Here is a 72,089-nt window from a genome sequence, read left to right on the forward strand (position 1 = left end):
CACGAGATCAAGGAGGCTAAACCCTAGAAGCTAGCCTACGGTATGATTGTTGTATATGGAGTTGATTGCCTACGAACTACAACCCTCCGGTTTATATAGACACCGGATAGGGTTAGGGTTACATAGAGTCGGTTACAATGATAGGAGATCTTGAATATCCGCATCGCCAAGCTTGCCTTCCACGCCAAGGAAAGTCCCATCCGGACACGGGACGAAGTCTTCAATCTTGTATCTTGATAGTCCTGGAGTCCGGCTGAAGGTATAGTCTAGCTACCCGAACACCCCCTAATCCAGTACTCCCTCAGTAGCCCCTGAACCAGGCTTCAATGACGACGAGTCCGGCGCGCAAATTGTCTTCGGCATTGCAAGGCGGGTTCCTCCTCCAGGTCCTTCATAGAAGATTGTAAACACCAAGAGTAGTGTCCGGCTCTGCAAAATAAGCTTCCACATATTGCCATAGAGAGAATAATATTAACACAAATCAAATCTGCTGACGTATTCCGCAGTGCGTCATCACACTATAGCCAAGTCCTTCACTCGAATCGTTTTCACTTTTCCACCTCAACGTGTTTTGTGAGGCGGTTTCCTTGGCACGTCTTGTCAAAGCAGAGATCGTGTGCCCCCCTTTTGCGGGATTCTCATCAATACGGACATGGGTAACCCAATTGTGCCCGTTAGCATGTTTTCTCGATTAAAGGCGAGTCCCAAACGGTTACGGGGAGGGCTCCTGGTATTCAACCTCTTATAAAGAGACCAGAGCCTTACTCCTTTTCTCCAATCCCAAAACAAGTTCGCCCGTCGCCTCGAGTTCCAACACCCTAGGCTCCAGATTCCGGGCGCCTCAGACCTTCGACAATGTCTGGTTCTGACCTTCAAGGCCGATGGATGCCCTCCTCCGTCACGGAGGAGGACGTGCTAAAGTTGAGAGAGGCTAAGTTCTTGACCGCCAAAATTTCGCACAGGTTGCCTGCTCAAAGGCAGGCTATCCCCAGTCCCCAGCCCGGTGAGAGCGTAGTGTTCATGTCTCACTTCCTTCGGGGGTTAGGCTTCCCGATGGACCCCTTTGTGAGGGGACTGCTGTTTTATTACGGGCTGGAATTCCATGACTTAGCTCCGGAGTCCATCCTCCATATCTCCTCGTTTATCGTTGTATGCGAAGCGTTCCTCCGTGTTACCCCTCACTTCGGATTATGGCTCAAGACTTTCAAAGTGAAGCCAAAGATGATCAAGGGACGGCACGCAGAGTGCGGAGGCGTTGTTATAAGCAAAAATGCTGATGCTCCATGGCCCGAGGGCTCTTTTCAAGAGGAGCTAGGCTTGTGGCTACGAGAGTGGTTTTATATCACCCCTTCCCGGAGCACAAGTGGGTGGCGCTTCCTGCCTTTTGCTCGGGTCCCCCACCACGGCTAGCGTCATGGGTTAACAGAGAGTTAGATTGGGGTTTGCCCAAAGACGTGCCCCTGTTACAGGGCCGAATTAAGGATCTCTTGGAAGGAGACCTCAGCTTGGTCAAGGTGACGCAGGTCATGCTGATTCACGGAATATTGCCCGGCAAACGTCGCCCCCTTCGCCTGTGGGAGTTTAATCCAGAGGGATCGCGAGCTCTCCAGAACTTTATGGGCGCAACGCCCGCGGAGATGTATAGACTGTTCTTCAGATCATAAGAGATGTGTCCGGATTTAACTGAGGACGCAGGCCTAAGCTGCAATCGCCCGGATACTCAAGTAAGCAACCTTGTGCCTGGACCTTCTATCCGTATGATTGTCATAAACTTGCCCCTAAAAGAGCTGTCCTTTTAAACAGGAGTGGATAGCGAAGGCAAAGCTGATCAAGTGTCCGGCTCCCCTTCCTGAAACCAGGCCGGATCCCGTGCTGGTCAGGATGCTGGAGATAATGCCTTTGGAGGGAGAGGACAAGGAAGCTATGGCCTCCTCGAAGGAGGCTTCTCCGAAGGGAGGAACCGACAATTCCTCTCCTAAGGGGAAGAAGAGAGCCGCCTCTAGCGACCCGGAAACCATGGCCTCGAAACGGGGGAGAAAATCCTCGTCAGAGGGTCCGACGCCGGGGAGTTCCTCGGCCAGACTACGCCCTCAAGGGGATCAGCCCTCCAGCGAGCCGTAAGTGGAGAAAAGATTTTCCTTTTGAGGGATGAGGGAAGTCCTTGATTTATATCTGAGAAGATTAACCAAACCTTTATCTTGTAGCTCGGACCTCAGCCCTTCTCAGCAGAGCTCGTCTTCGGGGGATATCCTTCCGTAGATGATGGAGAGCGGGATGCCTCCCCCTACTGTGCCGCCTAGCGAGGCGGGCGACCCTGAGGTGTCGTCGCGGAGGGTTTCTCCAAATCCGGCAGGGGCGGAAGGTGGCTATGCGGCCCCCCGAGGTTCTCCGCGTCCGGCCTTCGAAAGAGGTCATGGGACGAGCCCGGCGCCGTTTGGTGCTCGGCCGGAGGAGCTAAAGATTCTGCTGGGGCGAGCTTCTATCTCAGAGGAGCACCGCGCATTGATGGGCATGGTGATTGAAAGGATTTCATCCGTAGAGAGCGGATTGTATGAGGCCGTCAAAAGTTTACTGACAGGTTTCGAGGTACATTAGATAATGTATACTTTTGTCAGTTGCGGATGAATAAGATGCGCCCTGTGTAGATAGTAGCCCCTGAGACTCTGCATGTCGTCAAGAAATGACGGCACGCGGAGGATCATAATCCCAGGTCTAAGATGTCGCCTTTGAATGTAGGCGGCAGGGTGTCCGGAATCGAGCCGAACTGACGATTTTGTCGAACAAAAGCGGCAGCTGGACGTGGCAGATGCCGACATCACGCTTGTCGATAAGCGGCTTGATGAGGATCAAGGTATGTAATTCCTCGGGCGGCATCAAGTAAGAACAGTTTTATGCTTGTGTCTTACGATGTATGTGCTTGACGCAGATGGTGCGGCCGCCGTGGAGAGTCTTAGGGCAGAACTTGCCCGAGCTAAAGAACAAGCCAGCAAAAGTTATGCGGCCACCAGAAAAGCCCTTGAAGAGCTAAGAGCCGAACAGGCTGCTCATTGCCGAAGCAAAGAAGAGATGGCCGAGATGGCCGAAAAGTTAAAAAGCGCTACAGACCGTTGCAGACGTCTTGAAAAAGAAGATCAGGCGAAACAGACGGACTTAGAGAAGGCCGTTGCCAATGCCAAGGACGCGCGCTCTGCGATTAGAGCTATGAAGGAGGAGCTGCGTCAGGCCGAACAGATTGCGGCTGGAAATCCCTTTATGCTGTGAAGGAAATTTTGTGATCCGAAGTTTGCTACGTTGGACTGGATGTGGAGTGTGGAGGATACCTATCTGGACTTGGCAGCGAGTGCTGCTGATGCGACCGAACACTTTCGAGATCAGAAAGATCACGAAGTGGAAAAGCTTTTCTAGTCGCAGTTTCACAATCCAGAGCGTCCACTGGAAGTGGATGATCGTTTGGCTCAATGGGCCGAACTGAATAGGTTGTTTGGACTCGCCATGAAGTACGTCATGGGTCACCTATGGCCGGGGAGATCGGAGTCGAAGAGTTATTTCAGCTTGGTGCAGCAATTCCTTGATGCGGTGCCGCGTATAAATGCAATGAAGAGGTCAGCATGCATAGAGGGCGCTAGGATGGCTCTTTCCCGTGTTAAGACATACTGGGCAGAGATGGAGACCACCGTTGTTGCGTCCCGAGATTCAGACAAAAGCCGAGTACCCTCCGAGCACTATTTTTAGGAAGTTCTTGAAGGCGCTCGTGTAATAGAGACGCAGTGCCCGAAAGATGCTATGTTATGATAGCATATGTAATTATAAAGTAATATTTTGATAAACTGTAGTGGCCTTTTTTATACTTGTGCCTCCAAGTATTGGGAACACCTCCTGTGCGGCCATTTTAAGATATATATATGTATATATATATATAGAATCTGAAAGATGGCAGTCGTTAGCTTCAGCCCCCACGCACATAGTGCGGGGGTGCTCGCAGAAGACGCATTTTCACACTTAACCCAACATCTTGGTCCTACAAAGGAGGTGATAGCGCAGCGGGCCAGGCAACCGGACTATAATGCTTTAACACTTTCACTTAGCCATAGGAGTTTGACAGTGAGACTATTTAGGTAGCCCCTTGGTGGCAACTGCGCTCGTCCGAGTTCGGGGCGCATATGTGCCTGACCGGGAAGCGGCCCTTCGTTAAAGCGGAAGAATCCGATATATTTCGATAGGTCATCGAGTGGCTGACCAGTCTCACGCTACATCATGATAGTTAGTTTTCGGCTTTCTCTACTAAGGTGCTCGCCTGGCCGAACCGGGGCACAATCGCAGTAGTTCTCCTGGTGCTACCTTAGCCGATAGAGCGGAACGTAAGGTAGCCGAACTCAGGAGCCGGGCAACCCAACATTTGACCAAAGACATGATTCGGAGCTGATGCATATAATGCCAAAACTCGCGACGCCGAACACTCCCTAAGGTGTTCGGTCTTTATGAGTGCGGGCGAAACAACACTCTTTATTAAAAAAGCCCCTAGTGTCCAGGTATGTGCAAAAATTCTAACGTGGCCACATGCCAAGACGCCAGCCTCCTCCTTGGTTATATCAGAAAGAAAAAAACCAGGGGATGTGTAGCAACAAGAGACAGTAAAAAAGGTTTACACAGGGTCTTAATCTGAAAAGAATCCTTCAGGACGGGTCCCTACTGCACGTCTGCGCTTGTGTCTCCGTTGTGCCGTATCCTGGACGGGCGCCGCACGATGTTCATCTATAAAAGAGAGGAACTGAGTTGAAAACGGGTCGTGCCGAAAAAGTTTAAAATAAGCAAAGTATAAAGTAAGATATATAAGATTGAGCTTTATTGTCTCTTATTGTATATGCGTGGAGCCCCTAGTGCGGGGGTATATGGCTTCTAGGCCTGCATCAATGATGATTTTGCACCGAACTCGTCTATCCGCGTTCGTGGTCTTGAATGACCTATTTCGGAGTTTTTTTTGGCCGGTGAGGCCATTTTGCTGTGGGGCTGTCAAAGCGGCCGCACAGTCCTCCGCTTGGGGAGGTGCACTTTAGTGCTTCCCCTTCAAAGAGATGATGCCTTGTGGACCGGGCATCTTAAGCGTAAGAGATGCATAATGCGGTATTGCGTTAAAGCGAGCGAAAGCTTCGCTTCCCAGTAGTGCTTGATAGCGACTTGAGAACGGGACGATATGGAAGGTCAACTTTTTGCGGCGGAGGTTATCGGCAGAGCCGAATATGACTTCGAGCTGGAGAAAACCCATACAATGGGTGTCCGGACCAGGTATTACCCCTTGAAAGGAGGTTTTGCTGCGGCGGATTCTTGCTGGGTTTATCCCCATGTGCTGGATTGTATCCTGATATATCAGGTTTAGTCCACTGCCGCCGTCCATAAGGACATTTGAAAACTGGAGTCCGCCAATTATTGGATCGAGTATCAAGGCAGTCCAGCTTACGTTCTTGATATTCCTAGAATAATCTAGCTGATCGAAGATGATCGGTTTTGACAACCAGTGGCAGGACCCTTTGGGGATGGGCCGTGTGGTGCGTACCTTTACGGGCGCCACGCGTTTTGTTATGTGAAGTGAGTTCACTGTTTTTACTTCTTGTGGGAAGTTCTTTTGTTTCCTGGTGCTCTTCTTTTGGGGTTCGTCCTCGTCTTCGCTTGGTGTGTCGAGCCCCTTGTGTTCGGCATTGAGTCTGCCGGATTGTTTGAAAACCCAACAGTCTCTGTGGGTATGGTTAGCAGGCTTCCCGGGAGTACTGTGTATCTGACATATCCTGTCTAGGACTTTATTTAGGTTGGATGGATCGTCCCTGTTATCCTAGGGGGGGGGCGATTTTTCCTGATTTTGTCGTGAGCCTTTGAATCCGGCATTGACTGCCGTGCTCTTCGGACTTTTGTCCTTAGTCCAGTGACGGTCCTTGTTGCGTCGCGGTTTTCCATTTCCATCCCTAGTTTCGGATGTACTTGGGTTGCTGGGGCTACACCTTGCCAACCAGCTGTCCTCCCCTGCACAAAAGCGGGTCATGAGGCTTGTTAGTGCGGCCATTGTTCTTGGCTTTTCTTGGCCGAGGTGTCTGGTGAGCCATTCGTCTCGGACGTTATGCCTAAAAGCTGCTAAGGCTTCAGCGTCCGGACAGTCGACTATCTAATTCTTTTTAGTGAGGAATCTATTCCAGAACTGCCGAGCTGATTCTCCGGGTTGTTGAGTTATGTGACTAAGATCGTCTGCATCCGGAGGGCGTACATAGGTCCCTTGAAATTTTGCTCGGAAAGCATCCTCGAGCTCTTCCCAGCTTCCAATTGTGTTTTCGAGAAGGCTTTTAAGCCAATGCTGGGCTGGCCCTTTAAGCTTAAGGGGTAGATATTTTATGGCGTGGAGATCATCTCCTCTAGCCATGTGTATGTGGAGGATATAATCCTCGATCCAAACTCCAGGGTCTGTTGTTCCATCATATGCCTCTATGTTTACGGGTTTGAATCCCTCTGGGAATTCATAGTCCAGGACCTCATCGGTGAAACATAGGGGGTGTGCGGCGCCCCTGTATTTGGGTGTGCCGGATTCTAATGATGGCTTCATAGCGTTGCTTACGAGAGCTTGCTTTCTTGGCCCATAAATGGACCTGACTGGGCCATGATGCGAGTCCTTAAGTGGGTTGCATGCCGATTTAGGTGTGGCGCCACTTGCCGCTTTATGGGGTCGTCTATCCGACCGTGTGGCTTTTTCATTTTTTGAATGCGAGGGCTCTAGGGCCTCTTCGTCGAATTCAGGCAGTAGCTTTCTTTTTGGATAGCTTTTAGTGTGGCGACTGTCGCCGTACTTATCTGTGGTATTGATTACTTTGCTCCATCTAATCCGGAGTGCATCTTCCGCTGTTTTTAGTTTCCACTTCCGCTTTTTTAGGCTGCGTGCAGTTGCAACGAGCCTCTCGTGGAGATTCTTCTGCTCCATAGGTTTATTCGGCGTGAGGTCGTCCGGAATGCCGTTTTCACCAGAGGAGGGATGTTCAGTTTCTCTATTCGTGTTGCCCTGTTTGGATGGTTGCTCTAAGGCCTGCTCGTCATCTAGCGGCTCGTCCTGCTCTATGGCTGGGTTTTTGTCGAGGCGGGGCTTGGGTCGGCGTTTACGCCGATGCTTTGATTGCTTTTCGGGGGGTCGATCTCCCTTCCCATCCCCTTTTTCCTCGTTGACGCTTCCTTTAGGGGTATCCACCATGTACACATCGTGAGATGAGGTGGCTCTCCAATGCCCTATGGGCGTTGGTTCATCGGTATCTCCTGCATCGTCATCCATGCTGTCGATGTCTCCGGAGTCGAAGTTGAGCACGTCGTTTAAATTGTCGACAGTGGCTACCAAGTGGGTGGTGGGTGGGCTTTGAATTTCTTCATCGCCCGTATCCCATCCTCGCTGACCGTGGTTCGGCCAGGGCTCTCCTGATAAGGAGAGAGACTTGAGAGAGTTCAGGATATCGCCACAGGGCGAGTGCTGAAAGATGTCTACGACGGTGAACTCTATTATCGGCGCCCAATCGGATTCGATCGGCAGGGGCGCGGGGGATTCGGAGTTCGGAAAGGAGTCCGGATCCTCGGAGTCACGGATCATGCAGAGTGCGGGGCTAGCGTTCGGCTCGATCGCCTTTGAGATTGAAGCCCCCGAGGTGACGTCCAACCGCTCATCCTCGATTGGCGCAATAGGCTCCGAGTTAGGGGTCGGAACCGAAGCGTGTGCGGCCTCCAGGACACTGTCCGGAGGCAGAGCTAGATCATGCCCCTCGAGATAGTGCGGCGCGCTTGGCCGTGGCTCAAACCCGTCGAAGTTCAAGTCTCCATGGATGTCAGCCATGTAGTTTAAGCTTCCAAACCTTACTTGATGGCCAGGGGCGTAGCTTTCGATCTGCTCCAGGTGGCCGAGCGAATTGGCCCGCAGAGCGAAGCCGCTGAAGACGAAGATCTATCTGGGGAGAAAAGTCTCACCCTGGACCGTATCGTTGTTGATGATCAAAGGAGCCATCGGGCCTAAAGGCGACGACACAGAGGAACTCTCAATGAAAGCACCAATGTCGGTGTCAAAACCGGCGGATCTCGGGTAGTGGGTCCCGAACTGTGCGTCTAGGCCGGATGGTAACAGGAGGCAGGGAACACGATGTTTTACGCAGGTTCGGGCCCTCTTGATGGAGGTAAAACCCTATGTCCTGCTTGATTAATATTGATGATATGGGTAGTACAAGAGTAGATCTACCACGAGATCAAGGAGGCTAAACCCTAGAAGCTAGCCTACGGTATGATTGTTGTATATGGAGTTGATTGCCTATGGACTACAACCCTCCGGTTTATATAGACACCGGATAGGGTTAGGGTTACATAGAGTCGGTTACAATGATAGGAGATCTTGAATATCCGCATCACCAAGCTTGCCTTCCACGCCAAGGAAAGTCCCATCCGGACACGGGACGAAGTCTTCAATCTTGTATCTTCATAGTCCTGGAGTCCGGCTGAAGGTATAGTCCGGCTACCCGAACACCCCCTAATCCAGGACTCCCTCAGAAGCGTTGCGAAGCGCTCCCAGCAGATTGTATGGTGCCTCTGGATGGACAGAGGTCACTGGCACGGGCGTTTTGCCCCTTTTGGAAGGAGGCCGCCTGCCCGAGTCCGGAACCACTGGGGCTTCCGGCGCGGTGTTCGGCTGAGGGCCAAACTCGGAGCCCTCGGGAGCCTTGCTCCCTCTGCTCCCGGAGTCCGGAAGATCGCCTTGAGGCACCTCCGGGACTGTCTCCCCTCGGCCCGGTGCCTCTTGAGGCAATACCTCGGCGTTGTCCGTAGGGCAAGGGGAGGTGGTGGTTGGAAGTGGATTTCTATCCATATCCGACGAGCTAGGGAGCCGTGCGATGATACGTCGATACGGGCTCGCGGCGGTATGCATAGTCATAATTTGCCGTTAGGAGAGTGCTACGTCTTGAGCTTGCGTTGATTTTCCCCGAAGAGGAAGGGATGATGCAGTAGAGTAGCGTAAGTATTTCCCTCAGTTTTTGAGAACCAAGGTATCAATCCAGTAGGAGCCCACGCTCAAGTCCCTCGTACCTGCACAAAGCGATAACTACTCGCAACCAACGTGATTAGGGGTTGTCAAGCCCTTCACGGTCACTTACGAGAGTGAGATCTGATAGATATAATATTTTTGGTATTTTTGATATAAAGATGCAAAGTAAAAAGTAAAAGCAAAGTTGTCAGGACCCCGACTCAATGCCACATCGATCTAGCATGTAACACCTCATATCACTTTGCGGCCTCACGCACGGTATTCCATGGGTGTCGCCTTACCTTAGCCCGGGACCGTTTGCGTCTTTTGACACACGTATATGATAGTGTCGCTAGCATCCATATGATAAGGAGCCCGGGCTGACATGGCTAGTCGTAAACCCAAAGTGGCACAGACCTACGGGGACAGGCATCCATGACCCAACATCGAACGTGTCGGTCATCAGCGAGTGAATCCAGGCTGTAACACTGGGCTAGCAGGACTCCGATGAACCGGGCTGTAGCGGGCTAACAGGACTCCGGTATTCATCGCGTGACATTTCCCCGAAGGGACAGACACAGGAACGAAGAAGGACACATGCCGGCCAGCCTAAGTGTTCCGGAGCAGTAGCAAGCTACCATGGCTCGGTGGAAACACTAGGAGACATTTCCCCGTAAGAGAGGCTACTAAAGATAAACAACTAGATGGTTAGATCCCACACATACCAAGCATTTCAATAACATACACACAATATGCTCGATATGTGCAAATACAACATGGCATCACAACATGACTCTACGACTCAAGTAATTTATTCAATAGGCTCCGAGGAGCGAGATATTACAAACATGGGTCTCATGACCCAACAATCAGAGCATACAAGTCAAAGCACAAGCGGAAGCTATCATGTCTGGTACAGACATCTATAACTGAAAAAGGCTGAGAAGCCTGACTATCTATCAGATCCTGCCGAGGGCACAAGATCGTAGCTGAGGTAACAAGCTAAACGTCGAAGTCCACGCGGAACTACTAGCGAGACCGAAAGTCTCTCTGCAAAACATAAAATAGGCAAACGTGAGTACAAATGTACCCAGCAAGACTTACATCAGAACTAACTACATATGCATCATTATCAACAAAGGGGATGGTGGGGTTTAACTGCAGCAAGCCAGCTTTGACTCGGTGGCTATCCTAAACTACGACTGCAAGCGACTCTTTTGAGGTGGCGCACACGAGTCCACATATTCACCATATCAATACACCACTATGGATCCGCTCTCGTCTCCCTACAAGAACGCCATCCATAGCACTCACGCTTATCTTGCGTATTTTAGAGTATCCACTTTCACTTGTCTATGAACTGATATAAGCAACCCAGAAGTCCTTTTCCGTGGACACGGCTATTCGAATAGATGATGTTAACCCTGCAGGGGTGTACTTCTTCATACATGTTTCCACCACTTAGCGTCTGCACACGACATGTGCTCGGCAGACTTCAAGCGAAAGCCGACGTGGGTGTAGACCACGACCTACCTAAACACTCAAGTCTCTAGTCCAGGTTTATCGCCTATTCGGGTTCCATCCATGAGGAGATCCGGCCGGAGTTTCGCTCACAGCCCCAAACGATGTGAACAGGGTTCCGTGACACCAAACGGGCATCCGGTACACCGTGCCACGTACCTACCGCATCACAGCCCACCCCTACGGTCAGCGCTGTCCATGGCCTCCAGTAAGCTACAAACACCAGAAACTACTTGCAACTCCTGGACAGAGGACTAGGGTGAATAAGAAGTCGAGCGGGGTCATATTTCAGGGCCCAATGCATGGTAGTAGCTGAATCATGGATCACAAACACAGAACTCAGTTCCTAAGGACGGCTTCAATGAGACAACCCACCATGTACTCCTACATGGCCTCTCACCGACGCCTTTTACCAATTCGTGTTCACACACTTAGCTCACACATAGTAGGACATGTTCACACACCTCTGATTCATCCTCGATGAATCAGACCTGACTCAACTCTAAGCAGTAGCAGGCATGACAAACAAGCATGAATGAGTAGGCACATCAGGGCTCAAACAACTCCTACTCATGCTAGTGGGTTTCATCTATTTACTGTGGCAATGACAGGTCATGCAAAGGACAAAGGGGGTTCAGCTACCGCAGCAAGTAACAGATGAATCGGTGTTGTCCTAATGCAGTAAAAGAGAGCAGGAGCGAGAGAGTAGGATTGTATCGGAATGAACAAGGGGGTTTTGCTTGCCTGGCACTTCTGAAGATAGCATTGAGTCTTCATCAGTGTCAACGATCACATCATCGGTATCACGTCTATCGAGAGGGGACAATTACCGGCAACATAGAAGGGAACACAATCAATGCAATGCACAATATGATGCATGATCATGACATGGCAAAATGAATGTGTTTTGAGCTAATGCAACTAGCAACAGATTAAATGAAGTTGGTTTGAATACAAGATTCAAATTTAAACTCCATATGTGATTATTCAAATGCCATTTAATTGATTTGTGCTAAACAGCAGCTATAAGTTGTTCTAACATGCATGAAAATGGTACAGATGGATTCCTTGAATTTTTCTGATAATTTTTCATATATAAATTATTTAATTTGGAGTTACGGTTGAATTTCTATGATTTTTAGAAGTTTTAGCTATTTTCTGGAATTTCCTGAATATAATAAAATAAACTAAAATCCAGAAAATGAATATTGCGTCAGCATGACCTCACCCTGACGTCATCAGGTCAACAGGGCGGGTCCAGGTCAAACCTGACGTGTGGGGACCACACGTCAGTGACACAGTTAACTAACCTAAGTTTAATTAGAGCCTGGGCCCGCATGTCAGTGTCCTATCTACTTAACTAAGTTAGTTAACACTAACTTAACCTGGTACTAATTAAACAGGGGGGCTGGGCCCACACGTCAGTCAGAGAGAGGGGAGGGTCAAACCGGGCAGTGGTCAACCCACGCCGGTCAAGGGTCAACGGTCGCCGGCGTTTAGCCGCCGGCGAGTCCAGACGCGGCGGAGGGGCTCGGGAAACGTCCTCCGGCGACCAAAACAGCGGCAGCGATCATCTACGCGTAGCTGGCGCTCAGCCGCATCCATCTAGGCAAGCGGGAGGGGCTGACGTCGAACGGGCTCGCCGGAATCGAGCTCGCGGCGGCGGCTGAGGTTCGGACCTCGACGGAAATGAGGCTACGGTTGACGAGAGGACGAACGGATGCTTGTTCTGGGCTCCTGGGACCACGCTGAGCGCAGACACGTGCTCAAACACGGGCGGCAGCAACTGTGGCCGCGGCGGCGCCATGGCCGTCGGCGAAGAGCTCTCGGCTCGTTGTGAACGGCGGCTAGAGAGGGAGATAGGGCACGGGGAGAGGGGGAATCGGGTCAAAGGCTCACCGCGGAGCTGCAGGGAGGGTTAGTGGGCTCGGGGGCGGCCGGAGTGCAGCGAATCGATGGCGACGATCTCCGGTGGCCGAGGAGGGGAACGGCGACGTGGGCGGCGATGCAGGGCTCCCGGCGTTGCGTAGCTCCATGGAGAGGTCGGGGGCGTCGAGGCGGAGCCTTTGGTCACTCTGGTGGGGTGGAACGACGGCGGTGGCTACGGCTGCGACGAGCGGCGGCGACGGCGGTCCTCGGTCGCGCGAGTGAGAGAGCCAGAGAAGAGAGAAGAAGGAATGAGGGAGAGTGAGAGCGGTCCAGGGGGGTGCGTGGCATCCTCAGGGCGACGGGGAGACAGGCAGAGAGGCAGGAGGTGGCCTGGGCATGTGCCCGCGCGCTCCGGCCACGCGCCTGCGCCTACTGGCGCGAGGAGGAAGGCGACAGGGGGGGGGGGAAGTGGTGGGCTGGGCCTGCCAGCTAGGCCGCCAGGTAGGTTTGGGCCGGGTGGGCTGACAGGTAACTTCCTTCTCTCTCTCTGTCTTATTGTTCTGTTTGTTTTATTTTTATTTAATCTTTTGCCACTGTTTTGAATTTAAAATAATTCAAACAATGCCAAAAGCTCCTCTGAATATTTTTATTTTGCTATATGGACTTTTCCAAAAGCTTATAAAATATTTCACGGGGTATTTGAAATTATATTCTAATTATATGAATATAATTCAAATTCAAATAGCTAATGAATTAAATCCAAAGTCCCAAAAATAATTCCTTAAAAATGTTCAATATTTTGGTTGGGACCAGAACCCTTACCAAAAATTATCAAACATTTAAAAGGAGCATTTTTGGAGCAATGAATGAGATTTCTAGGGTTTTTGCCCCTCTTTTATTTAAGTTTTTGAGGCTTCCAAAATTCCTCAGTTCAAGTTTCGAAAATATAGACATGATGCACACATGAAGCTAGCCTAGAGCACTACCAGCAGCTAGGGATGTGACAACTCACCCCCACTAAACAAGAATCTCGTCCCGAGATTCAAGTGTAGGGTAAGGTGAAGAGGGAACGCAAACTAGCACAATCTTCACGATCCAGTTGCACTTCAGATGGACGTTGATTCGTTCACCATCATTGTCTCGAAGTCTTGCTCTGAGAACTCCAACTAACATGACAACGAGAGGAAAGGAAAGATCCTAAAAGAATGGTTCTTCTCGAAGGTCGAACAACTCAGGATTAACTCACGGAATGAGACATAGCAACATCTCTCGAGCTGAGAGGCGAAGCACACATCCATAGGAATGGAGTGAAGCATATGATGAAGGTTCACTAGGTAGACCACAATTTCTCGCTTAAGAAGGTGGTAATCGATTGTCAACGTAGCGAGGAGTTGAGTTGCCATGATACCATAACAATACACCTTAGGGAAGGTGACTCGTAGAGATATCCCCTTAAGTGGCAAAAAGAATTACTTTTGATTCAGAGATCATTGAAACTCTTTAAACCAGCCTAAGGCAATTCTCGAGCGATCGTTTGGAGGGGGTCGGTAGAATGGCATACTCAAACTTGGATGATGTGGATTACCTTGTTGAAGACAACGTAATGGATGAATTTGCTTATCACCGGAAATGGAAGAGACCCATGGTAGAATGACACATTGGCGGTGCAAGCTGGGAACAAAATGCAAATGCTGGGAATGATTCTGGTAACTGGGGAGAGGCTCAACAATAAAGAGTGGATCCACTGTTTGAGAGGTTATAGCATAACCGAGGAAACTGAGAGGAATCCTAGTTAGAGCCGATGGTAACACGTAGCGCTTGTGCGTGCTCTCAAGAACTTGAGCAATTCCATAATCATCAAGGTTTTACCAACATCCGTGTCAAGGGTCCGGTAACACAACTTACTACCATGATGAATGGTGATGGAGGATGCAGATGCAAAGGAAGATAACACCTTCTCAGATTTCACCCTTGGCAGGGCCAAGGAAATAAAATCTGGATGATCGACCGAGAGACATTTAGCACTCCGCTTCTAATGTTCTCCTTGACGTGCTAGTGTATCCCATTCATAGATATGGTTTGATAACTAGAACATCAAGTAAAAAGGTCGGACTTCGGGATCTCAGAAATCCATAGGGGCAACTAGGGAGTAAACCCTACGAAATCCCTATGGGGAGGTGGCCAACTTCATCAATCAAGATATTATAATAACAGGTCTTCCGGCTGGGTGTGTTGGCCACGACATCCACTTTACCGGTTATTGCGCGACCAATATTATAATTCTTGGGAAATATTCCAACCATCATATCTGCCTGAGATTCAGATCTGGTTGGTGTCAGGATATTCCAGACTCATCGAGTCTAGGAAGAAAAACAGAAGTTTGCAACACAAATCGACGAGATGACGTTGCGGGATTCTCGGGAGATGAACTACGATAGCAAGCTCCAAAACATGAGCTGGTTCTGCTACAAACATGTGAACACGTTGTTCCAGACAAGCATGACCACAAAGTAGTCTTATGATAAAACACTACCGAGTTCAGGAGGGGGAACCATCAACGAGGGTATCGAAGTCCTTACATAGGTCCGGATTAGCTCTTATGAAGGAACTCCTTCTCCTTGAACAAATCAATCAGTGGCTTGGTGTGCTAGGGGTACATATAGATTGAAGGTTGCAAGTCTTCAAACCACAGAATTCTTTGCACGTGTGCATGACTGATTTGGGATGATTCCAAAGGAAACAACATTGACTTTCTCGAATCCATGGCGGCAACTTGCATCAAATGCACATGAACTGGAGGAAGTCACTTCTTACATCCGAACATATGCTTCATGAACTAGCATGAACAAATGCTTTCAAAAGTTTCCAACACTAGCTTAATGTTCAACAAAATCATGGAGGAGATAAGGATGTTGTCAATGGGCTCAACAACAATTCATCCGGGTTTCCTGTTAAAAGGAATTCCATAGTTAAGTGAACACGGTGATAGCATTGGTCAGACCAAAGATGTAATGGTGTATGCTCGAGGGATCAACCACGAATAAGACAACATTACGAGCATCGTTGGTACTGATTTGACTTGACGATGGCCCACACTCAAATCAAAGGATTGATAAGACAATAGGTCCAACAACTGATCACAGGGACCAATCGATGAAGATATCATCTTTCTTCAACACACACTACACAAGAATATCCCTTTGGAACGAACTAAGTCAGGCAAGATTTTATCTTCCAACTCTCCAAGTTGTTGTCCAGCTTAACCAACTAGCTCAGGGATATCTAACACCGATCTTGGAGAGAGGGTGGTTCACAAGAACCCAACTTGATCACAAGCTCAACACAGCAGTCAGGTGACAACCTGGTAATACTTCCGAGAAGATCTTCGGAAAATCACAAACCACCGGTATGTTACTAAGCTTGAGAACAATCTTGCTTTCCAGGGCAAGACGATATGATCAGTAGGGCAAGGATTTGAAATAATCCTAACTCATCGATCGAGGAGTGAACCAGGAGAATGGACTAGGTAGCACGATCAATCTTAGAATGATGATTCACTAACTAACATGCTAAGAATGAAATTATTATCCTTTAACTACTAAGCAACAAGGTTGCTAGGAGTATTGATTTCACACGCCATGATTCATTTGTCGGCATTCCGGTTACAATAACACAGGAACCGAGGAATGAACAATGATGGCAAGAAGTATCACTGTACCAAGAGTTCATAGGATGGTGTGCAATTCCTATAACAGTCTTGATATAAAATATGTAATACTCCATGGTAGAGCAGAACAAAAGCTGGATTAGCAATTTGATCTGCGGAGCACAACTTCTTTGACCCAATCCTGGATAGGGAAGAGGTACTGGAGTTTGTTTCTCCTAGTCATTCCGCGATAGAATGGCTTGACGGACCACAAGAGTAATAGGCATCGATAAACGAACGCACGCATACTCTTGACTATCAATTGATAGACGAAGGTCAGTAGACAACTAAAGAGGTACAACTCAAAGGAACATACAACTTTCTGAGTTGTGGATACATGGGTTGGTATGCCGAACAAAGTTCAACATAATTCTTCCGGATAACCCATGCAGAAAGGTTGAGCTGGCAGAGTCACAATATAGCATGGAGAACTCATAGAGGGCCTGTTGTGATCTTTTGATCCAACAAACTTCTGCCATAATGGTTCATGGTATTTGGAAGAACAATATACCACAGACCTCGAGGACTATCGCAAAGGTTACTAATGTACTAAAAGAACTAGCAACACTATCAACATGATGTAAGTAGGGTGAATATCGGGTTAAGAACCCAAGAATAGAATACCTACTAACTAAATGGCATCACGGGATGCTTTCGATAATGACGGCCAGAGTCATCACACTGGGAACATAAATCATGGCTAGACTACTAGATGATCCCCTGAGACACCTAGGGTCATAATAATAACTCCAACATAAAGGTTGAGGCAGTAGAGTACCTCAGCTCAACAATTTGTGTGATTAACCTGGCCTAACAGGACATTGAAACCGGAGAAAAGGATTTTGCAAATGCATCAGACTCTTTAGAAACCTGGGATGACTCGGACAGCATAACGGCTGTAAATGCTCGGAAAAGATTTGAGACATTCACAAAAATGGTGGCATAACCACTCAGAAGCACAATACCAAGGTTCCGAGATCAACAATTAACATACGGAAGTAGTAGGAACTAAACTGAGACTTAAATCCAACAATCTTATAAGTCCACTGATTAGTAACACGTGATCCTGATAGAAAGAAGAGATAGCCTAGTTTTTAATCCCCGCAGGAAAGATAAGATGACTCAGATCAGAAGGCATAAGGTATAAGGAGTAAAAAGAGCCTTACGTTCCATCCCACAATCAATTCCCTTATATAACTAAAGAATTTCTAGACTCAACTTCGACCAGTTTGGCTTGGTAATCCTACAGGCAGTCAAGCTCTAATACCAACACTGTCAGGGCCCCGACTCAATGCCACATCGATCTAGCATGTAACACCTCATATCACTTTGCGGCCTCACGCACGGTATTCCCACGGGTGTCGCCTTACCTTAGCCGGGACCGTTTGCGTCTTTTGGCACACGTATATGATAGTGTCGCTAGCATCCATATGATAAGGAGCCCGGGCTGACATGGCTAGTCGTAAACCCAAAGTGGCACAGACTTACGGGGACAGGCATCCATGACCCAGCATCGAACGTGTCGGTCATCAGCGAGTGAATCCAGGCTGTAACACTGGGCTAGCAGGACTCCGGTGAACCGGGCTGTAGCGGGCTAACAGGACTCCGGTATTCATCGCGTGACATTTCCCCGAAGGGACAGACACAGGAACGAAGAAGGACACATGCCGGCCAGCCTAAGTGTTCCGGAGCAGCAGCAAGCTACCATGGCTCGGTGGAAACACTAGGAGACATTTCCCCGTAAGAGAGGCTACTAAAGATAAACAACTAGATGGTCAGATCCCACACATACCAAGCATTTCAATAACATACACACAATATGCTCGATATGTGCAAATACAACATGGCATCACAACATGGCTCTACGACTCAAGTAATTTATTCAATAGGCTCCGAGGAGCGAGATATTACAAACATGGGTCTCATGACCCAACAATCAGAGCATACAAGTCAAAGCACAAGCGGAAGCTATCATGTCTGTGTACAGACATCTATAACTGAAAAAGGCTGAGAAGCCTGACTATCTATCAGATCCTGCCGAGGGCACAAGATCGTAGCTGAGGTAACAAGCTAAACGTCGAAGTCCACGCGGTACTACTAGCGAGACCAAAATCTCTCTGCAAAACATAAAATAGGCAAACGTGAGTACAAATGTACCCAGCAAGACTTACATCAGAACTAACTACATATGCATCATTATCAACAAAGGGGATGGTGGGGTTTAACTGCAGCAAGCCAGCTTTGACTCGGTGGCTATCCTAAACTACGACTGCAAGCGACTCTTTTGAGGTGGCGGACACGAGTCCACATATTCACCATATCAATACACCACTATGGATCCGCTCTCGTTCCCCTACAAGAACGCCATCCATAGCACTCACGCTTATCTTGCGTATTTTAGAGTATCCACTTTCACTTGTCTATGAACTGATATAAGCAACCCAGAAGTCCTTTTCCATGGACACGGCTATTCGAATAGATGATGTTAACCCTGCAGGGGTGTACTTCTTCATACATGTTTCCACCACTTAGCGTCTGCACACGACATGTGCTCGGCAGACTTCAAGCGAAAGCCGACGTGGGTGTAGACCACGACCTACCTAAACACTCAAGTCTCTAGTCCAGGTTTATCGCCTATTCGGGTTCCATCCATGAGGAGATCCGGCCGGAGTTTCGCTCACAGCCCCAAACGATGTGAACAGGGTTCCGTGACACCAAATGGGCATCCGGTACACCGTGCCACGTACCTACCGCATCACAGCCCACCCCTACGGTCAGCACTGTCCATGGCCTCCAGTAAGCTACAAACACCAGAAACTACTTGCAACTCCTGGACAGAGGACTAGGGTGAATAAGAAGTCGAGCGGGGTCATATTTCAGGGCCCAATGCATGGTAGTAGCTGAATCATGGATCACAAACACAGAACTCAGTTCCTAAGGACGGCTTCAATGAGACAACCCACCATGTACTCCTACATGGCCTCTCACCGACGCCTTTTACCAATTCGTGTTCACACACTTAGCTCACACATAGTAGGACATGTTCACACACCTCTGATTCATCCTCGATGAATCAGACCTGACTCAACTCTAAGCAGTAGCAGGCATGACAAACAAGCATGAATGAGTAGGCACATCAGGGCTCAAACAACTCCTACTCATGCTAGTGGGTTTCATCTATTTACTGTGGCAATGACAGGTCATGCAAAGGACAAAGGGGGTTCAGCTACCGCAACAAGTAACAGATGAATCGGTGTTGTCCTAATGCAGTAAAAGAGAGCAGGAGCGAGAGAGTAGGATTGTATAGGAATGAACAAGGGGGTTCTGCTTGCCTGGCACTTCTGAAGATAGCATTGAGTCTTCATCAGTGTCAACGATCACATCATCGGTATCACGTCTATCGAGAGGGGACAATTACCGGCAACATAGAAGGGAACACAATCAATGCAATGCACAATATGATGCATGATCATGACATGGCAAAATGAATGTGTTTTGAGCTAATGCAACTAGCAACAGATTAAATGAAGTTGGTTTGAATACAAGATTCAAATTTAAACTCCATATGTGATTATTCAAATGCCATTTAATTGATTTGTGCTAAACAGCAGCTATAAGTTGTTCTATCATGCATGAAAATGGTACAGATGGATTCCTTGAATTTTTTTGATAATTTTTCATATATAAATTATTTAATTTGGAGTTACGGTTGAATTTCTATGATTTTTAGAAGTTTTAGCTATTTTCTGGAATTTCCTGAATATAATAAAATAAACTAAAATCCAGAAAATGAATATTGCGTCAGCATGACCTCACCCTGACGTCATCAGGTCAACAGGGCGGGTCCAGGTCAAACCTGACGTGTGGGGACCACACGTCAGTGACACAGTTAACTAACCTAAGTTTAATTAGAGCCTGGGCCCGCATGTCAGTGTCCTATCTACTTAACTAAGTTAGTTAACACTAACTTAACCTGGTACTAATTAAACAGGGGGGCTGGGCCCACACGTCAGTCAGAGAGAGGGGAGGGTCAAACCGGGCAGTGGTCAACCCACGCCGTTCAAGGGTCAACGGTCGCCGGCGTTTAGCCGCCGGCGAGTCCAGACGCGGCGGAGGGGCTCGGGAAACGTCCTCCGGCGACCAAAACAGCGGCAGCGATCATCTACGCGTAGCTGGCGCTCAGCCGCATCCATCTAGGCAAGCGGGAGGGGCTGAGGTCGAACGGGCTCGCCGGAATCGAGCTCGCGGCGGCGGCCGAGGTTCGGACCTCGACGGAAATGAGGCTACGGTTGACGAGAGGATGAACGGATGCTTGTTCTGGGCTCCTGGGACCACGCTGAGCGCAGACACGTGCTCAAACACGGGCGGCAGCAACTGTGGCCGCGGCGGCACCATGGCCGTCAACGAAGAGCTCTCGGCTCGTTGTGAACGGCGGCTAGAGAGGGAGATAGGGCACGGGGAGAGGGGGAATTGGGTCAAAGGCTCACCGCGGAGCTGCAGGGAGGGTTAGTGGGCTCGGGGGCGGCCGGAGTGCAGCGAATCGATGGCGACGATCTCCGGTGGCCGAGGAGGGGAACGGCGACGTGGGCGGCGATGCAGGGCTCCCGGCGTTGCGTAGCTCCATGGAGAGGTCGGGGGCGTCGAGGCGGAGCCTTTGGTCACTCTGGTGGGGTGGAACGACGGCGGTGGCTACGGCTGCGACGAGCGGCGGCGACGGCGGTCCTCGGTCGCGCGAGTGAGAGAGCCAGAGAAGAGAGAAGAAGGAATGAGGGAGAGTGAGAGCGGTCCAGGGGGGTGCGTGGCATCCTCAGGGCGACGGGGAGACAGGCAGAGAGGCAGGAGGTGGCCTGGGCATGTGCCCGCGCGCTCCGGCCACGCGCCTGCGCCTACTGGCGCGAGGAGGAAGGCGACAGGGGGGGGGGGGAAGTGGTGGGCTGGGCCTGCCAGCTAGGCCGCCAGGTAGGTTTGGGCCGGGTGGGCTGACAGGTAACTTCCTTCTCTCTCTCTGTCTTATTGTTCTGTTTGTTTTATTTTTATTTAATCTTTTGCCACTGTTTTGAATTTAAAATAATTCAAACAATGCCAAAAGCTCCTCTGAATATTTTTATTTTGCTATATGGACTTTTCCAAAAGCTTATAAAATATTTCAGGGGGTATTTGAAATTATATTCTAATTATATGAATATAATTCAAATTCAAATAGCTAATGAATTAAATCCAAAGTCCCAAAAATAATTCCTTAAAAATGTTCAATATTTTGGTTGGGACCAGAACCCTTACCAAAAATTATCAAACATTTAAAAGGAGCATTTTTGGAGCAATGAATGAGATTTCTAGGGTTTTTGCCCCTCTTTTATTTAAGTTTTTGAGGCTTCCAAAATTCCTCAGTTCAAGTTTCGAAAATATAGACATGATGCACACATGAAGCTAGCCTAGAGCACTACCAGCAGCTAGGGATGTGACAAAAGTAAAAAACAAAACAATATTAAAGTGATGGAGATTGATATGATGACAATAGACCCGGTGGCCATAGGTTTCACTAGTGGCTTCTCTCAAGTGCATAAGTATTCTACGGTGGGTGAACAAATTACTGTTGAGCAATTGATAGAATTGAGCATAGTTATGAGAATATCTAGGCATGATCATGTATATAGGCATCACATCCGTGACAAGTAGATCGAAACAATTCTGCATCTACTACTATTACTCCACTCATCGACCGCTATCCAACATGCATCTAGAGTATTAAGTTAAAAATAGAGTAATGCCTTAAGCAAGATGACATGATGTAGAGAGATAAATTCATGCAATATGAAATAAACCCCATCTTGTTATCCTCGATGGCAACGATACAATACATGCCTTGCTGCCCCTTCTGTCACTGGGTAAGGACACCGCAAGATCGAACCCAAAGCTAAGCACTTCTCCCATGGCAAGAACTACCAATCTAGTTGGCCAAACCAAACGGATAATTCCAAGAGACTTGCAAAGATAACCAATCATAGATAAAAGAATTCAGAGAAGATTCAAATATTATTCATAGATAGACTTGATCATAAACCCACAATTCATCGGTCTCAACAAACACACCGCAAAAACATCGAATAGATCTCCACGAGAGAGGGGGAGAACTTTGTATTGAGATTCAAAGAGAGAGAAGAAGCCATCTAGATACTAACTATGGACCCGAAGGTTGGACGTAAACTACTCACACTTCACCGGAGAGGCCATGATGATGTAGAAGCCCTCCGTGATGACGGCCCTCTTCCGACGGAGCTCCGGAACAGGCCCCAAGATGGGATCTCGTGGATACAGAAAGTTGCGGCGGTGGAATTAGGTTTTTGGCTCATGTTCTGATCGTTTGGGGGTACGTGTGTATATATAGGAGGAAGGAGTACGTCGGTGGAGCACCGAGGGGCCCACGAGGCAGGGGGCGCACCGCCCACCCTCGTGACCTCCTCTTTGATCCCTTGCAGTAGGGTCCAAGTCTCCTGGATCACGTCTGGTGAGAAAATCACGTTCCCGAAGATTTTATTTCGTTTGGACTCCGTTTGATATTCCGTTTATCCGAAACACTGAAATAGGCAAAAAAACAGCAATTCTGGGCTGGGCCTCCGGTTAATAGGTTAGTCCCAAAAATAATATAAAAGTGGAAAATAAAGCCCAATATAGTCCAAAATAGTAGATAATATAGCATGGAGCAATAAAAAATTATAGATACGTTGGAGACGTATCAGGCATCCCCAAGCTTAATTCCTGCTCGTCCTCGAGTAGGTAAATGATAAAAAGAGAATTTTTGATGTGGAGTGCTACTTGGCATAATTTCAATGCAAATATTCTTAATTCTGGTATGAATATTTAGATTAGAAAGATTCAAGACAAAAGTTTATATTGACATAGAAAATAATAATACTTCAAGCATACTAACAAAGCAATTATGTCTTCTCAAAATAACATGTCCAAAGAAAGTTATCCCTACAAAATCATATAGTCTGGCTATGCTCCATCTTCCCCACACAAAGTATTTAAATCATGCACAACCCCGATGACAAGCCAAGCAATTGTTTCATACTCTAACTTTTTCAATCTTCACGCAATACATGAGCGTGAGCCATGGATATAGCACTATAGGTGGAATAGAATGGTGGTTGTGGAGAAGACGAAAAGGAGAAGATAGTCTCACATCAACTAGGCATATCAACGGGCTATGGAGATGCCCATCAATAGATATCAATGTGAGTGAGTAGGGGTTGCCATGCAACGGATGCACTAGAGCTATAAATGTATGAAAGCTCAACAAAAGAAACTAGTGGGTGTGCATCCAACTTGCTTGCTCACGAATACCTAGGGCAATTTGAGGAAGCCCATCATTGGAATATACAAGCCAAGTTCTATAACGTAAAATTCCCACTAGTATATGAAAGTGACAACATATGAGACTCTCTATATGAAGAACATGGTGCTACTTTGAAGCACAATATATGAGACTCGCTATATCATGGTGCTACTTTGAAGCACAAGTGTGGAAAAAAAGGATAGTAGCATTGCCCCTTTTTTGGGCCTTTTTTTTCTTTGGCCTTTCTCCTTTTTTGGGACAATGCTCTATTGAATGATGATCATCACACTTCTATTTATTTACAACTCAATGATTACAACTCGATACTAAAACAAAGTATGACTCTATATGAATGCCTCCGGTGGTGTACCGGGATATGCAATGAATCAAGAGTGACAAGTATGAAAGAATTATGAACGGTGGCTTTGCCACAAATACCATCTCAACTACATGATCATGCTAAGCAATATGACAATGATGGATGTGTCATGATGAACTAGATGGTGGAAAGTTGCATGGCAATATATCTCGGAATGGCTATGGAAATGGCATAATAGGTAGGTATGGTGGCTGTTTTGAGGAAGGTATATGGTAGGTGAATGATACCAGCGAAAGTTGCGCGGTATTAGAGAGGCTAGCAAGGGTGGAAGGGTGAGAGTGCGTATAATCCATGGACTCAACATTAGTCATAAAGAACTCATATACTTATTGCAAAAATCTAGAAGTTATTGAAGCAAAGTATTACGCGCATGCTCCTAGGGGGATAGATTGGTAGGAAAAGACCATCGCTCGTCCCCGACCGCCACTCATAAGGAAGACAACCAATAAATAAATCATGCTCCGATATCATCACATAACGGTTCACCATACGTGCATGCTACGGGAATCACAAACTTCAACACAAGTATTCTTTAAATTCACAACTACTCAACTAGCATGACTTTAATATTATCACCTCCATATCTCAAAACAATTATCATTCTTCTATCTTTTCTTAGTATTCAACACACTCAAAAGAAAGTTTCACAAATCTTGAATACCAAGCATATTATTATTAGGCAAATTACCATGCTATTAAGAGACTCTCAAATTAATTTAAGTGAAGCATGAGAGACCAATAGTTTCTTTAAAACAAATACACCACCGTGCTCTAAAAGATTTAAGTGAAGCACATAGAGCAAAATTATCTAGCTCAAAGGATATAAGTGAAGCACATAGAGCAAAACTATCTAGCTCAAAAGATATAAGTGAAGCACATAGATTATTCTATCAAATTTTAATTCATGTATGGCTCTCTCAAAAGGTGTGTACATCAAGGATGATTGTGGCATACTAACAAACAAAGACACAAATAATACAAGACGCACTAAGAAAAACACATATCATGTTGGTGAATAAAAATATAGCTCCAAGTAAATTACCGATGGAAGTGGACGAAAGAGGGGATGCCTTCCGGGGCATCCCCAAGCTTTGACTTTTTGGTGTCCTTGGATTATCTTGGGTGTGCCATGGGCATCCCCAAGCTTAGGCTCTTTCCACTCCTTGTTCCATGATCCATCAAAAGAATTCACCCAAAACTTGAAAACTTCACAACACAAAACTCAAAATAGAAAACTCGTGAGCTCCGTTAGCGAAAGAAAACAAAAGAACAATTCAAGGTACTGTAATGAACTCATTATTTATTTATATTGGTGTTAAACCTACTGTATTCCAACTTCTCTATGGATTATAAACTATTTTACTAGCCATAGATTCATCAAAATAAGCAAACAACACACGAAAAATAGAATCTGTCAAAAACAGAACAGTCTGTAGTAATCTGTAGCTAGCGCAAGACCTGGAACCCAAAAAATTCTAAAATAAATTTCTGGACGTGAGGATTTTATCTATTAATCATATTCAGAAAGAATTAACTAAATAACACTCTTAAATTAAAAATGACAGCAGTTCTCGTGAGCGCTAAAGTTTCTGTTTTTTACAGCAAGTTCAACAAGACTTTCCCCAAGTCTTCCCAACGGTTCTACTTGGCACTAACACTAATTAAACACAAAAAACACAACCAAAACAGAGGCTAAATAATTTATTTTTTACTAAACAGGAGCAAAAGGCAAGGAATAAAAATAAAATTGGGTTGCCTCCCATCAAGCGCTATCGTTTAACGCCCCTAGCTAGGCATAACAAGCAAGGATAGATCTAAGTATTGCCATCTTTGGTAGGAAATCCATAAGTGGCTCTCATGATAGTTTCATATGGTAATTTTATTTTATTTCTTGGAAAGTTTTCCATGCCCTTTTTTAATGGAAATTGAAATCTAATATTCCCTTCCTTCATATCAATAATCGCACCAACCGTTCTAAGGAAAGGTCTACCAAGAATAATAGGGCAAGAAGGATTGTAATCTATATCAAGAACAATGAAATCTACGGGCACATAATTCCTATTTGTAACAATAAGAACATCATTAATCCTTCCCATAGGTTTCTTAATAGTGGAATCCGCAAGATGCAAGTTTAGAGAGCAATCATCAAAGTTACGGAAATCTAGTAAATCACACAAAGTCTTGGGAATAGTAGAGACACTAGCACCCAAATCACACAAAGCATAGAACTCATGATCTTTAATTTTAATTTTAATAGTTGGTTCCCACTCATCATAGAGTTTTCTAGGGATAGAAACTTTCAACTCAAGTTTTTCTTCATAATATTGCATCAAGGCATCAACAATATGTTCGGTGAAGGCTTTATTTTGACTATAAGCATGTGGAGAATTTAGCACGGATTGCAACAAGGAAATACAATAAATTAAAGAGCAACTTTCATAATAAAATTCCTTGAAATACAATATAGTGGGTTTAGCAACATCTAGCTTTTTATTTCTTTCAATCCCGCTTTCATCAATTTCATCATTAAGATCTAAACACTCCGAATTTTTAGAATGCCTTCTAGGTAAAGGAAGATCATATTCAGTTTCATCAAGATTCATGTTGCAAAATAAAGATTTAATAGGAGACACATCAATAACTTTTAGATCTTCATCTTGATTTTCATAGGTATCCAGTTTAGCAGCCATCTTATTAACTAAGGTGGCTTGCATGTCCGAAATTTCAGCAGTCATTTTTTCTAGACGAGCAATTTGGGATCTTATACCCTCAAATTCTTTAGACATATCATCAAGCTCTTTATCCATATAACTCATAAAACTTTTTTGTTCCTTAAGCTCATTTCTAAAGAAATTATTATGCTCAAATTGCAAAACCATAAACTTCCTAACGTTGTTTTCGATTTCCTCTAACCTTTTAAGGTGAAGATCACCAAATCTTGGTTGAGCCATCGCGACAAACAAGCAATCTAACACACGAGCAAACAAAAGCAAATGGGCAAAAAGAGGCAAATAGGGAGGGAGGATAGAGAGAGAGGGCGAATAAAACGGCAAGGGTGAATTGGGGGGAGAGGAAAACAAGAGGCAAATGGCAAATAATGTAATGCGAGAGATAGGGATTGTGATGGGTACTTGGTATATTGACTTTTTGCGTAGACTCCCCGGCAACGGTGCCAGAAATCCTTCTTGCTATGTCTTGAGCTTGCGTTGGTTTTCCCCGAAGAGGAAGGGATGATGCAGCAGAGTAGCGTAAGTATTTCCCTCAGTTTTTGAGAACCAAGGTAACAATCCAGTAGGAGCCCATGCTCAAGTCCCTCGTACCTGCACAAAGCGATAGCTACTCGCAGCCAACGCGATTAGGGGTTGTCAATCCCTTCACGGTCACTTACGAGAGTGAGATCTAATAGATATAATATTTTTGGTATTTTTGATATAAAGATGCAAAGTAAAAAGTAAAAGCAAAGTAAAAAGTAAAACAATATTAAAGTGATGGAGATTGATATGATGAGAATAATCCCGGTGGCCATAGGTTTCACTAGTGGCTTCTCTCAAGAGCATAAGTATTCTACGGTGGGTGAACAAATTACTGTTGAGCAATTGATAGAATTGAGCATAGTTATGAGAATATCTAGGCATGATCATGTATATAGGCATCACGTCCATGACAAGTAGATCGAAACGATTCTACATCTACTACTATTACTCCACTCATCGACCGCTATCCAGCATGCATCTAGAGTATTAAGTGAAAAACATAGTAACACCTTAAGCAAGATGACATGATGTAGAGAGATAAATTCATGCAATATGAAATAAACCCCATCTTGTTATCCTCGATGGCAACGATACAATACGTGCCTTGTTGCCCCTTCTGTCACTGGGTAAGGACACCGCAAGATCGAACCCAAATCTAAGCACTTCTCCCATGGCAAGAACTACCAATCTAGTTGGCCAAACCAAACGGATAATTCGAAGAGACTTGCAAAGATAACCAATCATACATAAAAGAATTCAGAGAAGATTCAAATATTATTCATAGATAGACTTTATCATAAACCCACAATTCATCGGTCTTAACAAACACACCACAAAAAGAAGATTACATCAAATAGATCTCCACAAGAGAGGGGGAGAACTTTGTATTGAGATTCAAAGAGAGAGAAGAAGCCATCTAGCTACTAACTATGGACCCGAAGGTCTGAGGTAAACTACTCACACTTCATCGGAGAGGCTATGATGATGTAGAAGCCATCCATGATGACGGCCCTCTTCCGGCGGAGTTTCGGAACAGGCCCCAAGATGGGATCTCGTGGATACAGAAAGTTGCGGCGGTGGAATTAGGTTTTGGCTCCTGTTCTGATTGTTTGGGGGTATGTGTGTATATATAGGAGGAAGGACTACATCGGTGGAGCACCGAGGGGCCCACGAGGCAGGGGGCTCCCTGGGGGGGCGCCCCCCATCCTCGTGACCTCCTCTTTGATCCCTTGCAGTAGGGTCCATGTCTCCTGGATCACGTTCTGTGAGAAAATCACGTTCCCGAAGATTTTATTCCGTTTGGACTCCGTTTGATATTCCGTTTATCCGAAACACTAAAATAGGCAAAAAAACAGCAATTCTGGGCTGGGCCTCCGGTTAATAGGTTAGTCCCAAAAATAATATAAAAGTGGATAATAAAGCCCAATATAGTCCAAAACAGTAGATAATATAGCATGGAGCAATCAAATATTATAGATACGTTGGAGACGTATCAGAGAGGCAGTGCGACAAAGGTATGCTATGAGTTATTCTGGCATCCAAATACTTACGACTTCACCAAGGGCTTGGACCTGAGCAGCCACTCGTCTTCACCTTCGGCGGCGGTGGTGGAATAGTTCGGAAGGAGAGTCCTTCCCTTCTTGGACCCTTCGCCCCCCCCCCTCTCCGGTTGGGGCGACCTTCCTTTTTTTGTATCCCCCAACTGAAGAGGGAGCATCTTCTTCTTCCTCCTCGTCTTCGGGGGAGGAGTGTGTCACAGAGTTATCGGACGATGAGTCCGATAACACCTGGCGTCGGGAACTCTTTCGGGTTCCCTTGGCCTTCTTGGTCTTCTTCGGCACCTTATAAGGGGCCGGAGTCAGCATCTCTATAAGGAGAGCGTCCGTAGTGTCTTCGGCCAGAGGGGTCGGACAGTTAATCTGCCCCGACGTCTCGACCCAGTCTTGTCAAAGGCATGGAGATCAGACCCCGCACATGATTAAGCTAGGGGAAATAAAATGTCCTACCGGATGTATAGAACTCACCGAATGCGCTCGGCGCTTCGCGCTTAGCCCGCGGTCCTCGGTGAGGGAGGGAGGGACCTCAGCGCCCTTGAACAGCACCTTCCAGACGTCCTTATGCGTTGTATTGAAGAGCTCACTGTGCTGGGCCGGGTCGAACTCCCACAAGTTGAAGTCCCGTTGTTGGCACGGGAGGATCCGGCGGATGAGCATGACCTGGACTATGTTGACAAGCTTGAGCTTCTTGCCTGCCATATTCCAGATACATTTCTGGAGTCCGTCTAGCTCCACCATGGACCCCAGGACAGGCCCTTCTCTTTCCAGGAAGTGAGCCGCGTGGGGATTCTGGATCAAAACTTGGGGGCAGCCACCCATTTAGCGTCGCGCGGCTCGGTGATGTAGAACCACGCCGATTGCCACCCCTTTATGGTCTCCACGAAGGAGCCTTCAAGCCCTATAACGTTTGGCATCTTGCCCACCATGGCTCCGCCGCATTCTGCTTGTTGGCCGCCCACCACCTTCGGCTTGATATTAAAGGTCTTTAGCCACAGGCCGAAGTGGGGCCGGATGCGGAGGAAAGCCTCACACACGACGATGAACGCCGAAATGTTGAGGACGAAGTTCGGGGCCAGATCATGGAAGTCCAGCCCGTAGTAGAACATGAGACCACAGACGAATGGATGGAGGGGAAACCCCAGTCCGCGGAGGAAGTGGTGGAGGAAGACTACCCTCTCATGAGGTTCAGGGGTAGGAACGATCTACCCCGCAGCGGGTAGCCGGTGCGCGATGTTCGCAGCCAAGTATCCGGCCCCGCGCAGCTTCTTGATGTGTCCCTCCGTAACGGAGGAAGCCATCCATTTGCCTCCCGCTCCGGACATGATTGGAGAAGGTTGAGGGGAAGGATGTAGGCTTGGGCATTGGAGCTCGAGTGCGCAAGAGAGGATGAGCAAGGAGGAAGAAGGCGTGGGTAGAAAAAGGTTAAACCTTGTCTCTTTATAAGGGCGGCCGAAGCTATGCGCCCCCACTAGCCTGGTGAAACTCGCTTGTCCCCCAAGCGCCATAATCGATGGCGCGGTTGGGTTACCCACGCCCGTATTGATGAGAATCCCGTAATAAGAGGGACACGATCTCTGCATTGACAAGACGTGTCAAAAAATTGCCTCGCATTATGTGCGGGGCTAGTTAAAGGAAACGGTTCGAATGATCACCGGGCCATGGCATAATGTCATGTTGCCAAAACAAGTCAGCAGGTTAGATTTGTGGAAATATTATTCTCTCTACGGTGGTATGTGGAACTTATTTTGCAGGGTCGGACACTATCCTTGTATTCAAATTTTTCCGTGGTGTATTCAGAGGAGGAACCTGCCTTGCAATGCCGAAGACAATACTGCGCACCGGACTCATCGTCATTGAAGCCTGGTTTAGGGGCTACTGAGGGAGTCCTGGATTAGGGGGTCTCTGGACAGCCGGACTATATCCTTTGGCCGGACTGTTGGACTATGAAGATACAAGATTGAAGACTTCGTCTCGTGTGCGGATGGGACTCTACTTGGCGTGGAAGGCAAGCTAGGCAATACAGATATGTATATCTCCTCCTTTGTAACCGACCTGGTGTAACCCTGGCCCTCTCCGGTGTCTATATAAGCCGGAGGGTTTTAGTCCGTAGGACAACATACAATCATACCATAGGCTAGCTTCTAGGGTTTAGCCTCTCCGATCTCATGGTAGATCAACTCTTGTAATACTCATATCATCGAGAATAAATCAAGCAGGACGTAGGGTTTTACCTCCATCAAGAGGGCCCGAACCTGGGTAAAACATCGTGTTCCCTGCCTCCTGTTACCATCCGCCTTAGACGCACAGTTCGGGACCCCCTACCCGAGAACCGCCGGTTTTGACACCGACAATCACTACAATAGAAATGAAGAGCCTTTGAGCTTTTGCCAATCTTCTGTCCTTAGCTTCTTAAAGGGGTTCCACATCCTCTTGTCCATGCCACGCCTTTGTTGAACTTTCTGAAATATACTAGATAAAATATTAGTCGAACAAGAGATATGTTGACATTAATTACCAAAATCACCCAGGGAGCACTTGTGCTTTCAGTCTCCCCCTTTTTGGTAATTGATGACAACATACATCAAAGCTTTAGATAAAGATATGAAGAATAACAAGTAAAGCTTTGGAAAGACATGTAACATGCATATGCTCCCCCTACATCTATGCAATCATGTAAATATGGAATGCAAGAGCATGTGAATGCATAAGAATGACAGAGCAAGCAATGAGTTACATGTATCTTGGCTATATGCATCAGAGCAAATGATGTAGATACAGGAAATGTACCTTCATGTTCATGATTCCTTCTTGCAAACAATATGTACAATAGTAAGAAATCATCATGCACATAAGTGTGATGCATATACTTACCTTGTGGTCTTGAGATAGCTTTAGAGGAGGTAAACTTGAGAAAACAGGGTTAAATAACACGAGAACACCTACTAAGCAAAGCAAGATGAGAAAACCACAAGAGTACCAAGATTGGGATGACATGTGGAGAGTGAGTACTTAGTACTCTATTTGGATATAAACATGTCCCCAAAGAATATAGATATGCAATGAATTCCAAAGATTTTCTCCCCCCTTGGAAATGAGCTCTTTCTCCCCCTGAATCTGATATTGGATAATGGGAGAAGAGAGGGTAAAAGAAAATCATAGCAAAACAAACATAACAATCATTATACATGCTAACATGTCTTTCCCCTCTTGAAGACATGTGAATTATCTCCTCTATGGATAATAAGCATTTGGAGAAGCTTAAGGTGTGCATTCTCTCTTATGTGATAAGCTTTGATGTGCTCTCTCTCCCCCTTTGACATCAATTTCCAAGAAGGGGTCTTCTAGAGCATGACTCAAGTAGGTTTGGTCCTTGAGTCACATTACAAAGCAACATCTAACTTAAGATGCTGGTAGAGGACAAGAATCATCGAGTGGAGCTGGAACATATATGCAGGATGCAAATAACAAAATGTTTTCTCAGTATTGAAGTCAGTAACACCGAGTCCTTTTCTTCGGTGGCACTGAATTGTTTCGGTTTGGCTGATAAAGAAATTGGTGAGGCCGAATTCAACACAGAGAGAAAACAATTGTCATCTCAGCTCACTTTGGCAAATAAGATCGCACAAGGATTTGCAAGGAGTTAACTGAAGGAATTGCAATGAATTGGATGCAGAGAATGCAAAGTGAAAGGATCGAGAAGAGGTGTCTAGAGGGGGGTGAATAGACTCTTAACAAAGAAAAGTAGTAGTTTTTAATTTCTTCAAGTTAAGGTGGAGTTTTAGCACAAGTTTAAACATTCACAATACATTCAAGCAAGCATGGCAAGAGTATATGAGCAGCGGAAAGTAAAGCATGCAGTTTCCAAGAAAGTAAAGGCATAGGATTGGAGTGTCCAAACGTAATTGGAGACACGGAGATTTTGTCATGGTTCCGATAGGTGGTGCTATCGTACATCCCACGTTGATGGAGAATTCAACCCACGAAGGGTAACGGTTGCGCGAGTCCACGGAGGGCTCCACCCGCGAAGGGTCCACGAAGAAGCTCCAACCTTGTCTATCCCACCATGGCCATTGCCCACGAAGGACTTGCCTCACTAGGGTAGATCTTCACGAAGTAGGCGATCTCCTTGCCCGTACAAACTCCTTGGTTCAACTCCACAATCTTGACGGAGGCTCCCAAGTGACACCTAACCAATCTAGGAGACACCACTCTCCAAAAGGTAATAAATGGTGTGTTGATGATGAAATCCTTGCTCTTGTGCTTCAAATGATAGTCTCCCCAACACTCAACTCTCTCACACTGATTTCGATTTGGTGGAAAGATGATTTGAGTGGAAAGCAACTTGGGGATGGCTAGAGATCAAGATTCATATGGTTGGAATGGAATATCTTGGTCTCAACACATGAGTAGGTGGTTCTCTCTCAGAAAATGAATGCTGAAGTGTAGGCACGTTCTGATGGCTCTCCTTTCTAGTGAAGGAAGGGTGGAGGGGTATATATAGCCTCCACACAAAATCTAACCGTTACACTCAATTTACCAAACTCGGTGGGACCAAATCAGAAAACTCGGTCAGACCGATTCAGTTCATAATGTGACCGTTAGGCATTTTGGTTGGACCGATACGATCAACTCAGTGGGACCGATGTGCTACGGTTAGGGTAAAACCTCATATCGGTTTGACCGATCACACAAACTCGGTGAGACCGATTTTGGTAATAAGAAAAACAGAGAGTTGGTCAGGCAAACTCGGTGGTACCGATTGCTTATCTCGGTGGGACAGAAATAATTGCAATAGGCAACAGAGAGTTTGCAAGCCCATCTCGGTGAGACCGAGATCCCATCAGTGAGACTGAATTGATTAGGGTTTCTGGCATTGGCTATGTCAAGTGAACTCGGTGGCGTCGGATGGATCAAATCGGTAGGGCTGAGTTTGACTTTTGGTTTGGGACATATGTGGATATGAGAAAGTGTTTGAGGGGTTTGGAGCATTTCACTAAGCACTTTGAGCAAGCAAGCAAGCCATTAAGCAACACCTCATCCCCTTTTAATAGTATTGGCTTTCCTAAGGACTCAATGTGATCTTGGATCACTAAACTAAAAATGTAGAGCCTTGATCTTTTGAGCTTGTGCCAATCCTTTGTCCTTAGCATCTTGAAGGGGTTCCACATCCTCTTGTCCATGCCACTCCATCTGTTGAACTTATCTGAAATATACTCCCTTCGTTCCTAAATATTTGTCTTTCTAGAGATTTCAAATGGTCACCACATACGGATGTATATAGACATATTTCAGAGTACAGATTCACTCATTTTACTCTGTATGTAGTCACCATTTGAAACCTCTAAAAAGACAACTATTTAGGAACGGAGGGAGTACTAGATAAAAACATTAGTCCAACAAGAGATATGTTGACATTAATTACCAAAACCACCCAGGGAGCACTTCTGCTTTCAATCTCCCCCTTTTTGGTAATTGTTGACAACATACATCAAAGCTTTAGATAAAGATATAAGGAATAGTAGGTAAAGATTTGGAAAGACATGTAACATGCATAGGCTCCCCCTACACGTATTCAATCATGTAAATGCAGAGTGTAAGAGCATGTGAATGCATAATCATGATAGAGCAAGCAATGAGTTACATGTATCTTGGCTATATGCATCAAAGCAAATGATGTGGATGTAGGAATTGTACCTTCATGTTCATGAGTCCTTCTTGCAAACAATATGTACATCAGCAAGAGATCATCATGCACATGGGTGAGATGCATATACTTACCTTGTGGTTTTAAGCTGGCTTAGGAAGAGATGAACCTGAGTAAACAAGGTTAGATAACACAGATACATCTACTAAACATAGCAAACGGCAAACCACAAGAGTACCAAGACTGGGATGACATATAGAAAATGAGTACTAGGTACTCCTATTGGATGTAGACATGTACCCAAGGACAAAGATATGCAATGAATTCAAGATTTCCTTCCCTTAGATGTCTTTCTCCCCCTGAATCTTATATTTGATAATGGGAGAATATAGGGAACCGAAAATGAGAGCAAAACAGATCAGAGCACAGAAACATAAGACAAACTAACATGTCTTTCCCCTCTTAAAGACATGTGACCCCTCACCTCTTGAATACCAAACATTTGGGGTCTCTCTCTCTGTTTGATGCGGTTAAGCATTCTCCCCCTTTGAAGTACTCTCCCCCTTTTGAAGTGAGTAAGCTTTGATGTGATCTCTCTCCCCCCTTTGACATCAATTTCCAAGAAGGGATCTTCTGGATTGTGAGTCAAAATAGGTTTGGTCCTTGAGTCACAGAGCAAAGGAGCATTTAGAGTGTGATGCTGGTAGAGGACAAGAATCATTGAGTGGAGTTGGAACAAAAGTGCAAGAATAAGTGGCAATTGTCTTCTCTGCAGTGAAATCGGTGACACTGAGTTGTATTTTTCGGTTGCACCGAAATGGTTTGGTTTGAGCGGGAGTGACAGACCGGTGTGACCAAGTTTAACACAGAGGAAGGGCAATTTTTCACCTCAGCTCACTTAGGCAAATAAGATCTCACAAAGATTTTCAAGGAATTAATAGAAGGATTTGCAATGAATTGGATGCAGGGAATGTAGAACAAAACAAAGAAAAAGAAAAGAAATCTAGATTAAGTTTATTTCTTTGAAAAGAGAAGGGAAACAAACATGCAAGAGACAAATGCGAGAATACAGAGAAACACTAGAGAACTTCATCTAGAATTGGTCGGCGAGAAAGTCACCTATGTTAGAGTATATTGACTGAGGAGTCAAGTGCGAACACTTGATCGTAGTTCATACTTGTCGTTTAATCTCAAAATGGGGTTACCATTTTTCGTTTACGCATTTGATGTATTCACATCTTCTTGAGTTCCTTTGACCCATGACTTGGGGTAAAGCTTCTCTAATATGGAATAGCATACCTTGGGTGGTGGTGTTGAACTTGATCATGTAGTTGAACTTGTGTGGGATGCTCAAGATTGATGTAGCTTAAGAAAGATTGGGAGCACCACATGTAGTTTGAGTTCATCTACCTACATTGGTTAGTCTTGCAAGGAAGAGCACTTGTGTATCCAAATTGACAATCACGAATTTGATACCAAATGAAATTTGATATATAGAAATGGTCAAAGGATATGTTGAAAGGTTTCATGCTTCCTTGTCTTCAACCACCATATTATGGAGACTTGGTGATGTAGAGATTGCTCAAGATCTGAGTGATTTGCAATCTCATAGAGTTTGATTCATCCAAGCACCTACAAGGGTTAGATAGCATGCAAGGGTGCAAATATATCCACAACATATGGTCATCATCATAAGAGAAACATCAAGGATTAGTCAAGGGCTCATGCCTTGCATGTATCCAAATGGACTTTCTACTCCAAGTTTGAAGCATCAATAATGTTCAATTCACCTCTCAAACGACAAAATACTTTCTCATCAAGCGGTTTGGTGAATATATCCGCTGATTGCTTATCGGTACGAACATGCTTAAGATCAATGTCCCCTTTGGCAACATGATCTCGAATGAAATGATGACAAACTTCAATATGCTTGGTTCGAGAATGTTGCATGGGATTATGTGCAATATTAATAGCACTTTCATTGTCACAAAGCAATGGAACATGTTTCACATAGATCCCATAATATTTAAGAGTTTGGGTCATCCAAAGTAATTGAGCACAACATGAACTAGTGGTAATGTATTCCGCTTCGGCGGTGGATAAGGATACCGAGTTTTGTTTCTTGGATGACCAAGACACAAGAGATCTACCAAGAAATTGGCAAGTACCTGAAGTGGACTTTCTATGAACCTTGTCTCTGCAATAGTCCGAGTCGGAATAGCCAACAAGATGAAAAGAGGACCTCTTAGGATACCAAATGCCAAAAAATTGGTGTATGAATTAGGTATCTCACTATCCTTTTCACAGCCTTAAGATGACATTCTTTGGGGGCCGCTTGATATCGTGCACACATGCACACACTCAGCATAATATCGGGACGGGAGGCACATGTATATAACAATGGACCAATCATAGAGCGATAAACCTTTTGGTCAACCGGTTTGCCATCCTTGGTCAAGTCAAGATGTTCACTAGTAGGCATGGGAGTTTTCATACCTTTGCTTTCTTGCATGTTGAACTTCTTGAATAAGTCCTTGGTATACTTTGTTTGGGAAACAAATGTGCCTTCCTTAGTTTGCTTGATTTGCTAACCAAGGAAGAATTTGAGTTCACTCATCATAGACATCTCAAACTTCTCCGACATTAGCTTTACAAACTTTTCACTAAAATGAGGGTTAGTTGAACCAAATATGATATCATCAACATAAATTTGGCACACAAATAATTCACCATTAACCCTTTTAGTAAAAAGAGTAGAATCAATATTTCCAATCTCAAAGCCTTTTTCAATAAGGAACTTGGTCAAGCATTTATGCCACGCTCTAGGAGCTTGTTTAAGACCATAAAGAGCTTTGTGAAGTTTGTAAACATGGTCGGGTTTCTTAGGATTAACAAAGCCGGGAGGTTGCTTAACATAAACTTCCTCCTCTATTTCACCATTTAGAAAAGCACTTTTAATGTCCATTTTGTACAAGGTGATATCATGGTGATTAGCATAGGCAAGTAAGATGCGGATGGACTCAAGTCTAGCAACGGGGGCATATGTCTCACCATAGTTCATACCTTCGACTTGAGTGTAGCCTTGGGCGACGAGACGTGCTTTGTTGTGAACTACTTGTCCATCTTCGTCTTGCTTGTTGCGAAACACCCATTTGGTACCGATGATGTTGTGGTTGTTGTCGGGCTTCTCGACCAATGTCCACAATTGATTTCTCTCAAAGTTGTGTAGCTCTTCATGCATGGTATTTATCCAATCCGGATCTTCCAATGCTTCTTGAACCTTCATAGGTCCAATGCTAGATATGAATGAATAGTGTTCACAAAAATTAGCCAAATGAGTTTTAGAGCGAGTGATTCTCCCGGTTTGGATATCACTGAAGATTTGCTCGACAGGATGGTCTCTTGAAACTCGTGCTCGAACTCGTGAGAGATTTTGCTTGGGTCGGGGTAGAACATCTTCTTCATCATCTTTTCCTTATTCTTCTTGGCCTTCTTCATTGTTGACGTTGTCGTTCTCTTATCGAGGTGGAGAAGGAGGTTGATGAGGTTCATCTTGGTGTACTTACTCTTTTTCTTCATCTTGGCGTGTTCCACTTGTGGATGCTTCCATGTCAACTCTTGGTTCACCTTGTCATGAAGTAGAAGCTTCCACTTGGACGGACGAGGTACTCTCCTTCACCTCCGTTGGACGAATCTTCCAAGTAGACAAGTCTTGGATTGCTTCCAGAGGATCTTTATCCCCTACATCAATTGGCAATTGCTCTACTTGCAAGCCATTAGATTCATCAAACTTCACATCTATCGTTTCTTCAACCTTTCGGGTGAAATTGTTGTAGACACGGTAAGTGTGAGAATTTGAGCCATAACCAATTAGGAAACCTTCATGAGACTTAGGAGCAAATTTAGAACGACGATGCTTATCAAGAATGTAACACTTTGAGCCAAATACTCGAAAGTATCCAACTTGGGGTTTGTTACCGGTGAGAAGTTCGTATGTTGTCTTGCCGAGTAGGATGTGAAGATACAAGCGATTTGTTGCATGACAAGCTGTCTCAACCGCTTCCGCCCAAAAGTGTTTTGGTGTCTTGTACTCACCAAGCATCGCTCTTGCCATCTCAATAAGAGTCCGATTCTTCCTCTCAACAACTCCATTTTTGTTGAGGTGTATACGTAGCCGAGAACTCATGTGAAATTCCTTCTTCGTCAAGAAAGGCATCCACATTTGCGTTCTTAAACTCCGTTCCATTGCCGCTTCGAACCTACTTGATCTTCACTTCAAATTTATTTTGGGCTTTCCTAGTGAAGTTCTTGAAGATCTTTTGGACCTGCAATTTATCATCAAGAAAGAACACCCACGTAAATCTTGAAAAATCATTGACTATGACTAGACCAAATGAGTTACCACCGAGACTTTTGTAGGCATTTTGACCAAAGAGATCCATATGAAGTTGCTCGAGCAGTCTTCTCGTGGTCATGATGTTCTTCACGGGATGACTTCCTCCAACTTGTTTTCCTGCTTGACAAGCATTGCACAATCTATCCTTGTCAAATATAACATCTTTCACTCCAAGGATATGATCACCCTTAATAATCTTATCAAGATTTCACATGCCCACATGACCTAATCTTCAATGCCACAACCAACCTTTAGAATATTTAGCAATTAAGCAAGTTCTAGGTTGAGCCTTTTCAGTGAAATCAATAATGTAAATATCACCTCTACGTAAACCAGTAAAGACCATATGGTGGTTATCTCTATGAAACACTTGGCAGTAAATAGGACATTGAAACCAAATTCAGCAAGTCTAGATACGGAAAGTAGATTATATCCAAGAGATTCAATGAGCATAACATTTTGTATGGAGCTATCATGTGATATGGCCACCTTACCAAGGCCAACCACCTTACCCTTTGAGTTGTCACCAAAAGTGACATACTTTCGAGGGCCGACGTTTTCAACAAGCTCACAAAATATATCCTTGTCTCCGGTCATGTGATCGGTACACCCACTATCAAGATCCCATTCCTTTCCTCCAGCCATGTAGCCGCGAAGATTAGCCATAAGACCAAAGTGTCTCATAGACTCATCAAGATCAACGTCACTATCATCATCCTCATCATAGTATCCATGTTCAACATTGTCTTATGATGGATCAATTCCTAGAGAGGGTAATTCATTAGATAAATAGTCATCACAATAGTCATCTTTATGAATTCTAATGGCTTTGGAGATGATATTGCTAATTATTCCAACATATCCTTTGGCACGCGTAAGATTAGTAAGCTCAAATAGACAGTCACCAAATTTGGGATCATTGGATCTCATCTTACTCAGGGCAATAGACTTATGAAGAATTTCATCCAAGTTTTGCAAGGAATAGTTTGGAAATTGTTCCTCAAGAAATCTCCATATGGTGTAGGCACAATCAAGAGCAGGCAAGCTAGCAAACAAGTTTCTAGGCAATCCTCTAGTGATTAAGTTGACAGTTCTAAGATTACGGATCATGTCAATAGACTCATCAAGGGTAGGATGCAAAGGATCAACATGAGGTGCACAAGGGCTAGTAATGTACTCGTTCAAATGATATTCATTGAAAATCCCAAGCATCTCAATTTTCCACTCATGAAAGAACTCTCCATCAAGTATAGGCACTCTACGTCTAAGACTCCCAAACATAGACTCATCCATCTTCCTCCAAAAGTGTTTAAACCAAAGTAATGGAGATCAATGCTCTGATACCAATTGAAAGGATCAAGAATAGGTGTCAAGAGGGGGGTGAATAGACTCTTAAAAAACAAAAGTAGTAGTTTTTAATTTCTTCAAGTTAAGGTGGAGTTTAGCACAAGTTTAAACATTCACAATACATTCAAGCAAGCATGGCAAGAGTATATGAGCAGCGGGAAGTAAAGCATGCAATTTGCAAGAAAGTAAAGGGATAGGATATGAGTGTGCAAACGCAATTGGAGACACGGAGATTTTGGTGTGGTTTCGATAGGTGGTGCTATCGTACATCCACGTTGATGGAGACTTCAACCCACGAAGGGTAACGGTTGCGCGAATCCACAAAGGGCTCCACCCACGAAGGGTCCACGAAGAAGCAACCTTGTCTATCCCACCATGGCCATTGCCCACGAAGGACTTGCCTCACAAGGGTAGATCTTCACGAAGTAGGCAATCTCCTTGCCCATACAAACTCCTTGGTTCAACTCCACAATCTTTACGGAGGCTCCCAAGTGACACCTAACCAATCTAGGAGACACCACTCTCCAAAAGGTAATAAATGGTGTGTTGATGATGAACTCCTTGCTCTTGTGCTTCAAATGATAGTCTCCCCAACACTCAAATCTCTCTCAATGATTTGGATTTGGTGGAAAGATGATTTGAGTGGAAAGCAACTTGGGGATGGCTAGAGATCAAGATTCATATGGTTGGAATATCTTGGTCTCAACACATGAGTAGGTGGTTCTCTCTCAGAAAATGAATGCTGAAGTGTAGGCATGTTCTGATGGCTCGCCTTTCTAGTGAAGGAAGGGTGGAGGGGTATATATAGCCTCCACACAAAATCTAACCGTTACACTCAATTTACCAAACTCGTTGGGACTAAATCAGAAAACTCGGCCAGACCGATTCAGTTCATAATGTGACTGTTAGGCATTTCGGTGGGACTGATACGATCAACTCGATGGGACCGATGTGCTAGGGTTAGGGTAAAACCTCATCTCGGTTTGACCGATTACACAAACTCGGTGAGACCGATTTTGGTAATAAGCACAACAAAGAGTTGGCCAGGCAAACTCGGTGGTACCGATTGCTTATCTCGGTGGGACCGAAATAATTTAATAGGAAACAAAGAGTTTGCAAGCCCATCTCAATGAGACCGAGATCCCATCGGTGAGACCGGATTGATTAGGGTTTCTGGCAGTGGCTATGTCAAGTGAACTCGGTGGCGCCGGATGGATCAAATCGGTAGGGCGAGTTTGACTTTTGGTTTGGGACATATGTGGATATGAGAAAGTGGTTGAGGGCTTTAGAGCATTTCACTAAGCACTTTGAGCAAGCAAGCCACTAAGCAACACCTCATCCCCTTTTAATAGTATTGGCTTTCCTAAGGACTCAATGTGATCTTGGATCACTAAAGTGAAAATGTAGAGCTTTGAGCTTTTGAGCTTGAGCCAATCCTTTGTCCTCAGCATCTTGAAGGGGTTCCACATCCTCTTGTCCACGCCACTCCATCTGTTGAACTTATCTGAAATATACTAGATAAAAACATTAGTCCAACAAGAGATATGTTGACATTAATTACCAAAACCACCCAGGGAGCACTTGTGCTTTCACAGAGCATAAAAGAAGATAAAAGAAATCTAGATGAAGTGAAAGGGAAACATGTTAGGCACAAATGCAAGAACACAGAGAAATACTCAAAAACTTCATCTAGAGAGGGTCGGCGACTAAGTCACCTATGTTAGAGTATATTGACTGAGGAGTCAAGTGAGAACAGTTGATCGTAGGTCATACTCATCGTTTAAGCTCAAATGGGGTCACCATTTTTCATTTAAGCATTTTGATGTACTCACATCTTGTTGAGCTGCTTTGACCCATGACTTGGGGTAAAGCTTCTCTATGATGGAATAGCATACCTTGGGTGGTGGTGTTGAACGTGATCATGTAGTTGAACTTGTGTGGGATGCTCAAGGTTGATGTAGCTCATCAAGAGTTGGGAGCACCACTTGTAGTTTTGAGTTCATCTACCTACATGGGTTAGTCTTGCAAGGAAGAGCACTTGTGTATCCAAAGTGACAATCATGAAATTTGATACCAAATGAAATTTGATATAAAGAAATTGTCAAAGGATATGTTGAAAGGATTCATGCTTCCTTGTCTTCAACCACCATATTGTAGAGACTTGGTGATGTCGAGATTGCTCAAGATGTGAGTGAGTTACAATCTCATAGATTTGGATTCATCCAAGTACCTACAAGGGTTAGATGACATGCAAGGGTACAAATATAGATCCAAGACATATGATCATCATCATAAGAGAAATATCAAGGATTAGTCAAAGTCTCATGCCTTGCATGCATCTAAATGGAGTGTCTACTCCAAGTTTGAGGCATCAATGATGTTCAATTCACCTCTCAAACGGGAAAATACTTTCTCATCATGCGGTTTGGTGAATATATCCACCAATTTCTTATAGGTACGAACATGTTTAAGATCAATGTCTCCTTTAGCAAGATGATCTAGAATGAAATGATGACGAACTTCAATATGCTTAGTTCTAGAATGTTTCACGGGATTGTGAGCAATCTTAATAGCACTTTCATTATCAGAAAGAAATGGAACATGTTTCACATATATCCCATAGTCTTTAAGGGTTTGGGTCATCCAAAGTAATTGAGCACAACATGAACCGGCAACAATGTATTCCACTTCGGCGGTGGATAAGAATACAGAGTTTTGTTTCTTGGTGGACCAAGACACAAGAGATCTACCAAGAAATTAACACGTACCCGAAGTGGACTTTCTATCAACCTTGTCACTGGCATAGTCCGAGTCGGAGTAGCCAACAAGATCAAAATAAGACCTCTTAGGATACCAAATGCCAAAATTTGGTGTATGAATTAAGTATGTCACTATCCTTTTCACAGCCTTAAGATGACATTCCTTAGGGGCCGCTTGATATCGTGCCCACATGCACACACTTAGCATAATATCGGGATTGGAGGCACATAGATATAACAATGAACATTTCATAGAGCGATAGACCTTTTGGTCAACCGGTTTGCCATCCTTAGTGAAGTCAAGATGTCCACTAGTAGGCATGAGTGTTTTAATACCTTTGATTTCTTGCATGTTGAACTTCTTGAATAAGTCCTTGGTATACTTTGTTTGGGAAACAAAGGTACCCTCCTTAGTTTGCTTGATTTGCAAACCAAGAAAGAACTTGAATTCACTCATCATAGACATCTCAAACTTCTCCGACATTAGCCTTCCAAACTTTTCACTAAAATGAGGGTTAGTCGAACCAAATATGATATCATCAACATAAATTTGGCACACAAATAATTCACCATTAACCCTTTTAGTAAAGAGAGTAGAATCATTTTTTCCAATCTCAAAGCCTTTTTCAACAAGGAAATTGGTCAAGCATTTATACCACACTCAAGGAGCTTATTTAAGACCATAAAGAGCTTTGTGAAGTTTGTAAACATGGTCGGGTTTCTTAGGATTAAAAAAGATGGGAGGTTGTTTAACATAAACTTCCTCCTCAATTTCACCATTTAGAAAAGCACTTTTAATGTCCATTTCATACAATGTGATATCATGATGATTGGCATAAGCAAGTAAGATGCGTATGGACTCAAGTCTAGCAACAGGGGTATATGTCTCAACATAGTCCATACCTTCAACTTGACTGTATCCTTGGGCGACGAGACGGGCCTTGTTGCGTACAACTTGTCCATATTCATCTTGCTTATTTCCAAACACCCATTTGGTACCAATGACATTTTGGTTGTTGTCCGGCTTTTCTACCAATGTCCACACTTGGTTCCTCTCAAAATTGTGTAGCTCTTCATGCATAGCGTTCACCCAGTCCGTATCATCAAGCGCTACTTCAACCTTCATAGGTTTAATGCTAGAGATGAATGAATAATGTTCACAGAAATTAGCCAAACGAGTTCTAGAGCGAGTAATTCTCCCGGTTTGAATATCGTTGAAGATTTGATCGACGACATGGTCTCTTGAAACTCTTGCTCTAACTCATGAGAGATTTTATTTGGGTCGGGGTGGAACATCTTCTTCATCATCTTGTTCGTCCTCTTGGCCTTCTTCGTTGTTGTTGTTGTTGTTCTCTTGTGGAGGTGGAGAAGGAGGTTCATGAGGTTCATCTTGGTGTACTTCCTCGTCTTCTCCATCTTGGCGTGTCCCACTTTTGGATGCCTCCGAGTCAACTCTTGGTTCACCTTGTCGTGAGGTAGAAGCTTACACTTGTATGGACGAGGTACTCTCCTTCACCTCCGTTGGGTGAATCTTGCCAATAGACAAGTCTTGGATTGCTTCCGAAGGGTCTTTGTCTCCTACATCAATTGCCAATTGCTCTACTTGTGAGCCGTTAGATTCATCAAACTTCACACCTACCTTCTCTTCAACCTTTCGGGTGAAATTGTGATAGACACAGTAGGTATGAGAGTTTAAGCCATAACCGGGTAGGAAACCCACATGAGATTTAGGAGCAAATTTAGAACAATGATGCTTATCAAGAATATAGCACTTTGAGATGAATACTCAAAAGTATCCAACTTGGGGTTTCTTACCGGTGAGAAGCTCGTATGCCGTCTTGCCAAGTAGCTTGTGAAGATATAGACGATTTGTCGCATGACAAGCTGTCTCAACCGCTTCCGCCCAAAAGTGTTTTGGCGTCTTGTACTCATCAAGCATCATTATTGCCATCTCAATAAGAGTCCGGTTCTTCCTCTCAACAACTCCATTTTGTTGAGGCATGTACGTAGCCGAGAACTCATGTGGAATCCCTTCTTTGTCAAGGAAGGTATATAGATTTATGTTCTTGAACTCTGTTCCGTTGTTGCTGCGAACCTTCTTGATCTTCACTTCAAATTGATTCCGGGACTTCCTAGCGAAGTTCCTGAAGATCTTTTGGACCTAAGATTTATCATCAAGAAAGAACACCCATGTAAATTTGAAAAATCATCGACTATGACGAAACCAAATGAATTTCCACTGAGACTTTTATAGGCGTTTGGACCAAAGAGATCCATATGAAGCAGCTCGAGTGGTCTTCTCATGGTCATGATGTTTGATACGTCTCCAACATATCTACTTTTCCTAATGCTTTTCCTCTTGTTTTGGACTCTAATTTGCATGATTGGAATGAAAGTAATCCCGGACTGACGCTGTTTTTAGCAGAACTACCATGGTGTTGTTTTTGTGCAGAAATAAAAGTTCTCGGAATGGAACGAAACTTTGTGAGGAATTTTTATATAATATATAAGACGTTCTGGAGCCAAGACCTGCCGAAGGGGGGCACCAGGGTGGGCACGCCCCCCTCACAGGTGCGCCCAGGTGGTTTGTCCCCACCTGGTAGCCCCGCAGACCCTGAAACCGACGCTATAAAATTCTATTTTTCCAAAAAACAGGGAGAAAGAATTATCGCAATCCACGAGACGGAGCCGCCGTCACCTCCCGTTCTTCATCGGGAGGCCAGATCTGGAGTCCGTTTGGGGCTCCGAAGAGGGGGGGTCTTTGTTCTTCGTCATCACCAACCCTTCTCCATCGCCAATTCCATGATGCTCCCCACCGGGAGTGAGTAATTCCTTCATAGGCTCGCTGGTCGGTGAGGAGTTGGATGAGATTCATCATGTAATCGAGTTAGTTTTGTTAGGGCTTGATCCTAGTATCCACTATGTTCTAAGATTGATGTTGCTATGACTTTGTCATGCTTAATGCTTGTCACTTTGGGCCCGGGTGCCATGATTTCAGATCTGAACCGTTTATGTTATCACCATTATATCCATGTTCTAGATCAAATCTTGCAAGTTAAAGTCACCTACTATGTGTTATGATCCAGCAACCCCGGAGTGACAATAACCGGGACCACTCCCGGTGATGACCGTAGTTTGAGGAGTTCATGTATGCAATATGTGTTAATACTTTGTTCTGGTTCTCTATTAAAAGGAGGCCTTAATATCCCTTAGTTTCCAATATGGACCCTGCTGCCACGGGAGGGTAGGATAAAAGATGTCATGCAAGTTCTTTCCATAAGCACGTATGACTATTTACAGAATACATGCCTACATTATATAGATGAACTAGAGCTAGTGTCGTATTGCCCTAGGTTATAACTGTCTCATGATGAATATCATCCAACAAGTCACCGATCCAATGCCTACGAATTTATCCTATATTGTTCTTGCTAAGTTACTACTGCTATCATCACTGTTACAGTACTTGCTACAAAATTACTTCTATCACTGTTACTGTTACCATTGCTGCTGCTGCTCCTCCTCCTCCTCCTCCTCCTCCTCCTCCTCCTACTACTACTACTACTACTACTACTACTACTACTACTACTACTACTACTACTACTACTACTACTACTACTACTACTATCAAAACTATCATATTACTGTGCTACTGATCACTTTGCTATAGATACTTAATCTCTAGGTGTGGTTGAATTGACAACTCAGCTGCTAATATCTTCAAATATTCTTTGGCTCCCCTTGTGTCGAATCTATAAATTTGGGTTGAATACTCTACCCTCGAAAACGGTTGCGATCCCCTATACTTGTGGGTTATCAAGACCTTTTTCTAGCATCGTTGCTGGGGAGCATAGCTATATTTGTTGATTCACTTGGGATTATTATCATATTATCACTACGAAGAATGTAAAGGATTCTAAGACCAAGATATTTCCCTCAAAGACAAGGGGAGGTAAGGAACTGCCATCCAGTTCTGCTTTAGATTCACCTTCAATTATAAGTAAACTTGCAACACCATCACATGCTATTAATTATGATATGTCACAAGTTATTGATGATGCTACTTCTGCTATGGATAATGCTTATGATGATGCTAGTACCTTGCCTAATGATGATGTGCCACTTGGTGACTTTCTTGATAAACAAATTGCTAGAGTTATACAACATGATGTTGTTGAATCTGATGATGAGCTTGACACTGAAACTCCTAAAACACCTGCTAGAACTAGCCCTCCTAGATATGAATTGCCTATGGTACCGGAAGGTTATGCTATGAGTGAAGAGACAACTGGAGATATTGTTGCTTGCAAAGATAGAGATGATCTAGAGAAATTATTATGCAAGTATAAAGAAAAATCTCTGAATGCTAGAATGAAATGTGATCCTAAGTTTGCTACTTCACTTATCTTTATTGATGATAAGGATTATGAATTCCCTGTCGACCCAGAGTTAATTACTTTGGTTGAATCTGATCCTTTCCATGGTTATGAAACTGCAACTATTGTGGCACATCTGACTAAATTGAATGACATAGCCACCCTTTTTACTCATGATGAGAAACTCGCTATTACTTTATTCTCAAATTATTTCCTTTCTCATTAAAGGGTGATGCTAAAGCTTGGTACAATACTCTTGCTCCTGGTTGTGTGCGTAGTCCCATAATATGATTTATTACTTCTCTGAAAAATATTTTCCCGCTCATAAGAAACAAGCTGCTTTACAAGAAATATTTAACTTTGTGCAAATTAAAGAAGAGAGTCTCCCACAAGCTTGGGGGAGGCTTCGCCAACTACTTAATGCTTTTTCCTGATCATCCTCTTAAGAAAAATGAAATACTTGATAGCTTCTATAATGGACTAATCGATGCTTCTAGGTACTTCCTAGATAGTTGCGCTCGTTGTGTTTTCAGGGAACGAATTGTTGGACAAGCTGTAGAATTATTGAATAATATATTGAAAAAATATGATGATTAGACTCTTCCTGAATCACCGCCTAAACCCACTCCGAAGAAGAGGGGTATATTATATCTCAGTCCTGAAGATATGCAAGAGGCAAAGAAATCTATGAAGGAAAAAGGTATTAAAGTTGAGGATGTTAAAAATTTACCTCCTATTGAAGAAACACATGGGCTTAATACACCACCACCTCCTAAGGTGGTAGAGGTACATTCTCTAATGAAGTTTAATGATAATGACAATCCTCACAATATGCACCCTAGCCAATGCCTTTGTGAGTTTGAAAATTATATTAGAAAACAAGATCACTTCAATGCAAATGTTATGAAACAATTGAAATACAATTCTGATATGATTGCTCGCTTGAGTGACTTGTTATTTAGAATATCAAATGACGTTAGAGGTGTTGGAAAGCATGCCACTATGGTTCAAACTCAGTTAGAACAGGTTGATAGATCTCAAAGAGAATTGCTTGATGAAATGAATAATAATATGCATGACTTTGCTGTTAGAGTTGCAACTAGAGGAGGTAAAATGACTCAGGAACCACTTTATCCTGAGGGACATCCAAAAAGAATTGAACAAGATTCACAAAGAGCTAACACTAGTGCACCTAGTCCTTCTAAAAAGAAAAAGAAGAAGAAAAAAATGATAGAACTTCACATGCTCCTAGTGAACCTGAAATAGAGAAACCTCCTCACAATGATAATGAAACTTCTATCTCAGATGCTGAAAATCGATCTGGTAATGAACACTCACCTAGTGATGGTGAAAAAGATAATGCTGATGTTCATGAAAATACTCAACCAAATAATAAAGAACCAGACAATGATGTTGAGATAGAACCACTTGCTGATCTTGATAACCCACAACCTAAGAATAAAAGGTATGATAAAAGAGACTTCATTGCTAGAAAACACGGTAAAGAAAGAGAACTATGGGTTAAAAAACCAATGCCTTTTCCACCTAAGTCAACTAAAAAGAATGATGATGAAGAATTTGAATGCTTTGCTGAAATTATGAGGCCAGTCTTTTTGCGTACTCGCTTGACTGATATCTTGAAAATGCCTCCTTATGCAAAGTATATGAAAGACATCATCACAAATAAGAGAAAAATACCGGAAGCTAAAATCTCCATTATGCTTGCTAATTATACTTTTAAAGATGGAGTACCTAAAAAACATGGAGATCCGGGAATACCAACTATACCTTGCTCTATCAAAAAGAATTATGTGAAAACTGCTTTGTGTGATTTAGGAGCTGGTGTTAGTGTTATGCCTTTCTCTTTATATAAAAGACTTGATTTGAATAAACTCACACCTACTGGAATATCTTTGCAAACGGCTGATAAATCAACTATCATACCTATCGGTATCTGTGAAGATGTGCCCGTTGTTGTTGCTAATGTTACTATTTTGACTGACTTTGTTATACTTGAGATGCCTGAAGACGACAACATGTTGATTATCCTTGGTAGACCCTTCTTGAACACTGCAGGGGCTGTTATTGATTGCAATAAAAGCAAGGTCACTTTTCATATCAATTGTAATGAGCATACGGTGCACTTTCTGAAGAAACAATTCCAAGTGAATGGTATTAATGTTATTGAAAAATCTCCGACAATCACTATTGGAAGTTTTCAAATACCTCTACCTATTGTTAAAAAGAAATAAGAAATGCTTATTGTTGGGGACATTCATATCCACCTTGAGGTAACTTAGTGATTTACGGAAGTTCTTCAGTTTCATGCTAATTGAAAGTGGTTGTTAATAAGACTTGATCAACCTTATTAATGGATCATTTTTGAGCGGTGTGAAGTTGATGAAATTAGTAAGCACTACCTTCTATCCCTACTTTTTATTCTCTATTTTTATTAGTTAAATAAAATAAAATGCCATGTTTTTTCTGTTTTCTGATTTTCCCGTGCAATAAAAAAATGACCCAAAAATAAAAGTTCTCAGAACGCTCTGAAAATTTAATATGATTTTTTATGAATATTTCTGATTGTTTGGTGCAAATAACATCAGAGGGAGGTGCACTAGGTGGGCACAAGCCACCTGGGCGCGCCAGGACCCCCAGGCGCGCCCTGGTGGGTTTTGGTCCCCACATGGGCCCCTCACTTACCTCTTCATACCATGTCATCACCTACCTCCAGAAAAAAATGTCCATCGCTCTCTCTCCCGTGTTCTTGCTCTCAAACCCGCTGATTTCGATCTCTTTGCTCAAAGCTCCGTTTCCGAAACTGTTTCACGGGATTGTTGCTTGGTATGTGACTCCACCGTTTGTCCAATTAGTTTTTGTTTTAGTGGTTTATATTTTGAATAATTAGCTACTCTTGGTGCTGTTGTAGATGAGCTTGCATGTTGAATTCTTAGTGTTCTAAGTAGTTTGAATGCTTGCTATGGCCTCTATGTATTCCTATGAGTAGTTGGTATCATTTTTGTGAAGTTTTGTTGAGAAAATTTTGTGGCCTAATAAATTTCAGAATTTTGTTCATAGGAAAACCACGAATATATTTAGGAAGTTTGGCTCTAAGAAGAACTCCAAGGGTGTTATTGGGGATTCATATGATAGTGATCTTCATCCTCGGAGGTTGGCGGAAGTACGGCCGTGTGAATGGCCGCACACCCCGTTCCTGGAAGAGGTTGGAATCCTTCAAGAGTTCGCACAATATGTTGCTAATGCCGGCCTCACCGACTTCATCGCAGATGAGTGTGAACAACACCAAATCCTCACAAACATCTGTGTTCAAAGCTTTACTTTCCTGCCTAGGAATAATCCTCCTGAAGTGAGCTTTGATTTATATGCTGAAAACCATGATTCCTTCTTATGGGAGCTTAGCCGAGCCTAGGCCGACGGAGTTTGAGACTTTTTATCGCTCTTTGACGGTGGGAGATGAGAGAGGGCTGTCTGCTATCACTGCCGCTGGCTTGCATTTTCCCGCAGTTCATTATTTTGCTCTTTTCATTGCAAAATGCTTGATTGCTAGGGAGAAGGTGGGTGCGCTCAGCTCACCAGACCTTGCTGTTTTGCGTCGTGCATTAGAGGGCGACAACACTTATAGCTTGGGAGCTATTGTGGCTTGTCGCCTCCACCTTAATAAATCCAAGGGTAAAATTCATAGTGGGATTTATGCTACTCGTTTGGTGGCTCACTTCAAGGTTGAGATACGCCCTCATGATTACCCTTCGACCAAGGTTTACCTAGACCGTGTTGCCATGGATCACCACCACTTTACTGATGATAAATCTCCTGACATTCCTATTCCTTATAACCTAGTTTTTAGCATTAAAACTCGTGATATTATTCCACTGCCTGCTCCTGCTTTGTTTGATTCTGTTGCCAGGGGTGGATATAGGATTATGCCTGCGGACATCATCGCCTACCAGAACGCTCAGGCTGCAGAGGCCAAGGAGGAACCTCCACAGTGGGATCAGTGGATGCCCGTTGCTCAGTACCCCTACTACCATCCAGGCTACTGATTGACTACCAAGTTAGGCCAAAAGCCTAAGCTTGGGGGAGTACGTGTTCCTAACCGACATTACATTCATGTCCACTTATTCATCTTGTCGGTGTTCACACTTTTTCATTATATCATCCATGTTTAGATTTATTTTCTTGCTTTCTTCTTGTGTGTTTGAAAAACTTTAGAAAAACCCAAAAAATTAGTTGTAGCTAGTTTACTTTCTATGCATGCTTAGCTGTAGTATTAAAAAGAAAACCCAAAAAGATTTCCTTGTTCTTCTTTTGCTTGTTGGGAGCTTTCCCGTGTAAATAGTTTTTCTCGTTTTTGCTTTTCCCTTTTATTTGCTTGTTCGAGAAAACCAAAAACTCCAAAAATATTTCAGTGTGTTTCTCTGAATTTCTTTTCCTTTTATTCAAGTTGTACCAAGGAGAAGACCATGATGAAAATGTTGAGTGGCTCTCATATGAATAACCGTTGAACTAATAAAGAGCCCATTTTACCTTATCTTCTCCTGTTGAATAAAATGTTTTACTGATTCCAGCTTAGTCCATGGCACTCTTGCACTATTATTATTTTCACATCATTCGGTCGTGCAAGTGAAAGGCAATAATGACGATATTCGATGAACTGGCCGTGGCAGAGAGAAACTGGTATGAACTCGACTTGTTCTGTTTGTGTAAATATGTTTAACCTAGTATCCATGATTCAGCCCATTATGATTAAACATGTTTGCAATGACAATTAGAGATTATAGTTTCTCATGCCATGCATAAATAGCTGGGAGTGAATAATGATTTATCTTGGATATCAACATTGCATTAAAATGATTGTCCTGTAGTATGATGATATGGTATCCTCCTCTGAATGTTCGAGTGGCTTGACTTGGCACATGTTCATGCATGTAGTTGAATCAAAACCAACATAGCCTCTATGATATTTATGTTCATGGTGATCATATCCTACTCATGCTAGTGTCCAATGTTACTTATGCATAATGCATGATCATGATAGTTGTTGCTCTCTAGTTGGCCGCTTCTCAATCTAATTGCTAGCCTTCTCATGTACTAAGTGGGAATTCTGCTTGTACATCAAAAACCTTGAACCCAAAGTTGTTCCAAATGAGTCCACCATATCTACCTATATGCGGTATTACCCTGCCGTCCTAAGTAAATTTGCATGTGCCACCTCTAAAAACTGCTAAAAAATTCCTTTTTTGTGTGCCTGGATCGTTCATGGAACGACAGGAGGTGGTCGGTATCTTCCATGCTAAGCGGGTTATTCTCAGGTCGAGTGTTTATTCACTCGCCATCGCACGAGAAAAAGGGCCGTAATAGGGATTCTCGGTCCCAAACTACAAACACAAAAAGAGTTAATCTCTCAAATAATCAAACAAAAACTCCCAATGGAGTCAAAACCTTTACTTTTTATTGCTTGGGAACCGCCACTAGCTTGTTTAGCATGGGAGATATTGATAACTGATGGTCGTGAAGTAAATGAGAAGGGTGAATGTCTCAAAATACCATTTATCTCTGTTTTAAAAACTTGAGCTCTGGCACCTCTGTAAATCACTGCTTCCCTCTGCGAAGGGACTATCTATTTACTTTTATGATGTGTCATCACCTTCTAAAACAAGCGCTAGAACCTGAGAGCACAACTATCATGACTTATGCATTGTGTGTACCTAATGTTGGGTGCATCACGACTGGATCTTTTCTACCATGAATTACAATGTTTAGTCGCTGCTTGGACTTTGGAGGCGCTCTGCATTTATGTTTTGCAGTCTCAGAAAGGGCTAGCGAGATACCACTACTGTCATATTATATCATGGTTGTTTTGACAATGTGTTGCCGTTTGAGATACCTTATTATTGCTCGCTAGCTGATTATGTAATTGATATGAGTTAATATAATATTTAAGAGTTATTGTCGGCATTGTTAGTTATGATGTTGGCTGAAAACATGGGTGATGTTTAAGCTTATTTATGCAAACAAGAGCAAAAGAGTTCGTAAAAGTTTTTCTTTTTCACTTTCAGTTTATCAACTGAATTGCTTGAGTACAAGCAAAGGTTTAAGCTTGGGGGAGTTGATACGTCTCCAACGTATCTACTTTTCCTAATGCTTTTCCTCTTGTTTAGGACTCTAATTTGCATGATTTGAATGAAACTAACCCCGGACTGACGCTGTTTTCAGCAGAAATACCATGGTGTTGTTTTTGTGCAGAAATAAAAGTTCTCGGAATGGAATGAAACTTTGCGAGGAATTTTTATAAAATATATAAGAATTTCTGGAGCCAAGACCTACCGAAGGGGTGCACCTGGGTGGGCACAACCCACCAGGGCGCGCCCCCCTCACCAGGCGCCTAGGTGGGTTGTCCCTACCTGGTGGCCCCGCAGACCCTGAAACCAACGCTATAAAATCCTATTTTTCCAGAAAAAATCAGGGAGAAAGAATTATCACGATCCATGAGACGGAGCCGCCGCCACCTCCTGTTCTTTATCGGGAGGCCAGATCTGGAGTCCGTTTGGGGCTCCGGAGAGGGGGTCTTCATTCTTCATCATCACCAACCCTTCTCCATCACCAATTCCATGATGATCCCCACCAGGAGTGAGTAATTCCTTCGTAGGCTCGCTAGTCAGTGAGGAGTAGGATGAGATTCATCATGTAATCGAGTTAGTTTTGTTAGGGCTTGATCCCTAGTATCCACTATGTTCTAATATTGATGTTGCTATGACTTTGCCATGCTTAATGCTTGTCACTTTGGGCCCGGGTGCATAATTTCAGATCTGAACCATTTATGTTATCACCATTATATCCATGTTCTGGATCCGATCTTGCAAGTTATGGTCACCTACTACGTGTTATGATCCGGCAACCCCAGAGTGACAATAACCGGGACCACTCCCGGTGATGAGAGTAGTTTGAGGAGTTCATGTATTCACTATGTGTTAATGCTTTGTTCCGATTCTCTATTAAAAGGAGGCCTTAATATCCCTTAGTTTCCAATATGGACCCCGCTGCCACGGGAGGGTAGGACAAAAGATGTCATGCAAGTTCTTTCCATAAGAACGTATGACTATTTACGAAATACATGCCCACATTATATTGATGAATTGGAGCTAGTGCCATATTGCCCTAGGTTATAACTGTCTCATGATGAATATCATCCAACAAGTCACTGATCCAATGCCTATGAATTTATCCTATATTGTTCTTGCTAAGTTACTACTGCTATCATCACTGTTACACTTGCTACAAAATTGCTGCTATCACTGTTACTATTACCATTGCTACTGCTACTACTATCAAAACTATCATATTACTGTGCTACTGATCACTTTGCTACAGGTAATTAATCTCCAGGTGTGGTTGAATTGACAACTCAGCTGCTAATACCTTCAAATATTCTTTGGCTCCCCTTGTGTCGAATCTATAAATTTGGGTTGAATACTCTACCCTCAAAAATTGTTGTGATCCCCTATACTTGTGGGTTATCAATGTTCTTCACGGGGTGGCTTCCTCCAACATGTTTTCCTACTGGAAAAGCACTACACAATGTATCCTTGTCAAATATAACATCTTTCAATCCAAGGATATGATCACCTTAAATAAGCTTATCAAGATTTCGCATACCCACATGACCTCACCTTCTATGCCACAACCAACCTTTAAAAGATTTAGCAATTAAGCAAGTTCTAGGTTGAGCCTTTTTAGTGAAATCAACAATGTATAGATCTCCTCTATGTATACCGGTAAAGACCATTTTATGATTATCTCTTCCAAACACTTGGCAATCTACTTCAGTAAATAGGACATTGAAACCAAAGTCAGCTAGTCTAGATACAGAAAGTAGATTATAGCCAAGAGATTCAACAATCATAACATTTTGGATGGAGATATCATGTGAGATGGACACCTTACCAAGGCCAACCACCTTACCCTTTGAGTTATCACCAAAAGTGACATACTTTCGAGGGCCATCGTTTTCAGCAAGCTCACGAAACATATCCTTGTCTCCGGGGATGTGATCGGTACATCCACTATCAAGAACCCATTCCTTTCCTCCAGCCATGTATCCATGAAGGTTAGCCATGTATCCACGAAGGTTAGCCATAAGGGTAACAGTTGCGCGAGTCCACGGAGGGCTCCACCCATGAAGGGTCCACGAAGAAGCAACCTTGTCTATCCCACTGTCGGTGTCAAAACCGGCGGATCTCGGGTAGTGGGTCCCGAACTGTGTGTCTAGGCCAGATGGTAACAGGAGGCAGGGAACACGATGTTTTACCCAGGTTCGGGCCCTCTTGATGGAGGTAAAACCCTATGTCCTGCTTGATTAATATTGATGATATGGGTAGTACAAGAGTAGATCTACCACGAGATCAAGGAGGGTAAACCCTAGAAGCTAGCCTATGGTTTGATTGTTGTATATGGAGTTGATTGCCTACGGACTACAACCCTCCGGTTTATATAGACACCGGATAGGGTTAGGATTACATAGAGTCGGTTACAATGGTAGGAGATCTTGAATATCCGCATCGCCAAGCTTGCCTTCCACGCCAAGGAAAGTCCCATCCGGACACGGGACGAAGTCTTCAATCTTGTATCTTCATAGTCCAGGAGTCCGGCTGAAGGTATAGTCCGGCTGAAGGTATAGTCCGGCTACCCGAACACCCCCTAATCCAGGACTCCCTCTATAGCCCCTGAACCAGGCTTCAATGACGACGAGTCTGGCGCGCAAATTGTCTACGGCATTGCAAGGCGGGTTCCTCCTCCAAGTCCTTCATAGAAGATTGTAAACACCAAGAGTAATGTGCGGCTCTGCAAAATAGGCTTCCACATATCTCCATAGAGATAATAATATTAACAAATCAAAACTGCTGACGTATTCCGCAGTGTGTCATCACACTACGGCCAAGTCCTTTACTCGAATCGTTTTTACTTTTCCACCTCAGCATGTTTTGCGAGGCGGTTTCCTTGGCACGTCTTGTCAAAGCAGAGATCGTGTACCCCCTTTACGGGATTCTCATCAATACGGACGTGGGTAACCCAACCGCGCCATTTATCACGGCGCCTAGGAGGCAAGCGAGTTTTACTAGGCTGGTGGGGACGCACAACCGCATCCGCCCATATAAGGGGATAAGGATCCACCTTTTTACCTACGCCTTCTTCCTCCTTTGCCTATCCATTTCCTGCACACTCGAGCTCCAGCGCCCAAGCCCGCACTTCCCACCTCAACCTTCTCCATTAATGTCTGGAGCGGGAGGCAAGTGGATGGTCTCCTCCGCTACGGAGGGCCAAGTCAAGAAGCTAAGGAAGGCCGGATACTTGTCCAAGGACATCGCGCACCGGCTTCCCGAGAAGGGGCAGCTTCTCCCCACCCCAAGGCCCCATGAGAGGGTAGTATTTCTCCCCCACTTCCTCTGCGGACTGGGTTTTCCACTCCACCCATTTGTCCGGGGGCTCATGTTCTATTACAGCCTGTATTTCCAGATCTGGCCCCGAACTTCATCCTCAACATCTCGGCGTTTATCGTTGTGTGCGAGGCTTTCCTCCGCGTCCGCCCTCATTTCGGCCTCTGGCTCAAGACCTTCAACGTCAAGCCCAAGGTGGTGCGCGGCAGCCAGGCGGAGTGCGGAGGCACCATGGCGGGCAAGATGGCCAGCGTCCTATGGTTCGAGGGTTCTTTTGTGGAGACCCTAAAGGGGTGGCAATCCGGGTGGTTTTACATCACCGAGCCACACGATCCAAAATGGACCGCAAACCCCGAGTTCCAATCCGGACCCCCACGCGGCTTATGTCCTGGAAAGAGACGGGCCTGTCGTGGGGTGACGAAAAAGAGGTGACCGGATTGCAAACATGCATCCAGTCCCTGGTGAACAAGCCAATCCGGCTTGTTAATTTAATCTAGGTTATGCTCGTCCGCCGGATCCTCCCGTGCCAACAACGGGATTTTAATCTGTGGGAGTTCGACCTGGCGCAGCACCAAACCCTTAGCAGGCTCTTCGACACGATGTACGAAGATGCCTGGAAGGTGCTATTCAAGGGCGCCGAGGCTCCCGCATCCGCTTCCGAGGACCGCAGATACAGCTCGCAGCGTCATGCTAGCGAGGTAAGCTATCTTCACCTTTTACAGGATGTTAAGCTTTCTTCATAGTTTGACTCTATGCGGATCTAAACTCCCTTACCTTTGACAGGCTTGGCGAGCGATATCCGGACCGATTAACTGTCCGGCTCCGCTGCCCGAAGACCCAGCCCCAGCTCTACTAGTGAAGCTGCTGGTTCCGGCGCCTTATGTGGTTCCAGAGAAGAAGGCCAAGAAGAAGAAGACCACGGGGACTCGAAGGAGTGCCCATAACATGGTGGTGTCGGACTCGTCATCCGACGAGTCCGAGATGCCCTCTTCCCATGAAAACGAGGAGGAAGAAGAAAACTCTCCCCCCCAGCGGAGGGAGGAGAGAAGAGGAAGGACGCCCCAACGGGGGAGGCCGAGGGGTCTAGGAAAAGGAAGGCCCCTCCGTCGGACTACTCCCCCGACACCAAAGAGGGCGAAGAGGAGTGGCCAAACAGGGCCAAGCGTCCGGCGAAATCGTAAGTTTGGACATCAGAGTAACTCATGATGTTCCTTTGTTGCATAGTTGTCCCTAATGTCGAACGTAATTATGCAGCCCGCCCCAGGCCGAATTCAACGAATCGTCGGGCGGCTCCCTGGGCTCATCGGACGTGAACTCAGTTCCGCCCGCTGTCTCCCCCCGCACTGCAGACGACGCCGAAGTGGCATCGCGACAACCTCTGGGGCAGGAGGAGGTGGTCCCGGAGGAGCCGCAAGGAAACCTCCCGGACTCCAGGAGTGAAGGGGATAAGGCCCCCCAGGGCTCCAAGTCTGGCTTCGTGCTGGACACCGCGCCGGAATCTTCTACAGTTCCGGACCGCGGTAGGCGAACTCCTTCCAAGAGGAGCAAGCCTTCTGAGCCGGCAGCCTCCGTCCAACCAGAGGTGCCGGACAATCTGCTGGAGGTGCTTGACGGTGCCTCCATCAACGAGGGGCACCATACTATTATGAGTACGGTGATCCAGAAGGTTCAGTCCGCCAAGAGCGGACTGACTGAAGCTTGCGCTAGCCTTCTAACAGGCTTCGAGGTAAGTAAAAATATGTAAAAATATTACCGCATAGACAGTAGCCCCTGATGCTCTGTTTGGCGTTCGGAAAGAAAAGCCGAATAGAGGATCTATTAAATTTGCGCAGGAGTCTAACAAAAAAAGAGTCAATATGCATATGCAGGCTTTGCTGCTATCCACCGCCGCACTGACTGCGGAGGTGGTTGTCCTGAAGCAGGACTTCAAGCAGACCGAGCAAGAGCTCGGCCTTGCCAAGCAGCGGCTCGAGGAGAAAGAAGGTAAGAAATACCTTACAGAAAAGGTGCCTATAGAAAGGCGTGATTGCAAAAACGATAATAGGATTGTACTGCTTATTGTAGGGGCCACGACTGAAGTGGCGACCCTTAAGCAGGCGCTATCTGAGGCCGAAAAGAAAACGGCCGCAGAGCGCACCGAGCGAGACAGACTTGGGGCTCAGGTCGGCGAGGTGCAGCAAGAGCTTCAGGCTCTCATGAAAAAACATGAGAGTTTGGAGCTTGAGTCAAAGGCGCAAGCATCCGACCTCGCGACGGCCCTTGAGACTGCCAAGTCTGCCAAGGCCGTAGCCCAAAAGGCCCTCCAAGAGTTGGAGGAGATGAGGAAGATAGCAGCGGGTAAGGCATTCTTCATGCAAAGCAGAAATATAAAAGTAAACTACTTGTTACTTACCCGAATCCGGAGCTCTCCAGGGGCATTCGCAGATCTTCCTTGCAGCGTATTCGATGCCGCCGCATTCTACCGAGCTGAAGAGGGCAGCTCGATGGAGAAGGTGTTCTGGTCTCAGTATTCTGAGGCCGGACACCCTGTGCCTTTGAGCGACCAGCTGAAACAGCTGGTCAAGCTCCACAAGGCGGCCGAACATGCCATGAAGAGCTTCATAGTTCGGGCTGGTGTGGCGGCTGGTGGAGGCCTGTCCGAGGCTCGAGGTCATCAAGCGCTCCGTCTGCATCGAAGGTGCCCGTCGGGCCCTTGCCCGTGCAAAGGTACACTGGGGTAAGCTAGACGGTGAGAAGCTTGTGAAGGACGGGCCGCCGCCAGGGAAGGAGCATCGCAAGCCCGAGAACTACTACAAGGATGTTCTTGCAGGTGCCCACCTTGTGGCGGATGAATGTACCAAGGATGTGATTTTTGAATGAACTCGCTCGTGTTTATCCTGTGCGCTGAAAACTTGTTCATATGCGCTAAGCAATGCTTATTGAATTTAAAATATTACTTTCTGTGCGGCCGTTTATCAAAAAATTGAGAGATGGCCAGTCGTCGGCTTCTGCCCCCATGCCACTAGTGCTGTGGTGTTCGGGATAAACCTGAGCGCTCTTTTTCCCATAGTTGGGTCCTTCGAGGGAGGCGCTCAGCACAACGAACCAGGCAATCGGACTATAATGCTTGAACACTCTCACTTAGCCATAGAACTCTATAATTTTAAATTTCGGCGAAGCCCCTAGTTCGGAATACCGAGTTCGGGGCGCTATCCACGCCTTGGCCGGACAAAGCCAGCTCCTCGCTCGAAGCGGCATAAGTCTTTAGGGACTCGAAAAACCTCTCGAACAGCAACCGGTCTCTCGCCTCATCATGACAGTCAGTTTTAGCTTTCTCCACTGAGGTGCCTTAACCCAGCTGAACCGGGGCACAATCGCAGTGGTTCTCCTAGTGCTACCTTAGCCGATAGAGCGGAATGTAAGGCACCAAAACATAGGAGCCGGCCAAACCCAACTATTGACCCAAATCATGATTCGGAGCCGATGCATATAGTGCTATAAGTTCGGGGTGCCGCACTTGTGAAAGTGTATGGACTTCTCACACCATTATGAGGGGTACTGAAGCCCCTGGCGTGTTTGCCGTACCATGGTGTACGGGTGCAATCATGTCATTTAATAAACATATATGTGAAAAGAGGATAATGCAAAAAATAGACAAAAAGCTAAGCATTGTTTATAGAGAGGCTATTTATCAAAGCCGAACGATACAAATAGTGCGGTAAGAAAAAGATATTGGACTATTCAGTATGTCCTGACTAGGTGCAGGCCGCGGAATTGTATTTAAAACAGGTATACCGCTCGTAACAGAGACCACCTGGGAGTTCCATAATGCGGCATGGCTTGTCTGCCTCCCTGGATCTTGCATCGTTTGTGCGGCAGTCGAAGTGCCGAACAGGTCGTCCGAAGTATGGAGTCCTGAAAGTAAGAAAAAATTAAAAAGAATCCGGCAGCCCCTAGTACGTTTTAAGCCATATTTTGGGCGTGCCGTTATTGTGCCCATTCCCCTGTGCCCATGGTATTTCAAGGGCGTAGTTTGTGTACGCGAGGTACTGGTTTCGCTATGTCGCGAAAGCTGGGGTTGGGGCCGCATTGCTACGCTTGCTCAGAGTGTGCCAGGCGGTCCTGCTGTGGGTTACTCCGGGCGCGCTTGGCAGTGTCTGGCTTTTTAATGGCCGGACTGCAGAATTGCCTGAGAAGGCTACTTTGTACCTCTGCTGCGAGAGCCGCCGTATGCTCCTCCGTACGGAGGGAGCGTTCGGTGTTTCGGTTGACCGTAATTACTCCTCGAGGGCCTGGCATCTTGAGCTTGAGATATGCGTAGTGCGGCACCGCATTGAACTTTGCGAATGCGGTTCGTAGGAGCAGGGCGTGATAGCCACTTCGAAACGGGACTATATCGAAGATTAACTCTTCGCTTCGGAAATTGTCCGGGGATCCGAAGACCACGTCAAGTGTTACTGAGCCTGTACAGTTGGCTTCTACACCTGGTATAACGCCTTTAAAGGTCGTTCTTGTGGGCTTAATCCTTGAGGGATCTATGCCCATTTTCCGCATTGTATCCTGATAAAGCAGGTTCAGGCTACTGCCGCCGTCCATGAGGACTCTTGTGAGATGAAATCCGTCGATGATTGGGTCGAGAACCAATGCAGCGAAGCTGCCATGACGGATGCTAGTGGGATGGTCCCTTCGATCAAAAGTGATCGGGCAGGAGGACCATGGGTTGAACTTTGGGGCGACTGGCTCCATCGCGTATACGTCCCGTAGCACACGCTTCCGCTCCCGCTTGGGAATGTGGGTTGCGTATATCATGTTCACCGTCCGCACTTGTGGGGGAAAGCCCTTCTGTCCATTGTTGTTCGGAGGCTTGGGCTCCTCGTCGTCGCTGTGCAGCCCCTTGTCTCTGTTTTCGGCCCTTAACTTGCCTGCCCGCTTGAACACCCAACAATCCCTGTTAGTGTGATTGGCTGGCCTTTCGGGGGTGCCATGTATCTGGCACAAGCGATCGAGTATTCGGTCCAAACTGGACGGGCCCTGAGTATTCTTTTTGAATGGCTTTTTCCGCTGACCAGATTTATAGCCTTTGAATCCGGCATTGACTGCCGTGTCTTCATTGCTGTCACTGTTAACGCGGTGTTTTTGCTTATTCCGACGTATCCTGCCACTTTTGTCCTTGGTGTCCGAATTACCAGGGTTCTTTGGTAAGTTGTTACTGCGAGCTAGCCAGCTGTCTTCTCCCGCGCAAAAGCGGGTCATGAGTGTCGTGAGGGCTGCCATGGATTTCGGCTTTTCCTGTCCTAGGTGCCGGGCAAGCCACTCGTCGCGGATGTTATGCTTGAAGGCTGCTAGGGCCTCTGCGTCCGGACAGTCGACTATCTAGTTTTTCTTTGTTAGGAACCGTGTCCAGAATTGTCTGGCTGATTCCTCTGGCTACTGAATTATGTGGCTTAATTCGTCGGCATCCGGCGGTCGCACGTAAGTGCCCTGGAAGTTGTCGTTGAATGCGGCTTCCAGGTCCTCCCAAGAACCGATTGAGTCTACTGGCAAGCTGTTAAGCCAATGCCGGGCCGGTCCTTTAAGTTTGAGCGGGAGGTATTTGATGGCGTGTAGATCATCGCCGCGTGCCATGTGGATGTGAAGGAGATAATCCTCGATCCATACCGCCGGATCTGTTGTGCCATCGTATGATTCGATGTTTACGGGTTTGAAACCCTCTGGGATTTTATGATCCATTTCTTCATTCGTGAAGCATAGCGGGTGTGCGGCGCCTCTGTACTGGGCTATATCACGACGCAGCTCGGAAGAGCTATGTCTATTGTGTTCAGCCCGGCCGGATTTGTTGTATCCGGCGTGAAGATCATTGTCACATGCAGTAGGGCGCCTGCGCGATCCGTAGATCGATCTTGTTTGTCTAGCCTTATCCTCCAGTATGTCTCGCAGGTCGGGCGCATTTTCCCGTGCCTTAGTTGAGCGGCGTCGGGGCATGGCTTGGGTGGAGGGCCGAGAGGCCTCTCTGTCGCGGCCGCGAGGTGGCCGGTCTGCCATGTCATGCGCTGGTGATGTAGGTGCTTCCTCCTCTGATCAGGGTAGGGGCCTGTGCTTCGGGTAACTCTTGGAGGGGCGTTCGAGTTCATACTCTTCGGCTGCAAGGACTTCAGTCCATCTGTCAGCTAGCAAATCTTGGGCAGCTCTAAGCTGTTGCTGCTTTTTCTTGAGGCTGCTTGCCGTGGCTAAAAGCCTGCGTTTAAAACGCTCTTGTTCGGCGGGGTCTGATGGTATGAAGAATTCGTCGTCATCGAGGCTTGCCTCGTCTTCGGAGGGAGGCGTGTAGTTATCATCCTCGACCTCTCGGTCTGCCGCTCTCTCATGAGGGCTGGCTTCTCCATCTTCCTGTGCCGAATCTTGCTGAGGTGGGTGTTCTTCGGCGCTATCCGGGGTAGTATTATCTCTCGTGCCGGAATCACCATTTTTGTTTTGGCGGGATTTAGAGCGGCGCCGCTGACGCCGGCGCTTTGGCTGTTTCTTGGGGGCGTCATCCCCCACTGTTCCATCGCCATCTCCATCTTTTGGAGTATCCACCATATATATGTCATATGACGAGGTGGCCTTCCAGCGCCCTACAGGTGCTGGTTCCTATTCGTCTCCTACATCGTCGTCCATGCCGTCGATGTCTTTGGAGCTGAAGTCAAGCATGTCGGGTAGATCGTCCACAGTGGCTACAAAGTGGGTGGTGGGTGGGCTTTGAATTTCCTCATCGCCCGTATCCCACCCTTGCTGACCGTAGTCAGGCCAGGGCTCTCCTGATAAAGAGAGAGACTTAAGAGAATTCAAGATGTTGCCAAAAGGCGAACGCTGAAAGATGCCTGCGGCGGTGTACTCCATTATCAGCGCCCAATCAGATTCGATTGGCAGGGGCGCGGGGGGTTCGGAGTTCGGGGAGGAGTCCGGATCCTTGGAGTCACGGGTCGTGCAGAGTGCGGGGCTAGCGTTCGGCTCGATCGCTTTTGGGATCGCAGCCCCCGAGGTGATGTCCAACCGCTCATCCTCGATTGGCGCAATAGGCTCCGAGTTAGGGGTCGGAACCGATGCATGTGTGGCCTCCAGGACACTGTCCAGGGGCAGAGCTAGATCATGCCTCTCGAGATAGTGTGGCGCGCTTGGCCGTGGCTCGAGTCCGTCGAAGATCAAGTCTCCGCGGATGTCAGCCGTGTAGTTTAAGCTTCCAAACCTGATTTGATGGCCAGGGGCGTAGCTTTCGATCTGCTCCAGGTGGCCGAGCGAATTGCCCCGCAGAGTGAAGCTGCCGAAGACGAAGATCTGTCCGGGGAGAAAAGTCTCACCCTGGACCATTGTTGTTGATGATCAAAGGAGCCATCGGGCCTAAAGGGGACGACACAGAGGAACTCTCAATGAAAGCACCAATGTCGGTGTCAAAACCAGCGGATCTCGGATAGTGGGTCCTGAACTGTGCATCTAGGCCGGATGGTAACAGGAGGCAGGGAACACGATGTTTTACCCAGGTTCGGGCCCTCTTGATGGAGGTAAAACCCTACATCCTGCTTGATTAATATTGATGATATGGGTAGTACAAGAGTAGATCTACCACGAGATCAAGGAGGCTAAACCCTAGAAGCTAGCCTATGGTTTGATTGTTGTATATGGAGTTGATTGCCTACGGACTACAACCCTCCAGTTTATATAGACAGCGGATAGGGTTAAGGTTACATAGAGTCGGTTACAATGGTAGGAGATCTTGAATATCCGCATCGCCAAGCTTGCCTTCCACGCCAAGGAAAGTCCCATCCGGACACGGGACGAAGTCTTCAATCTTGTATCTTCATAGTCCAGGAGTCCGGCTGAAGGTATAGTCCAGCTACCCGAACACCCCCTAATCCAGGACTCCCTCACCCACCATGGCCATCCCCACAAAGGACTTGCCTCACCTGGGTAGATCTTCACGAAGTAGGCGATCTCCTGGCCCTTACAAACTCCTTGGTTCAACTCCACAATCTTGACGGAGGCTCCCAGGTGACACCTAATCAATCTAGGAGACACCACTCTCCAAAAGGTAATAGATGGTGTGTTGATGATGAACTCCTTTATCTTGTGCTTCAAATGATAGTCTCCCCAACACCCAACTCTCTCTCACACAGATTTGGATATGGTGGAAAGATGATTTGAGTGGAAAGCAACTTGGGGAAGGCTAGAGATCAAGATTCTTGTGGTTGGATTGGAATGTCTTGGTCTCAACACATGACTAGGTGGTTCTCTCTCAAAAAATGAGTAGTGGAAGTGTAGGCACGTTCTGATGGCTCTCTCTTAAATGGAGAGGAGGGTGGAGGGCTATATATAGCCTCCACACAAAATCTAACCGTTACACACAATTTACCAAACTCGATGGGACGAATAGTGAAACTCGATCAGACCGATATTGTTCAAAATGTGAACGTTAGAGTTTTCGGTGGGACCGACATGATCAACTCGGTGGGACCGATTGCGTTAGGGTTAGGGCATAACTTGATCTCAGTTTGACCAATTGCTTCAACTCAGTGAGACCAATTTCAGTAATAAGCAAACAGAGAGTTGGTCAAGCAAACTCGGTGGGACCGGCTGCATATCTCGGTAAGACCGAAATAATTGCAATAGGCAACAGAGAGTTTGCAAGCCCATCTCAGTGAGGCCGAGATCCCATCAGTGCGACCGAAATGATTAGGGTTTCTGGCAGTGGCTATGTCAAGTGAACTCAGTGGCGCCGGATAGATCAAATCGGTGGGGCCGAGTTTGACTTTAGCTTTAGGACATATGTGGAAACGAGAAAGTGGTTGAGGGCTTTTGGAGGATATCACTAAGCATTTTGAGCAAGCAAGTCATTAAGCAACACCTCATCCCCTTTTAATAGTATTGGCTTTCCTATGGGCTCAATGTGATCTTGGATCACTACAATACAAATGAAGAGCCTTGAGCTTTTGCCAATCTTCTGTCCTTAGCTTCTTGAAGGGGTTCCACATCCTCTTGTCCATGCCACGCCTTTGTTGAACTTTCTAAAATATACTAGATAAAATATTAGTCCAAACAAGAGATATGTTGACATTAATTACCAAAATCACCCAGGGAGCACTTGTGCTTTCATAGCTCCAGACCGATAAACCTCCTCGATAACATAGGGTCCTTCCCATTTTGAGAGGAGTTTTCCTGCAAAGATTCTGAAATGAGAGTTGTACAAAAGAACATATTCTCCAACTTTAAACTCACGCTTTTGGATTCTTTTATCATGCCATCTTTTAACTTTTTCTTTAAATAACTTGGCATTTTCATAAGTTTGGGTTATCCATTCATCTAATGAGCTAATATCAAATAACCTCTTTTCACCGGCAAGTTTGAAATCATAGTTGAGTTCTTTGATTGCCCAATATTCTTTATGTTCTAACTCAAGAGGCAAATGACAAGCTTTTCCATAAACCATTGTATAAGGAGACATACCCATAGCATTTTTATAAGCTGTTCTATAAGCCCAAAGTGCATCATCTAATTTCTTAGACCAATTCTTCCGGGACCTATTGACAGTCTTTTGCAAAATTAATTTTATTTCTATTGCTAAGTTCAACTTGACCACTAGACTGAGGATGATAAGGTGATGCAATTTTATGGTTAACATCATACTTGGCAAGCATTTTATGGAAAGCACCATGAATAAGGTGTGAACCACCATCAGTCATTAAATATCTAGGGACTGCAAACCTTGGGAAAATAACTTCCTTAAGCATTTTAATAGAGGTGTTGTGATGAACAATACTTGTTGGCATAGCTTCTACCCATTTAGTAACATAATCAACAACAACCAAAATATGTGTATACCCATTAGAGGAAGGGAAAGGTCCCATGTAATCAAATCCCCAAACATCAAATGGTTCAACAATAAGTGAATAATTCATAGGCATTTCTTAACGCATACCGATATTACCTATTCTTTGGCATTCATCACAAGATAATACGAACTTACGGGCATCCTTGAAGAGAGTAGGCCAATAAAATCCGGATTGCAATACCTTGTGAGTAGTTCTATCTCCAACATGATACCCTCCATAAGCTTCGGAGTGACATTTCCGTAGGATTTGTCCCTGTTCATGCTCAGGTACACAACTTCTAATAATACCATCTACTCCTTCTTTATAAAGATGTGGGTCATCCCAAAAGTAGTGTCTTAAATCATAGAAGAATTTTTTTATTTTGTTGGTATGTGAAACTAGGTGGTAAATATTTAGCAACAATGTAATTAGCATAGTTAGCATACCAAGGAGTATTACGAGCAACATTTATTGCAGCTAATTGCTCATCCGGAAAACTATCATCAATAGGTAGTGGGTCATCAAGCACATTTTCAAGCCTAGACAAGTTATCAGCTACGTGGTTCTCAACTCCTTTTCTATCAGTGATATGTAAATCAAATTCTTGTAGCAAGAGAACCCATCGAATAAGTCTAGGTTTAGCATCTTTCTTTTCCATAAGATATTTTATAGCAGCATGGTCGGTGTGAAAAATTACTTTTGAATCAACAATGTAGGATCTAAATTTATCACAAGCAAACACCACTACTAGAAATTCTTTTTCAGTAGTAGCATAGTTTCATTGAGCACTATATAGAGTTTTACTAGCATAATGAATAACATTGAGTTTCTTATCAACTCTTTGTCCTAGAACAACACCAACAACATAATCACTAGCATCACACATAATTTCAAAAGGCAAGTTTCAATCAAGTGGTTGAACAATAGGTGCAGAATTATGGCTTTCTTGAGTGTTTCGAAGGCTTCTAAACAATCATCATCAAAAACAAAAGGGACATCCTTTTGCAAAAGGTTTGTAAGAGGCCTAGAAATTTTAGGAAAGTCTTTGATAAATCTCCTATAGAAACCAACATGACCTAGGAAACTATGAATACCTTTGATATCTTTGGGACATGGCATTTTCTCAATTGCATCAACCTTAGCTTTGTCCACTTCAATACCTCTTTCAGAAATTTTATGACCCAAGACAATTACTTCATTAACCATAAAGTGGCACTTCTCCCAATGCAAGACAAGATTTGTTTGTTCACATCTCTGCAAAACTCAATCAAGATTTCTTAAACAATCATCAAAAGACTTCCCATAAACAGAGATGTCATCCATGAAAACCTCAACAATCTTTTCACAAAAGTCAGAGAATATAGTAGTCATACATCTTTGAAAGGTAGCAGGTGCATTGCATAAACCAAAAGGCATACGTCTATAAGCATAAGTTCCAAAGGGACAAGTGAAAGTGGTCTTTTCTTGATCATGTTGAGAAACAGGTATTTGTGAAAAAACAGAGTATCCATCAAGAAAGCAAAAATGTGTGTGCTTAGATAATCTTTCTAGCATTTGATCAATAAAAGGAAGCTATTTCATCCTTACTAGGCAATTCTTTTTCATGATGCTTTATAGTAAACTTGTAAAATTGAGCTCATGAGACTCATCACCAAAACTAACACCGACAGTTTGTTTCTCACAATCTATCTTAGCATTAACGGTGTTCAAGAAAGCTCTACCAAAGATAATGGAACAAAAGTCATCTTGTGGCGAACCAAGAACAAGAAAATCAGTAGGGTATTTTATTTTCCCACACAAGACTTCAACATCTCTAACAATCCCAAGTGGTGTGATGGTGTCTCTATTAGCAAGTTTAATAGTGGCATCTATTTCTTCTATTTCAGCGGGTGCTATGTCATTCATAATTTCTTGATATAAAGTAAAGGGAGTAGCACTCACGCTAGCACCTATGTCACATAAACCATGATAATAGTGATCTCCTATTTTAACTGAGACAACAGGCATGCCCACAACGGGTCTATGTTTTTACTCTTTATTAGGTTTGGCAATTATTGTAGTTTCATTGCAGAAGTAAATAACATGCCCATCTACATTTTCTTATAGTAGATCTTTAACCATAGCAACACTAGGTTCTACTTTGATTTGTTCATCAGGTTTGGGTGTTCTAATATAACTTTTGTTAACCATAGTTGAAACCTTAACATGTTCCCTTTATCCTAACAGGGAAAGGTGGTTTCTCAATATAAGCAGTAGGAACAACTGGATCAAACATTATAAAGTATAGTTTATTCTTTAGCAAGTACCGGTTCTTTAATTTCTTCTTTAATAGGTGGGTGAAATTTAAACCACTTCTCTTTAGGGAGATCAACATGAGTACCATGATTCACAAAAGGAAGCTACTATCTCAGAGTCAAGTCCATATTTAGTGCTAAACTTTTGAAAAGCATCGGTATCCATAAAAGATTTAACACAATCATATTTAAGCTTACTACCTGATTCTTTACCTTTGTCGAGTTCCCAATATTCAGAGTTGCGTTTAATGCTTTCCAAAAGATCCCACTGGAATTCAATAGTCTTCTTCACAAAAGAACCAGCACAAGAAGTATCAAGCATGGATCGATCATTATGAGAAAGCCGAGCATAAAAATTCTGGATAATAATTTCTCTTAAAAGCTCATGATTGGGGCATGAATATAACATTGACTTCAGCCTCCCCCCAAGCTAGAGAGATACTTTCTCCTTCACGAGGCCAATAATTATATATGTAATTCCAATCACGATGAACTAGATGCATAGGATAATTTTTTTGGTGGAACTCCAATTTCAATCGATTCCAATTCCAAGATCCAATATCATCGCATAGCCTATACCATGCCAATGATTCCCCTTCAAAGATAAAGGGAAAACCTTCTTCTTAACATCATCTCCGGGTAAACCTGCAAGCTTAAACAATCCACAAATTTGTTCCACATATATCAAGTGCATGTCAGGATGTTCGGTTCCATCTCCTGCATAAGGATTAGCTAGCAGTTGTTCTATCATACCCGAAGGAATTTCGTATTCAATATTTTCAGTATGTGCAGTAGGTTGAGGGGTAGCTAATTGTGGTTCCGGTCGAGGTGAAGATACCCCGAAAAAACCCCTCAAAGGATTGTTTTCCATAGTAGCAAGTGACAATAAATTTCAGCACACTATATAAATGTTTCCTCACCAAAGGCGTTGCACTCCCCGACAACGACACCAAAAAATAGACTTGATGACCCACAAGTATAGGGGATCAATTGTAGCTCTTTTCGGTAAGTAAGAGTGTCGAACCCGATGAGGAGCAGAAGGAAATGACAAGTGGTTTTCAATAAGGTAATGTGTGCAAGTGTTGAAACTATAAGTAGCAAAGTAGTTTGATAGCAAGATAATTTGTAACAAGCAAGTGAAGATAGTAGTAACAGAAGTGCAACAAGGTAGACCAATCCTTTTGAGGCAAAGGACAGGCCAAAACAGTATCTTCTAATAAGCAAAACGTTCTTGAGGGTACACGGGAATTTCATCTAGTCACTTTCATCATGTTGGTTCGATTTGTGTTCACTACTTTGATAATTTGATATGTGGGTGGACCAGTGCTTAGGTGTTGTTCTTACTTGAACAAACCTCCTACTTATGATTAACCGTCCTGCAAGCATCTGCAACTACTGGAAAATTATTAAGAATAAATTCTAACCATGGCATTAAACTTTTGGATCCAATCGGTCCCTTACGGAATAGCGCATAAACTGGGGTTTAAGCTTCTGTCACTCTCGCAACCCATCATATAATTGCTACTCCACAATGCATTCCCTTAGGCCCAAATATGGTGAAGTATCATGTAGTCTACATTCACATGACACCACTAAGGGAATCACAACATACAGACTATCAGAATATCGAACACATATCAATTTCACATGATTACTTGCAACACGATTTCTCCCGTGACCTCAAGAACAAAAGTAACTTCTCACAAATGATAATCATGCTTAAGATCAGAGGGGTATTAAATAGCATAATGGATCTGAACATATAATCTTCCACCAAATAAACCATATAGTAATCAACTACAAGATGTAATCAACACTACTAGTCACCCACAAGCACCAATCTATAGTTCCGGTAACAAGATTGAACACACGAGATGAACTAGGATTTGAGATTAGATGGTGCTATTGAATATGTTGATGGAGATAGCCCTCCCCAAGATGGGAGAGTTGTTGGTGATGATGATGACGATGATTTCCCCCTCTGGGAGGGAAGTTCCCCCGGCGGAATCGCTCCGCCAGAGGGCAAAAGTGCTCCTACCCAAGTCCCGAAAGTCCTCCCCTTATTTTTTCTAGGTCAAAATGACTTATATACCAGAAGATGGGCACCGGAGGTGGGCCTGGGTGAGCATAACTCACTAGGGTGCGCCCAGGTGGGTTGTGCCCACCTGGTGGGCCTCCTCTGGTACTTATTTTCTCCAATATTCATCATATATTCCATAAAAAATCTCCGTGAAGTTTCAGCTTGTTTGGAGTTGTGCAGAATAGGTAGCCGAACTTAGCTTTTCTAGGTCCAGATTTCCAGCTGCAAGAATTCTCCCTCTTTGTGTGTACCTTGCAAATTATGAAAGAAATGGCATTAGAATTACTCCAAAAAGCATTATTATGCATAAAAACGTCATAAATAACCGTAAGAAAACATGATGCAAAATGGACGTATCAGCGCCCACCGGCTACTACCCGCTGCCCCCTCCCCCCTGCATGCCTCCGCAGCAGCCGCAAGGTGGCGGGGGCCGGTGCAACCGGCGGGGCGGCAGGGGCCGCCGCCACCAGCAGGCGCATGGTGCCGGGGGGGGGGGCGCTACCAGCAGTCGCCCGCGCCATGGGCCGCTAGGAAAAACCCGTGGACGGGCGTCGTCCAAGCTTATCACATGCCCGTCCCGCGGGCCCCTGCACCGGGTCTCCTTGGTCCCCGCCCCACGGGCCACCATGCGTTCATCGGCACCCCTACCAGCCCTACGGTGCTCCGCTCGCGCCGCCACCCCTCGGTGGCTACGTCGCGCCCGCCCAAGCGCCGCCCTAAGGAGGCCAACCGCCGCCAGTACCTGCACCATGGGACCCCGCCCTCCTTGCCGCCCTACACTTGGCGCCGTCGCCAAGTAACTATGGCGGTGGAGGCGACTGGTACATGGACTCAGGTGCTACTATGCACATGACAGGTCATCCCGGTAACCTATCCTCTTCCACTCCAGTTAACACACCCACTCATATCACCATTGGCAATGGTCTTATTTACCTATCACTCATGTTAGTAGCACTAGTTTTCCTTCTAGTTCCACACCTATCACTATGTCTAATGTCCTTGTCTCACCTGACTTAGTCACTAGTTTAGTTTCTGTTCGTCTTCTTACTCGTGAGAATCCACTTACTGTTGAATTTGACGGTGTTTGTTTTTCTATGAAGGACACCCATACCCGGATGGTGCTTCATCGATCTGATAGCTCTGATGAGATTTATCCCGTGCACACCGGCACCTCCACCTCCACACCCGTCGCCCTCGCCGCTGGCGTCGACCTTTGGCATGCTCGCTTCGGACACCCCAACCCCGCCGTTTTGTGTTAGATTCTTAGGAGTTTTTCTTTC

The sequence above is a fragment of the Triticum aestivum genome, chromosome 7A (assembly GCF_018294505.1).
Source record: "Triticum aestivum cultivar Chinese Spring chromosome 7A, IWGSC CS RefSeq v2.1, whole genome shotgun sequence".
NCBI lineage: Eukaryota > Viridiplantae > Streptophyta > Magnoliopsida > Poales > Poaceae > Triticum > Triticum aestivum.